The sequence below is a fragment of the Amblyomma mixtum genome, chromosome 9 (assembly GCF_055824585.1).
Source record: "Amblyomma mixtum isolate Tamu chromosome 9, ASM5582458v1, whole genome shotgun sequence".
In the NCBI taxonomy this organism is placed as follows: Eukaryota; Metazoa; Arthropoda; class Arachnida; order Ixodida; family Ixodidae; genus Amblyomma; species Amblyomma mixtum.
The window spans coordinates 72,864,684-72,925,631 of NC_143020.1; the positions used below are offsets into that span (position 1 = coordinate 72,864,684).

General features: G+C 46.6%; 2 protein-coding genes across 3 annotated transcripts; both read left to right on the top strand.

Annotated features, from left to right (window-relative positions):
• The first annotated feature begins 23,571 nt into the window (after positions 1 to 23,571).
• LOC149329703 (uncharacterized) lies at positions 23,572 to 28,809 on the top strand. Its single transcript, XM_089560412.1, has 2 exons — positions 23,572 to 24,003; positions 27,458 to 28,809. The coding sequence occupies exons 1-2, from the start codon at positions 23,719 to 23,721 to the stop codon at positions 28,541 to 28,543; spliced, it is 1,371 nt and encodes a 456-aa protein (XP_089416538.1). The 5' UTR covers positions 23,572 to 23,718; the 3' UTR covers positions 28,544 to 28,809.
• A 16,625-nt stretch (positions 28,810 to 45,434) lies between these two features.
• On the top strand, positions 45,435 to 58,943 carry LOC149329704 (uncharacterized). 2 transcript variants are annotated; one of them, XM_089559591.1, is made up of 2 exons: positions 45,435 to 45,804; positions 58,416 to 58,943. In XM_089559591.1, exons 1-2 carry the CDS (start codon positions 45,523 to 45,525, stop codon positions 58,503 to 58,505), a joined length of 372 nt encoding a protein of 123 aa, XP_089415717.1. In that variant the 5' UTR covers positions 45,435 to 45,522; the 3' UTR covers positions 58,506 to 58,943. The 2 variants fall into 2 exon arrangements, with proteins under 2 accessions (XP_089415717.1, XP_089415716.1); XM_089559590.1 differs by lacking the exon at positions 58,416 to 58,943 and adding an exon at positions 48,155 to 50,108 and having other exon boundaries at positions 45,456 to 45,804.
• Positions 58,944 to 60,948: the final 2,005 nt, after the last annotated feature.

Genomic DNA, 60,948 nt, shown 5'->3' on the forward strand with positions numbered 1-60,948 from the left:
ACTTTTTCTTCATAGGAAAGAAAGTAAAATCCACAGGACCAGGAAAAAACACACAATGTGCTTACCTGGACAACACTGTGTGCATGAATGCCCTGAGCTGCCGAAAAGAAGGTAGCTCAGGATTGGTGCCAAAAACAATTCAATGCAGATACCGTCTTGCTGTCCATAGTACTCTGCAAATCTTAGTGAGCAAGGAACAATGGCGACTTCTTAGTATGGCCGAAAACTTGCCCACAAGCAATGTGCAAGTGCACTTCCCCAAGTCTTATGCTCGCTCACAGCTTCCATTATCTCAGCACGGGCAAAAAATGTACAGATCTCCGATTTCGAATGAAAATGCAGTCATAGATACCGGTCACTGCCCATTGAGGTATTCCAGTAAGCCTGCAGTACGCCTTACAAGGAGCGTATCCTCACGCTTTCAGAATGGGCTCTTTGCATGAATCTAACCAAATGCTGTTGCCATGTGGATCTTATCGAAATGACCCAAAAAGATGAAGTGTCCTCATGTGTCTGGTGCAAAAAAGGGCTAAAACGTGAGTCTTTCTGCTTCTTCATCAGCTGTGAAATGTTCTTTATTACTGCTGCTTCGCACAGCCTCAAAGTCTCTGTCTTTTTGCAAAACCGTTCTATATCAGCAAAACATCTCCCTCACAAACATTTCAGCACCCATGAAGAAGCAGAAATACCCACATCTTAGGCATTTTTTCACAAAATACATAAGGAAGGCTCGCCTTTCTGGGCCATTATTTCTAAAAGGTCCATGTGGCAACAAACTTTGGGACATTTTCTGCAAAGAGCACTATAAGTTCTGAAGCCTGAGAATTCATTCCTCATGAGATGCCTGTTGATATGACAGGATACCTCAATGATCTGTTACTGGGGCCTGTGAGTGCACTGGCACTAAAATCAAGGATGTGTACCTTTCCTCGCCACGTGCTGCAACAATGTATGTTGTGAGCAAAAGCATTAAAGGTATCGAAGGACTGTGCTTCCAGCTTGCTTGTGGAGGGAAGCGCAAGAGTATGGCCATGCTCAGCTGTAACCTTTGCTGCTTGTTCATTGAGTTCTACAGTGAGTACTAGGGACAGAAAGAAGGCACCTGAATCAGCTCGTCTTTGACACCCATCCTGCGTGACCTTCTCGTGCAACATAGCAGGCAACTCCATAAGGTCCTTCATGCACATGGTGTCATTCGAGTGAGTGTGTTGCATCAGCTATTTCTTCCCGGTCGTGTGGTTTGTGCTATTTTCTAGAAATTCTTTCAGAAATTACTACTTAATCCTCCACTTCCTAAAGACAAAGTGCTCGGCAGGCCAGTTCCACATGTTGTGCAGCAACCCATCTATTTTCTCATACGTCAGAGGCACTTAGCTATCAATCAGTGCTTACTGTATTCAGCAGTGAAGTGTACATGCGAGATATCATTATTTGCAAGTTCTCGCAGTGGCGTCTCATGCAAGAATATCAAAATTCTCTTCAATTTGTGCTGATATTTTTAAGGATATGCACTCTTATTAGGTGAAAAACAAAAGCTGGTCACATAGGAAACAGCAGAAGCAGAGCACCAAGGTACTCACCAATTGCTTGAAGAGCTGTCTGCCAGTTCTCGTTCCATCCCAAATATGGGTACTTTTGAGTGCACTCCTGTCAATGTCTTCATCACGTCAAGCCACTCCAGCAATTCGGTCGAAAGATTTCCCTCTAAAAAAAAGCAGTTTGTTTTCTTATACCCCTGCCACACGGCAAATTTAATGTCATTCCCATCGAATGACATTCGTTCGACTTAATGTCATTTTTTCTGCGCGCTGCTACACGGCAAAAACTAATGTCATTTGCAAATGATGGTGATTGCGATGGAAAAAGAGTACAGTGAGTACAGCATACAAAAATTTCGATATATGCTTCAATACGTTGCAAAAAGTATTGCTTTGCTAATGGAAACCGATTCTAAAATCTTCATCCTCATTTTAATCAACGTATTTAGATAGGCGCGCTGTGCGAGGGATCTAAAAACGTTGATTTCAATAACGTGTTGATCACTGCTATCCACCACAAGTCCAAGCCAAGCCAAACCTCAGCCATCGGCGGCAGGCAAATGGCGGACGTCATATTGTGAAATGCTCTCTATGGTGAAATTAGACAGTATTAGCTGTGCGTCCGCAAAAGCTTTGCGCATGCTACGGGCGCACCTTGCGCGCACTGCCGCCCGTCCTCACAACAGTTTTAGTAGGGAGCACGGTGGTTGGGTGTGACTAGCGTAGCGCGCGAGAAGCATAACATACTGTGGCGTCATCTAGACGATAGCAAGTCAAACCTCCTGAACTGAGTGCCGAAAAAACGTTTTTCTCTTTTATTAACGGCAGTAATGAATGCATTCGAAGGCTTTGTTTTTTTTTAAATGTAAATCAATTGGATGAAATGAAAATGTAGATTCTAGTGCAAAGTTGGAGAAATACTTCGCTCGGGGTCGTTGCTATGACGACAGTGTACGCCGTACATAGTTAAGCCTAGCATCAAGAAATTCTGAAATTTATCTCAAAAGCGACTGATATTTCAAACCTATCTTGTTACGGAGGGATGAGAATGCACAAAATAAAAGCGAATACAACCGTTTAGAGCAAACTATCGCGTCGAAAAATGCAGCGGCGACGCAGTATTCGGTCCGAAGCGGGCGAGCTGGGCGTCGCCATGTTGTGAATGTTAACCACGCAAGGCTGGTAGCGAGAGTGAGTTTTATTTTTTCCAATTCTATTTGGCATTTTTATATACATAAATGAACGACAGCACAATCGTAGGGACGCGGAAATATTACAGTGCTTGTGACGTTTTTGTAATCGTGTTTTTCGGTGTATATTCTCACCAAGTCTCTGGTGTCGAGGGAACACATTAGCTCGGACGTCGCAGGCGAATGTGTTCAGGGAACTCATTCGATACCTAATGTCGTTTTCATCGAATGACATTAGATTTTCTCGTGTGGCAGCAAACTAATGTCGTTTTGAACGAATGTCATTCGATGGGAATGACATTAAATTTGCCGTGTGGCAGGGGTATTAGACTGGTCATATTTAATTTTACTTTGCACTAGGTACATGGCATTTTACTGCCCTAGACTAAACAATACCAATCATGAATCACCTTTTGAATTTTGTCATATATGATCACAAAATTTGGTGTATGTGATACATTCTTATAAATTCTGATCAAAATAAAGCTGACATAGTTAATTATCATTTCCAGAAATGTGGTATCAAGGAAGGAGGCTAACCAGATAACCTGCATGAATGTTTTTAGATGGATGCAAGTGTCGGCACTCTAGCATACAAAATGTAAAGGGTCATCCAGTCTTAATCTGAACGCACAAAACGTAGCGTTTAAAACAGGACACAGAAAGATGAGGACAGGACGGGGCTACAACTTACAACTGAATGAAATCGATAAACGAAAGACACATCCCTTCTCGAGCAAAGACACGCATGCGCAAACTTGAAAGAATGACAAAACTGTGATAAACTAGAAAAAACCGGCAAAAGAAAAAGAAAAAGAGATGAAAAGGCGTGGAATAGCCACCGGTCATGAAACTGTTTACAAACATTAAGTGCGTCTTAGAAAGGTTCTTTCTTTTTCCATTAGATAAATAGATGGTGTGCTAATGCACGTGTCATTACCGCGTTGTGATATTTCATGAGCTTCCAGGATTTCCCTCGCCAATTGATCTTTACCCCTTCCTAAAATCTTCGTGCGGTTCAAAGAGGGAAAGCAACCTGGGCAGCTCTTGCAATGCTTTGGCAAGTGCTCATCAGTTTGCTGACGAAGCGAAGATGCGTGTTCACTCAGCCTCACGTTTAGACATCTGCCCGTCTGCCCAATGTACACACTTTCGCAGCGTAGAGGGATCTGATAAACAATATCTGTGGCGCATGAGACGTGTGGCTTCTTGTGTTTTGTGCTACACCCTGAATTCTTGGCGCTGTCATGATCTGCCAGAGCGCAAAGCTTTGCAAGCTTGAGGGGAGCTGAAAATACTACATCGATACCAAATTTTGCTGCCACTCTCTTCAAGTTGTGCGAGAGCCTGTGTACATAGGGCATAACTTCAAACTTCCTTTTCTGTTGTCCGGGTACATTTATCTTAGATAACTGTGTGTGTTCTCTTGCTTTGTGCAACTTTTTCTTTAGAGTTTCTGCGACAGCCACAAGAACATCGCCAGGAAAGCCTGCTTGTTTAAGTCTTCGAATCTGGTTGTCAAAACTACTACCAACTTTGTGCGGACATGACTTGAGGAGCGCCGACCTGAGACATGTGGCTGCTATGCCTCGCTTAATGAGCTTCGAATGAGAAGAGTCGTAAGGTAGAAGCGCTTTCTTGGACCGTGGCTCGTAAGCCCAGCAAAAATGACCAACAGAATTAAAATACAGGTGAATATCTAAAAACCGAACGGAATCGTGAGCCGGAAGTTCTATGGAAAAATTCAGTGACTTCATGATACCTTTGAATCGGGTTAAAATCGAGTCTGCAACTACACTCAAGTCATCTCTAGACGAAAGGTTGAGAAGAACAAGGAAATCATCTACATATCTAAAGACATGTACAACGCGGTCATCGTTCAACTGAGACTGAAGCAAATTCAGAATTCTTTCAGAATTCATGTGGTGTTAGTATTGAATCATTTCTGGAACTCTTGGCCCTGTACCTCAATTCTACAATCATAAGCTACAAAGAACATTTCTATGTCCAGAAACGTGGGATATGCATTGGCTCAAGTGTCGCCCCTGTGCTATGTGAAATTTTTCTTGCCAAGTTTGGACGTTTGGTTCAGTCTCAGTTGAACGATGAGCGCGTTGTACGTGTCTTTAGATATGTAGATGATTTCCTTGTTCTTCTCAACCTTTCGTCTAGAGATGACTTGAGTGTAGTTGCAGACTCGATTTTAACCCGATTCAAAGGTATCATGAAGTCACTGAATTTTTCCATAGAACTTCCGGCTCACGATTCCGTTCGGTTTTTAGATATTCACCTGTATTTTAATTCTGTTGGTCATTTTTGCTGGGCTTACGAGCCACGGTCCAAGAAAGCGCTTCTACCTTACGACTCTTCTCATTCGAAGCTCATTAAGCGAGGCATAGCAGCCACATGTCTCAGGTCGGCGCTCCTCAAGTCATGTCCGCACAAAGTTGGTAGTAGTTTTGACAACCAGATTCGAAGACTTAAACAAGCAGGCTTTCCTGGCGATGTTCTTGTGGCTGTCGCAGAAACTCTAAAGAAAAAGTTGCACAAAGCAAGAGAACACACACAGTTATCTAAGATAAATGTACCCGGACAACAGAAAAGGAAGTTTGAAGTTATGCCCTATGTACACAGGCTCTCGCACAACTTGAAGAGAGTGGCAGCAAAATTTGGTATCGATGTAGTATTTTCAGCTCCCCTCAAGCTTGCAAAGCTTTGCGCTCTGGCAGATCATGACAGCGCCAAGAATTCAGGGTGTAGCACAAAACACAAGAAGCCACACGTCTCATGCGCCACAGATATTGTTTATCAGATCCCTCTACGCTGCGAAAGTGTGTACATTGGGCAGACGGGCAGATGTCTAAACGTGAGGCTGAGTGAACACGCATCTTCGCTTCGTCAGCAAACTGATGAGCACTTGCCAAAGCATTGCAAGAGCTGCCCAGGTTGCTTTCCCTCTTTGAACCGCACGAAGATTTTAGGAAGGGGTAAAGATCAATTGGCGAGGGAAATCCTGGAAGCTCATGAAATATCACAATGCGGTAATGACACGTGCATTAGCACACCATCTATTTATCTAATGGAAAAAGAAAGAAACTTTCTAACACGCACTTAATGTTTGTAAACAGTTTCATGACCGGTGGCTATTCCACGCCTTTTCATCTCTTTTTCTTTTGCCGGTTTTTTCTAGTTTATCACAGTTTTGTCATTCTTTCAAGTTTGCGCATGCGTGTCTTTGCTCGAGAAGGGATGTGTCTTTCGTTTATCGATTTCATTCAGTTGTAAGTTGTAGCCCCGTCCTGTCCTCATCTTTCTGTGTCCTGTTTTAAACGCTACGTTTGTTCGTTCAGAGTATGTATGACCAACTGGCCCCACAGTGTACTCTGTTAATCATCCACTCTTACTGCGAACACATGGCCGCTCTTTTCAGACAGCCACTGCAAGTGACACAGCCACTCATCGCAGCAGTGTGGCGCTCGAGAAGGAGCTGAATGTGGTGTTTCGCCTCATCCGCCACTTTGTTTCGATGGCCTTCCAATGAGCCTTTCAAAGAGCACAGCCATGCGCTCACGTGTTCGCACTAAGAGTGGACGACCCTGTACAATATGGCAGGTTTCATCTTCTAACATGTAACTTCATGCTCCAATCACGATCTAATTATGCAAAAAAATTTTGAACTTTCCATTCTGCATAAATGAAAAAATCCTATGGGCTCTGTTCACAAGCCTCTGCAAGTACACGCGAACTGTGCACGTTTTGCATTCAGCTTTGATAGCTTTGCTCTCTATGTGACGTCTTGTAGTATAAAACAAAAAAAAATGAAATTAATTTTTCATATTGCCTGAGCTACTGAGGGGGTACAGAATATAAATGCAAAATGCCTTTTGTCCTTGCATAAAATTGTTAATACAGATACAGCTGTGCTTAACTGAAAGAACTATTGTGCAGAACTGGGCTATTTGGCATTAATTCGCTGAAGCCAGAAAATGTGTGTAAAATATAGAAAGTCCTAGTTCTTTCTCGTTTTTGTGTTCATTTTTGCTACTCGTTTCAACAAACCAAGGCTGAAAAAGCATTAAAAGAGGGCCATGCAAAATAGTATAAGTGCAGCAATTCATACGCCTTTATAATGTGGCCATATATCATTATGTTATAGCCAGAGTACCATATCTATTCACCATGCCGGAGCACTGAAAAAAGGTGAAAGAAGTACTAAACGAAGGTTTGCTAATCCCCTAAGCATGTCGCAGAAAAAATGAGGCTGGGTGTGATGTCTCACCTCTGTAGAAATCCAAGTCATGACATTTGCTTCCCCCATGATGAAGGCTCAGCACATAATAAGGCGACAGAAGGTTTGTCATTTCCAAGAAAAGGATCCATAAATACTGCTTCCTGCTCATAAGACAGGGCGGCACTCATTGTACCTGCAACGCAAAAAGCAAAGTTTGTTTGAGTGGACTAAACTAGAAAAAAAAGCATAAAATATCTATGGCCAAATGTCTGAACTGAAAGAAATTGAGGGTATTGTAATAGTGAATATGTTAATATATCGCATGCAAGATATGCATGATATTCAACTCAGCTACCATTGGCTTAGCTACTATCTTGTACATTATTACACAAAAAAACTGATATAGTGCTATCAGCATTAGTAGTAGCAGTGAAGATTTCATGGAAATAAAGGAAGCGACTTAGTGTTGGCTGTCATTTTCACAGCAGGCACCAGACCAATAGCTAGTGCAAAGGAAACAGGAGAAATGGCCGAAGAGAGGACCAGGAGGAAGGCAGATAGCATAGGAGGACATGGAGGGCATAGGATACAATAGGAAGGCAAGGCTTGCATAAAGCAAAATTAAGACATTAGTAAAGATGTACAAGACCAACCACATCACTGTACAGAGTGGAAGACTTTCATTTACCATATTTAGCTCACAATGTGCTCTCATATATCCTTGTAGTAAAATTGGTAATTATTAATACCATAACTCAAGGAGTGAAACCAATACAGGGGTGAAGGGCAGTGAATTAGCCATGGGCGTGATGCTTGTGCCTTCCTAGCAGGAGACAGATTGATGATTCAGTTGAATATCAGGTCTCAGATACTAATAGTTCAATATTAGCAGCTGCACATTGTTTCACGCACCCTTCTAAAACATATGTGCAGCATTTTTCACAAGACAGTGCATGCTTCAGTTGGGGTACCTGCTGGGAGAGTAGTGTACAGTCAGGCTGGAATGAAATATGAGCCACGCAGATGAACAAGACAAATTATTTTGCCTGTGTGCTTTCAACTGCAGTATACAGCTAGCCTAATTCATGTTTCAGGGTAAAGAATCTACTGAAGTACTCATTTACAAGCCTTTTCTAAATGAATATCTCGCTGTAAAGTAGAAAAGTACGACATATATGTGTTTGCATTTCATTCCGCCCTGAATGTACATGCAGAACATGTCTGTAATAAGTATTATTATCAGTGATGGCTGTTACTTCTAACACTAAGCAGATAAGTGAAACCTCCAAGCACTCCTTGAAGGCAAGAGTCTATGCAGACAAGATGCTAAACACGCTTTGAAGTATGTAGATTTGATATTCAGCACGGCAAATACTGCTACATTAATAGCGAGCACTTTGGGTGAATACACGGTGCCTTTGAAACTTCTTGCCTAAAATTTGCTCGCGAAAATGCGAAACGCATGCAAAAGTCCAATCTGTAGGCACAACAATTCATGCTGTGCAAGCAACAAGAAAAAAAAAATGAAGGCAATGCTGTGATACTCTTTCAGTCATTCAAGTGTAAAAATGATAATGCATGCTGGCTGATGTTGCTACTTTAACAATGAAAAATAGCGGCTACTGCTCACTTACAACAAACGCTTTCTCTGAGCAAACAATGAAATAAGCAATGCCAGTCATGCAGCCTCTCGTCATTCCTTTTATGAAGACAGCCTTTAATGCATTTGGAATGCAAGCCTCCCCGCCAGTGCAGCGACACAAATACACGGAGGTTCGAATGCCAACGATATAAGAGTTAATTTACCACGTCGTCATTATAACGTAAACGATTCACACGCGCTCTGCACCAGGCCGCCAGTCAACGCCAACTCTTTGATCACGTACTGCCTTGATGCGATACATTATAGGTTGCACCGACTGTGCGACGCTACCAAAAAACACGAGCAAGCAGTGCATCCAAGTGAGCGCAAAGCAGATGTAGCCAAGCACATGCAGCAGCCGATGAGCAACCTAGATAATGAAAACGGGCGCACTAAGGCGCGCGTGAAATGGAAAGGAGCGCGAAAGGCGCGCACGCCAAAGGTCCCTCCTGAAAACAATACAGCACGGCGATAATCCAGGCGACGATGGCTGAAGCAGGCAGAAGCTCGAGCTGGCACGCTAAGGTGCGCGCGGAGCACAGCACGGACAAAATCCGACGACGCAGAAGAGTGCGCTCAGAACATGTCGAGAAGAGAGAAGAACCGCGGCAGAGGCATGGGGAGGGAGGCGAGCGCTTCGAGAGACGTACTTACCGCCATGGCCGACGTTGTGTCGGGCAGCCGGACACCCGGCAGGAAGAGCCACTCGGGCCACTGCAGGAGCTGCGGTGAAACGTTGTCGGCGTAAGACGCGCGCAAAAACAGTTGAGGGTTACTCGGGTTGCGCGTGGAACGAAGACTGGAACGACTAAAGTGGCGCAATGGCTGGCGTACGCCGGCGTGGTACACACCGCCCGAAATCAACCACCGTCCACCGCCAGCCAAACATATACAGTGCTTGGCTTAGCTTGGCTTGTCAACGAACGCGACAGTCGACAATAGAGGAAGTCGCATGGTACGGTCAACCTTGGAATGCAGGGGGAGGGGAAAAAAAAAAACACCGCGGACTTTCACGCCGAGGTTGAGAGGAGGACGCCCTCTCCCGAACGGCGCGGCGTGCTCCCTCAACACTGGTAGGAAAGGTTCCTTTTCACAATGGGCCCATTCCTCCCTTTCTGCTGCCTCTACCTCTGCAAAAAAAGAAAGCTTTACCCAAGGAGAAGCAGAACGGAACTAGACGCGCACCCTCCAAAGCAGTAGTATGTAACTACTGCGAGACGCACTCAAAGAGCAGTTGTAGTGAGCAATTCTCTGCGTACTGCTTTCTTGTTTTCCAATGCGTTAATTAAATCAGTTTGTTAAAGTTTACTCGTATTTATAATTGACCTAAAGCGAACGAAACATCTCTGCGTTACGAAAAAAAAAGGTCGTTTTTCGAAGGTTGCTGGAAGCGGCTGCAAAATAAAGTTGTTTCTCTCTCTCTGGAAGCTGGTGCACTCTGCTCAGTGATCTAGCCATGCATTAGGGCATTCCGTAGTAAGCACTAAATGAACGCGAGATTCTTGTGGGCTAGTGACAACGCTTTTGCATACCTGGGACCTGGAATGTCGTTTACGCAGGAACACCGAGCTGTGCGCGCTTGAGACAGCACGTCTTCGCAGCGAAAGGTGAAATACGACTCCGGCACGACAAATCGTTTGATGCAGAGCAGTGAAATTACACTTACCTTTCACACATCGGTCTTCCGTGCGTCAAAGCGTACTTGCGCCATTGCGTCTACAAGAACGCAAATTGTCGTTGAAAAGAGAAGCAAAGTGGAGCCGCCACCACAGCAGCGCACTCAGTGGCGTAGGGGTATAAAGGTGACCCCAAGGCACCTACCGAGTTCAAAGCGAGTATCTCTAAAATTTCGGGGGAGGAGGAGGGAGTGGGATGAAAGGTGTATGAGCACCAGCACAACTTGCTTGGCTGCGCACATGCCCCTGGCCTCCCCCATTTCGTTCCCACAGATCGCAAATGTAGCAGACATGCAATTTTTTTCTGCACCAATTTTGCAAAGAAAGGGTGCTGCGTAAGCCCATTTTCACACCTGCTGTCAGACCGTAACGCTTGGCACCCCCTGGAAATGTGGCACCGTGCAAAAAAAGGTTGTCAGTTAACAAAAATGCTTCAAGTTATAATTATCGATTTCAGAGGCAATATTGCATTTGCAAAATAGAATTGAAATTGAATTGAATGTGTTGTAACCCAAACACCACTTTTCAAAAATCTTAGTAGATGCTACGGCCTGGAGTATTTCGGCTCTGTGGGCAGCCCTGAACCGAAGCGAATATTAAAAAAGCGCGCCAGTGACTTCTCTCCGCTCATTTGCAGCGTTTGACAAATGCTCTAAAAAAGAATTTAACAGCAATGTCATTAACGTTTGACCAAAACAAAAACGTAACGCTGCTGTGATGGTTCCCGTATTAGCTGGGACGGCTCAGGAGCCCACCGAAACAGTGAGACAGATATTGCCCCCTTTCCAATAACAAATTATTATCGATCATGCAGGCATGACAGTAAGCAGTGGCGTCAAATCATGACAACCTTTGCTCTGTTTCTGTTGACGTTAATTAAGTTATTAATGCGTTTGGCGGTAACACAATGCCGAAGGAGTCAACCGCTGTGTAGTGTTAAGCTTTGCTGCCTAACAGAATGTTCAAGTTTTCTTCCCTGCAACGTCTACGGGTGAATAATGACGATTCCTCCGTTATTGAACTGAAGTACGGTCTCCTCCTCCGTGTTTTCTAAAAATGCAAATGGTCCTTTTTTTCCACGTAGTAAGTCTCCGTAAAGTCACGGACTTTTTTTACAGTGTAACCAAGCTGCATCAGTTGCCCATCTGAGTTTTCAAACTTCGCGCCACGCTTCGTTTTCAAATTTGGCGCCACGCGTTGGCTTCGCCCACACTTCCGGTCGCGTGGTGCCAAACTCCCGGCGTTTTCAAATTTATCGCCCCTCATGCTCCGGCCCCGCCCACTTTTTGGAGATTTTTGGCTCTAGTTAATTACCTAATCAACTCACTGTAGCCAATTTGTCACTTGCACATCCAATTTAGATGCTCTATCCGACAATACCATTGTTTTTCAGATATACCAACTAGTTCATCCGTTGACACCGAAACCGCCTACATAGCCATACAATGCCTACACATTTAAAAACGGCCTTCTTTTACCGAGCCAACAAAGGTAGGCTTCACCGCAGCACTATTTCTTAACGAGCACCCATGTAGCCCACGGCGCGCAAGCAGGCATCGCAGCCGTGGAAGAAGGTACAGTCGGGGACAAAAGTCTCCGGACAAAGTGTTCCTCTAACGAAGCCGATAGCTTTGCTATTAGTCGGCGGCTAGAGACCACACTTGTGGACATAAAAGTTAAATTTTATGTTCTTTCATCTCCACAAGTGCGGTCTCCAGCCGCTGTCTGATAGTAGAGCTATAAGCTTCGTTTGAGGAACCCGTGGTCCGGAGACTTTTGGCCCCGACTGTACCTACTCCGCATCTCGTATGCTTGCCTGGATGGGTGTCCCGCAGACACAGACTGCAGTCTCGACTTCTGGTCGCGCGCCTTCCTTTCATTGCACACTATTTCCCAATTCATGGCGATGTTCGACCGCCAAGAATTGCCGTTCTTTTTTTTTTCTTGGATTTAGAAATTCACTTCGCCATGTTATTGGTGGAGTGACCCGCCGCGGTCGAAACTACTAACTTCGTTCTTGGACTACTATGCACAGATCATTCACGTTGAATAAGTTTTTGAGGTCACTTTATGCTTAAATCCTGGAAACCTAGCAACTGTTCCTATGCACGGCGTTTTTGATTGTTTATTTTTTACCTCTGACTATCGCTGACACAAAACAACTTCCTTCCCCCTTACTTCTCTCGCATGAAAGGGAGTAATTTTTCTAAGGCGATGAAGCTGAAGTAAAACAAGGATCCGGTCACCACCTTCTGGGCCGGCCCGGACTCCGTTCCTCCTAATGCCATGATCCACTGCGCCGTCTGTTAGCTGCGGTTAAAATAACACTCATTTTTTAGTAAAAGCAACAATACAAACAAAAGCCATGTTGTGGCTCGGAATTTTTTCTTCCCATACAAACTTCCCGTCCCCTAGGAAGACATGGTTTCCCAAAAAGGCTGCTAAATTACGTAGACAATACAATAAGTAGAGTGTCGTTACACCTATCCCAACATCAACCTAACCTGCCTCTCTGGCGTCAGTGTTTTTTCCGCGCTATGGTATCGAGTGATCGCTAAAGGAAAGCGTAGAAGCGCCTCACGGCTGTGTTGCCACCAGTAAGTGGGCTCACTTTATATTGGCCCAACCTGACAGTGTTACGGTGAACGAGAATAGCAGGCTGTTCTCCTTCAGCATACAGTGAACGACTTAAAGCTCGTCATGTGTACTCCCCGAACAGGGTTTGCCCAAACATCTGATAAGGCACGGTGGTGTATTGTAAGATACAGAAAGACTTCGGCTTAAACTTAGGGTCTAAGTTACCACGCTAGCCACGACCTTCCGCCATCGGCCCCTCTCGTGTCACCTGGCATGAATTGACACCTTTAACATACTGTGTACCGTCTTATCATTACCGGTGTACCAGGAACATGCCCACCGCCGGTTGTCAAGCGCTGATTGGACCCTATGCTGCAGGCGTGCGCGTCTGCCGTCTAACTGGTGTCATCTAGCGCCGTGAATATGATTTGCGCATGCGCATTGGCTGCGCACGGGCTAACGGTACGCCGGTACCGGTAACGGTTACACGGTACACGGAATGTAAAAGGTATCTAAAGGCGGGTGCAGTGATACGCAGGTTGTACCTCAATACTTCCTATTCCCACAGACAGCAGTACACAGGCAGGCTTCGATCTACGTCACAGGCTGGCGGCCTACCTGACCTTCACGCCTTCGTGGCTGAACAGCAATCAGCAGGTCTCATACATATATTAATCCTTCCCCGTTCCTACTTTGGATACTGCGCGTCATCCACACAATCATTTCCTTTTGTGAACCCCTCGTAATGAAAAAACTATTTACACACACTTCATTCAGCGCGGCCATTCCCTCATTTAAGAGCAGGCCAATTAGTTACGAGATCAGAAAAAAGCTAAGACCAAGGGTAGTCTTTAGACCCGTCCGATTTGTCTGTACTACGTTTCTCTGTCCCCGCGGAAAACTCACGAAATTAAATGGCTTCTTGTGCAAGATTTGCAGATATATACACCTGTGATCTCCTGGTCAAGCCTACCAGCCGCCGTGGTGCATGGCTCAGCGGTTATGGTGCTCGCCTGCTGACCCGAAACACGCCGGTTCGATCCCGGTCGCGGCGATCAAATTGCGATGGAGGCGGAATTCTAGAGGCCCGTGCTCTTTGCGATGTCAGTGCACGATAAAGAACTCCAGGTGGTCGAAATTTCTGGAGCCCTCCACTACGGCGTCCCTCTTAACCGAAGTTGTTTTGGGACTTTAAACCCCTTAAACCATATCCCTAAATTAATGAGGCCACCCACAGCTAAGAGAGAGAGAGAGAGAGAAGGACAGAAAGGCAGGGAGGTTAACCAGTCGATGCCCAGTTGGCTACCCTACACTTGGGGAGGGGAACAAAGGGAAAAAAAGGAAAAAAAAGCAGCAATGAAATGCGTTTGCTAAGTGTCTAGCTAAAAACTTCGAAATCCTAAGCAGCTTATGCAGTATCTCGGCAGGAAAAATATATTGCGCTGCTATTCTAACTGTGGGGCCCTGCAGTGCCACTTTGAGAGATAAGTTGCACTTAAAAGCTTTGATATAATGAGATTAAACCTTGGCTTGTTTCTGAGCTGCTTTCGAGTGCTGGAGATTGTAGGCTTGGTGCATTAGAGAGCTCCGGAAGATACCCGGTGCAATCGGACGTTTCGTTGTAAACTCGGATGTTTCGATAAAGTTTGAAGCATGAATAAAGTTTTCGCTAAGGCCGAGCCTCCAACACTGACCTGAGAGATGGTGCCGGCGTGCTTCAATAAGGGGCGTAATTTGTGTCTGCTGCTGCTGTGTCTGCTCGGGTAAGAGGCACCACACCGAGATTTCAAAGAAACACCCCTTTTTTTGCAATGTACAGCCACCCTGATTTTTAATAACATAGCGCGAGCGTCGACCGAACTGCTGGTCAGCGCCTTATAACGGCGATAAGCGAGCTACAAGGAGAGAGTTCGCGCACGAAGGCAGAGCGTCGTCTGCTACGCTGTTCCGAGCACGAGGACACACGCCCTGCCACAATATCTGTTCGCAAGATCCCGACAAGTCGTAGAGCGCATGCGCATGATTAGTATGTGAGACTGCATGAGACGTGCCTTTTTATACCGTCGAGACACTGCAAGACTGATTAAAGAGCTGGTTGGAACCCCGTTTATCGCGATCCAGGCAATGGTTTCGATGTGCTGCTATATTTCTTTCCTTTTATTTTTTCTTATAACTTTTCATCGCCAGGCTGGCCTCCCGTAATAGGCAAAAAAAAAAAAACGAGAGAATGAAATCACCTCTCATGCAGTCTCACGTACTAATCATGCGCATGCGCTCTACGACTTGGCGAGATCTTGCGAACAGATATTGTGGCAGGGTGTGTGTCCTCGTGCTCGGAACAGCGTAGCAGACGACGCTCTGCCTTCGTGCGCGTGTGCGAACTCTCGCCTTGTTGCACGCCTATCGCCGTTATAAGGCGCTGACCAGCAGTTCGGCATACGCTCGCGCTATATTATTAAAAACAGGGCGGCTGTACCTTTCCGCGACGAGAAAATGAATTACTGAGTAGATTTCCCCTTACTTTATCGTGTTTGGAATGTAATCAGATAACCATAAGCGGAGCCATAGTTATCTAGCACACCTGACTTCGTTTAGTCATTCCTTGGTTAGCGTGTGATTAAATGTTGGGCGGTGAATTGCATTTCAGTCGCGTACGGCCGACGCGTTCCTCTTTGCACCTTCGCCGTATGTGCAAAAGCAGCGTATGCTGTTTTGCTTGTTCTGAAATAACTCCTCTTAGATTTAGCATTCGCATGCCGTTATACCGTGGGTGTCTAAAGCCGGCGCTGTGGAGTTGTCCTCCAGCTCCTCGATGCAGCCTAGGATGCAGTGCTGGAGCGTCGCCAAATCTATCAGGGGCAGGGCGTCGTAATCTTCGCTGGACAAAAGAGTGCGACCTCCCACCTGTTGCCGGGCTGTTCGGTGATAAGCTACGCGCATTTCTCGAACACACTGTATCTTTTCTCGGTAACATTCTCATCCTTTCAAAAATTTGTGACGAATGGTGAGGCAAACAATTTTCAATCTGTATGACAACATTATTCTTGAGCGTGACTTGCGTTCGAAAAAACTGACCAAGGTGCACAATGCAGATTCAGTATGTACAGGAAATTTAAAATGTGACTACCATGCTAAATGTATGTGACAAGCAGCGTTTAATTTCTCAAACTCAATTGAAGGGAGAAAAATTAAAAATATTTCACAGTCATCAAAACCCCACAAGCGAGCGGTTATTTTCGACTCACTTATAGAGAACGTCACAAGTCTCTCGCCACATAGCAACAACATGTCTCCAAGTGACTTCTGTTGTCTCCTTGAAGGTCAAGAGCTGGAACAAAGGCAGTGGCTGCCAGTATGGGACAGCTGCTACAGGGATGGCCCAACATTTAAAGCTGGAATGCGAACACCACTCTACAAGTTGTCCTAAGTGCTCTGTCGTCGTTCTTTTTAGAGACGCGTGCGCTCACGTTAGATCGGCCTCGTGCAATACGTGGACGCCTCTCGAATCCAGAAGTGAAGTACTGCCTGGTCATATGGATGAAACGGCGCTTTTGTCTTTCAAAGGAGCCTTTGACAGGCAGGCTGAAAAAATGGCACCATATTTCAGGCCTATGATTGTTGATATTCGCAGGTATGGTGGAAGATTAAACGAAATTTGTCATGAAATAAACTTGATATTCGCAGGCATGGTGACAGATTAAACGAAATTTGTCATGACATAAACACGCTTAGACGAGAAATAGTGGCTACAACAATGAAGAAGGATGAGAACTTCTCTAAGGATAAAGCCATAAAATGTCTTGCCACATGCAATGAAAGATTTAGCACTTTTTACACCTGCACAAACAATTTAGAAAGAAAACTTAAAGATAAATTGAGTGAAACTCGAGACAGCTTGTCTCATATTTCAGCTACCATACAAGAAACCAGAGCTCAAGAGAACGAAAACAGACACAACACATTGTTCCCCGTCAGCTGTGTTCCCCGTAATAGGAAACAACGCTTGAAGCAGTGTTTCTTTTTCGTAAAAGACGTGAAGTCGCTTCACGACTTTCCGATAGAGACAGGGACGGCAGAATATGGCAGCCAACAGGTGTACCTCTGCGGCTACTGCTTTTGTCCTGGAGTCATTATAAAGAAGCTTTCTGAAACTCTGACACTGCACTTATAGGTACACCCTGCACAAAGGTGACGTGGACAACTGTGTTCAATGGCCACTCACGCTTAAGGCAACGATTAGCGTCATTTGCCCAAAAGGAAGTTCGCTTAGTTGAAACGAGAACTACGAATCTGTGCCGCTTAGTTGAAACGAGAATGAAAGGCCGAAATTTGCAAGTAACGCACCTTATTATTATTGTGATTATTTTTACCTCGAAGATCTCAACAAGAACGGATACGTAGATAATGACCGACTGCAGATATTGTGGGAGCTCATGCTTTGAATCACACTTAAGGAAAGGAAGTGTCCACCTCTGACGGTTTCTTGCGGTTGATTACCTTTCAAGCAGTAGCGTTTTGCTGCCTGTTTGGGTTGAAGCATCACAGCTGGTACGAGTTTACCAGATAATAGAGGTTTGAAGGATTTTGTCACAAAGTACTTCACTAAATATTCTTTAATTTCCTCATCTCTTCAGCACCTCCGCTAATCCATCTTCCCAACATATTGTGAATTAAAAGTGCTTCGTAAAAGAAATACGACATTCCTTATCGCTGCTGGCATTGCGAGTTCTGCGTGAATACATGCAGAACAACTGTAACCGTTAGTTTCACATTTTTGTATTTTTTGTCGAAAATTTCAGGCGTTTCTTTTTCAGATGGACGTGCGCAAATCCGGTTTTTACAGCAAAAAAGGATATTTACTAAAATATTATCTTCAACTTTCAAACATTGTGGGTGATACACATGAATTCACGGGTTATTTTTTCACAGTGAATGGGAACACATGAAAAGCTGCAAAATGCCGCCACGAATAGAAGCAAAGGGTATTTTTTAGCTGCTGCATTTAAGGCCCACCGCTGGGAGTACCTGCCGTCGCAGGGCAGTGGCGCATCGCTTGACCGCTGCACCACTGCCACTGGAGTTGTACTAGTACTCCCAGAGATCTATGATTTCAAAGTAGAGAAATGCCAATTGCGCATTTATGGGAATCAGCCTATAACGCTACCGCGTTCTTTCTTTTAAAAGTGTTCCTTTCTTGTGAGAAAGACGATATCAGCATCCTTGCTGAGGAACCCAGGGATTGATGAGGGTAGGGTCGCCAGGCGGGTTGCACAACCTGCAGAGCTTTGTGAACTTAGCAGGCCACGTGGGACCCACTCAGAGATGACACCCGATGTACAAGGGCGGTACGCGAGTTCGGGAAAGGGCGGAAAGTGGTCCTTTGCCCTTGCCGATGTTCGCGATGGTTGGGGAAGATTCCCGCCAGCCCACCGCGATGCTCGGCACGCCGAAGAGCCACCGAAAACGAGGCCCTTTGTCCCCCCCCCCCCCCCCCCCCCCCATGGTCGTGGCGATTGGGGAAGATAACGTAAACCTGCTAGATGTCTCTTCGTACGGGAGCCGACACCAGAAATGACGTTTTTGTGTCCAAACTTCAGCCCATCGTTCTTTTGGGTCCCGCACTGTGACGCAGCAAGGCACATTGTCCTCTCCTGGTGGTTCATTACAGCAGGCCTTGAAGTCGCCGAGTGCACAGGAGGTGCTTCCAAAAGAGACCTGCTGACGCCGTTCATAACAGCTTCTCCGCGGCAGGCCGCCTTCCAGATACACCAGCTGACGCCGTTCTCAACAATGTGCACTGACATCGCACTGTGCACAGGCCTATCTAATTTCGCCTCCATCGAAATTCGACCTTCGCGGCCGGGATTGAGGCCGCGTCTTTCGAGTCAGCAGCCGAGCACTATAACCACTGAGCCACCACGGCGGCTTCGTCGTCATCTGGTTTGAAGTACACAAGAAAGTAGGGACCGCAGAACACTTTGTAACTGGTCTAGTCAAACCACTTCAATGTGAAAGCGTTTCTTGACTCACGAGTGGCGTGTACATGTATGACCTCTCGGCAGAGCGTGTCATCACAGCGTGTCCACACGATCTGTCAACCATCCATGAGTACTTATATAATATTTGATTAAGTAATTATGCAATCAGAATGAATGAATAATTAAGTCCCAAAATGAATAAATGGGTATATATTCATTGATCAAATTAATTGATGAGTTAATTACTGAATTACTCGCATTCACCAGTGACCTTATCTAATTGGCAAAGTACTTAATGGCTAAATGTGAATTAATCAATTTATTAATTAATACTTTGGGACGCATCTGGGCGCTATCAACGGGACCCAACTCTTCGGATTTTGCAGAACCGTAGTTAGAGGAAAAACACGACTTAGAAACGGCAAAGGCGTAAAGATAGGAACACACAGCAACATAACCGGCAGCAGTAATGGAAATGCTTTCGTAATACTTCACCTAAGCAGACTTAGTGCACTCCCGGAAATTTTTTAGCTGATCGGACTGCGCGACATCATGGGCGCCCGTGCAGTAACAGCCACCGCTGTGACGACATGTATATGCGCCAGCGGCGACATGGAAGATTACTCGCTTTGCCGGAAGGCCGTGGACGCAACCGAGGTGGAGTGTCCACGCATGCGTTCGTCCAGACTTTCTTGGCAAGAGCGGCCAGCAGAGGTCAGCGTCTCAAACGCCAAGACCCCGAGGTGTGACAGCAGGAGGATGAAGCCGCCCGATGGAGTAGTCAGGACGCGGCAGTTTGAGAAATACGAGCCAGGGCGCTCGATAGCGATTTGAATCCGTGCAGAATTATTTCATCCCAGTTTCATTTAAATGCAGTAGAACCTTTCTGTACGCCACAATCATCGCACTTAGCTCGCGCCGCATTTTTGTAATATCACTTTGTGTAATCGCTGCTTTATTTCGAGAAGTCTGCAATGAGGGATAAGTTGAGAAAAGGGGAGTGGAATGTAGGATATATAATGTTAAAAGAAGGCGTGCAGACCAGTTTCGGTGAGGTAGTCGCATAGGCTGCTGATGAACTGATTCCTCAATGTCCCCTTCACATAGTCTCCTTCGCGTTTACACCGCAGACCCATCTCCCTTGGGACCCGTTTTCTAATAGGGGTCGTCGCTGGGCAAGTCCACAGCAGGTGCCGCTTTTTAATTACGCTTTTATGCATTGATTTCGTTTTCCTTCGCTTAACCTGTCCAGGTTTCGCTCATTGCACCCCACTACTGTTTGTTCCTAAAACGAAAGAAGATTTTGTTACTGAATATCGGCAGAAATGAACGCCAAGAAAAAAGCCCAAATATGAAATAGCCCACAAAACAGGTACTTCGAATGCAATACACGCATAATTTACGAAATTCAAATCAGGTGCGGCCAGCGTTAGGCCTACATCGGTAAATTAGCAAAATGCATTATTAAAGGAATAAACGAATATTCTAAAAAAATTGTGGGGTGACTGAGCAGCCAGAGAACATGGCCACGCGTTGTGCTCGGCACAAGTGTCATCGGTTGTTTGGCGAGACTGCCATAATAGGACATGCATATGAAACAATTGAGAGAGAGATCTGAGAGGACGCTTACATCGCCATAACCGAAACACAGATGGAAATAATTAAAGGGCCACAGAAAGGGGTTTTCGAGATTGTCTTTAAAATGCTAGCACTGTGTAGAGCACAGGCCACCGAGCGTTGACGCCGCGTACAAGGTAGATGTACTATGGTAGCGTAGGCTGCATAGAAGCCCGTATACGTTCAAAACATGGCGGCTTGTGGTGCGCAGCCAGCGCCGTCTTCGAAATGCGTGGACAACTAAAAAGTGACGTCATAATTAAAACAAAAACGCGACGTCGAAGTCACGTGTTTTAGTGACGTCATATTCGTGACGTCAGCGTCACGTGCTGCTTGGCGGGAAAAATAAACTGCTGAACGCCGCGAGGCTTCAGCGCGACACCCGACACGAGAACGAAGAAACAGGACACGACGAGTGCCGACCACCAACGCTATTTTTAGGTAGTCAGTTCTCGTTGTGCCTTTTTCCTTCGTCCTCGCCTCAGGTGTCGCGCTGAATGTCGCAGGTGTAGCGCTGAAGCGATGAAATGTGACGCCGCCAGACAGGTTATCGCTCGCACATCGTGCAACCGCACACCTCTTTTTTGCGTACGGGGGCCCCATGGCCACAGACGATGCCCTTTTGGGGCAAAAGCGACAGAACCGCACCCAACCGAACGAAACTACACAGAATCGCTGGCAAAAGGGAAAAGCGGAAACTGTACACGAACGATGCACACCATGAACTCGAGCAATAAGCAACGAGGAAAAAGTAGGGCTAGCAGAATAGAGTTTCAAACAAAAGCAAGCAGAATGGTCAAAAGATATGACAAGGGTATGACATCAGAGCACCGTCAACCCTGGCATCGTCCCGCTGCCATTGCCGCTGCTCTGAGCGAACGCTGTCATAAAAATTTTTACAAAGCAAGCGCTATACTTTCTAACAAAATGCACACAACTAAAACATTTTAAAAAGGAATCACTGCAATTGTTTTCGAATGCTTTTGAAACACAAAATATGTCCTAATTATTTTCCTCTTCTAGTCGTGTTTGTCCACTCATTTCATTTTGGCGCTTTAGTTCCACCCCTAATTTGATGTCGCTAGCACTTGGTTCTGGACCGCATTCAAGCACCAGCTTCGCGACCTATTTCAATTGACCTTGCCGCGTACGCGAGCTCAAAAGCGAGCGCGAAATTTACATTTTTAAATATTCCTGCTACCGCACCTCGTGACGGCGCGCGGCGGCGGGCTTTCGCGCGAAACCTGGCATACGACGTCACACCGTGCATGTGACGTCAGCAGCCGGGGGTTGTCATTGGTTCACCGCGCCAAATCCTCCCAGACGTCACGCAGCTACCACGGCCGCGGCCACTCCGCGCGCGCCGGCAGCCAGCAGTGGTAGGGGAGGGGCCGAATGGGCGGGGCCGACGGAGGAGCGCCGACGTTTTGGTGTGCGAAAATTGAGAGGAGAGAGAGAGGCTCGAAGGTAGGGAAGTTCAAATTTTGACTGCATACGACTAATCTTTCACAGGACCCGTTAAAATAATTTCTTGCGAGAGGATATTTGTGAAGGAGCGTCCTTTAACATCCCCGACGTACCTCAACTTTTCTGAGAGCCCCTTTCTGTGACCCTTTAGGAACGGATAGAACCGATTATAATGACCAAATAACCAACACATCATGCACTAAAAATTGCGTATAAAGCGAGTGTTACGTGTGTATTCAGCAGCTGTGAGTTCGCATCTCGTTTGTACCTGTTTCTTTGTCTCGTCGTTTGTGGTGTTGTGTAGTAGCACGCAGTAAGCTATAATAAGGAGGACTAGCTGGAACCAGGCCGAGGCCGCACTGTCAGCAACTCGTAGTGGGAACGGTGCTAATCCAGTCTCCTCAGAATGTGTTCCAGGACCTCTTCATTTCTCATGACTTTAACTGTAACATGGCACACCGCGTCCTCAATTCATGTCGGCGCGAAGGTTTGTGAAGCTTTTCTTTATGCTCAGAGCGTGGTACGCAGTTTTATCACAAACCACCTTCGCTGATGTGTACTGCTGGTATTTCTCTCCAATGTCTAATATAGCCTAATTCCACCCTCACACGTTTCGAATATGACACTGAGAAGGTAAACAGGATACGTGGCGAGCGGATGCGAGGGTGTGACACCAGCAAGCGCTGCTCTTTCAACCAGACATTCGTAATCGTCCACCTTACGATACCATGAATTAACGCGACCAGCTTCACAAACCGGCCAGCGAGATTTCAGTGCACCCACCAATAAATGCTTGTTTTCTTTTTATGCTTGCTTTGTGCGTTTGATGTGTATTGAGCAAATCTATGAGGAGGATATGACAAAAACCAGAGACCCAGTGCCAAAGAGCTGCTCCTTATTAAAGTGAGGGACTGATAGCAGGGAAAATGGCTGGCAACGAAGCAGTGATGGTAAGCAGCTTTTGGTGAGCCCGGGTAAGAAGTGCCTCATTACTAAAGTATTGTGATTTTTACAATATTTATACCATGCTCCCTTTAAATCACCCTTCAGACGACAGTGCTCACATATACACGGTGAGTATGCAAGCCCTATCACAGCTTCTATAAAGAGAGCGTTGTATATTATCCAGTTCTGCGAAACAGTGAAACGGCTGCGAAGATTTCGCCTAAACTGTGCATTTTCCATTGCCCATGTATGATTATGCTCCGCTCTCTCAGTGCGCCTTATGTCGGTGTACCTTGACAATTAATTACAAACAAACACATTTATTGCCGCACAACTATAGGACGCCCTCATTTGAAAATATGGTTTACCACCATATACTCGTTAGAAAGAATCTGGATTAATTGACCAACATAAGCTAGCGTGTGCTGAAATGGCAGTCATGCGTAAGAGAGCCTACCTTAATGTCAGAACACAGCGCCTGCGGGAAGTCATTAACCTTAACAAAACCCGTGATCTTTTCCTTTCATTTCAACAGAGCTACCGGCTTCCCATTACCTATTCGCCTGGGAAAACAGCTGTGCCCGTTCTACCGCATAGTTCCTGACCTACGAGCTTCTGTGCAAGCTTCGCGGTCAGTTTATTAAGCCACCCTAGCGTACTTTCATCACAAGCGAACGGCAGTGTAATTCCACGTGTGGTATCTCGGTTGAACGCTGCACTTGCGAGGGGAGGCAGCTCATGCAGCCGCGATTGTCGCCTTGACGACCGCCACGAAGGAGATAAGAGCGCGCTCTGAAGGGGCGGAAACAGCAGTTTCTGATGCGCCACCGGCACAGCGGCCGCATACGTGGTGAACGATGCCTCCCTCAAGCCCGCAGTACACGCTAGTGGGATTCTCCCCGGAGCTCGACTGGAGGCCCCTGACCTTCCTCAAGCCTCTACCAGCCAAGCGTGCATGCAGCGCCTGTGGTCTGGTGCGAAAGAAGACCGCGTTGCTGCCCTGCACGCATGCGCTGTGTGACTGTTGCTACGGGCAGTGCAGCCAGGACGGCTCGTACGAGTGTCCTCTGGATGGCAACGGCTATGAGGAGGATGACGTCATCCTTATGGACTTCTCCGCTGACGATCTGCTGAGAAGGGAGGTAAGCGGGAATGTCAAGGAGTAAAGTTGCTTGGGCTTCTTTTCTTTTGTTTCTTTTCGCTTGCGTGTCTCTTTAAGCAGTGCAGAGTGTTTCCAGCTTGTGTACGCATTTTATATCCATCGGAGGACCGTACATGCTAAGAAAGGGCCATGTATAGTATTCCCCTTGAAGTGGATCCGATTTTTTAGCGCAAAGTAACGTCGGATACGAATTGTACCTGTGTTGTTTGTACGTGAGGGAATACGTGCTCTACGTACGCGCTCGTTAGTTTCGTTCCCAAAGAAGGAACTCCGGTGAAACTTAACTGGTTTATTGGCCGAATGGTAAAATAAGAAAACTTTACAGAACGATTGGAAGCATGACCTGTTCGTTCAGCGTCTCACAAAACACTGTCCTTCGATGCCGAGCCGAGTCCTCCCTTCTCCCTCTTCTGCCGCCGCTCCCGCCTCTCCGACCTTGGATAGTAGAATTCCCGGAAAGCCTGCAGCCCGGTTCAGGGACGGTCGCGGGGAGACGGTCACGGGAGCCCCTTTCGGGCGCCTACCGCCTGGTTCAGGGACGGTCGCGGGGGAACGGCCACGCAGCGCCCTTCGGGCGCCTGCCGCCTGGCCGGCTCGCGTGCACACACTCACACACGCACACACAGGCGCGCATACAAATGTACAAGGGTCCTTGACCGAGGAAATCGCGTGTCGAATGGCGCCGCACTTTGTCCCCCCTTTTCGTCTCCGACAGTATCCATGAAGTAACGAGGGCACCACCACCTTGAAAACACCAACTCCTGTACATTAACGTGACGTCATCGGCGCCATTTTGATGTCCAGCGCGTAGCTTTAGCAGTGCAGGCCGCAACAGGGGGTGATAATCCCATTAGACGCGCCTGCAGCCATTCGATGCGCTCCACAGACAGCAAAATGGAGGCCTCTGTGACGTTTGTGATTACTCCCTATAGGCAAATTATGTACTATATTACGTGTTTCTCTAAGCAAACTTTATACACGCTTAGCTGTGCTCACTGTTGCTCAGTTTTGACGCGCTCTGCGAGATATTATTGCGCCTTAAAGAGCTAATATGTGGAAAGGAAATATCTCCTCACTCTCCAGTGCTAACAACAGGTGGAGATGTTATGCGTGGTGCATTGGTTAGCCACGAAGTTAATCTGGCGGCCGTGAAAGTTTCGTCTTAAATAGTCGGTATTTCAATCACCATTGAAACACAGCATTCTGGATTTAGCCGAGACCGGGCCTAGAGCATTGGCCTGATAGTTGTTTCCAGTGTGCTTCAAGAAGGGCGTGATTTCTTAATCTGTTGAATCTAAATCTTACTTCATAGACTTTTTAAACTCGGGCAATAAACACTACAAAGAACAATAATTAGCTTTAAGCGGTAACATATTCAGTAATATTCTTAATCGAACAACAGCACAAAATAAATAAATTAATTAAAAATCCCTGGTGTCCCTTGGTTTCTGTGACTCTTGGCTTCTCTCATATTTATAACGAGCCCCTCATCCCCCCTCTCTTGTTTGCTTAATTGCTTAACGAGGGCCTCGGTTCTGGCAGCCTTGACGCCATAGGAAGGATAAGAGGGTTCTCACACAGCTTCCACTCTCAGCGTTCAATGACGTTCTACGTCACATCAGCGGTAACTCAGGACGTGCCACGTCAGCCGCTTAAGAGCGTGGGTGGCGCTGGTGAACTCTAAAGGTTAGGTTATTTGTAAACATAAATACCCCCGAAAGCAGAAGAATTGACAGCCGTCGCCGTAGCTCAGCGGTAGAGCACCGGACGCGTAATTCGGAGGTCGTGGGTTCGGATTCCACCGGCGGCATGTGGTTGTTTTTTCTTCTGCTTTTCTAATCAATTAGCTTTAAGCGGTAACATATTCGGTAATATTCTTAATCGAACAACAGCACAAAATAAATAAATTAATTAAAAATCCCTCGTGTCCCTTGGTTTCTGTGGCGGTTGGCTTCTCTCATACGAGAAACATGCTCTTTTTACCGATTTTGCTTTCCACCGAGAGACAGAGACAGTTATGAAGTTTGTATTAGTTTATCATATTGCATCACGCTCAGGTAGGCGCATGCGTTACTCACTTATCTCGCACGGCTGGGTAGTTCAGTGCTTGCCTGGTTAGCACGTACATAAATGGACGACGGAAAGCCTTGCGTTTAAATCGCACGAAGCAAATATCTCGCCGTTTCCACCTTCCCGCGGTGTAGAACGCCGCGTGTCTTGTTCTTGTACTGAAAAAGTTCACCTTAGATTCAAAGTTCGCGTGCGGTTGAAGCGCATGTGCTTAACGCCACCGCTATGCAACGTAAAATGCCGTTCTGTACCGTCGCCAACGTTATAGAGCACAGGCCTTTGTTTTTTACTACTAATCGCACTACTCAAGGTCCTGTGAGTATGCAATACAACGTCATTGTCTAAATATGGCCACCACAGTGGTTAGCGTTTGCACAAACAACATTTACATGTCACGTGACCGACACGGCTGCCATAATACGTAACCATGAATGGTATGCACCACTTACCAGGTGGTGCATCACCACGTACCAGGGTGGTGCCATACCATGTGACCCAAATGGTTGCATAGCATCGAGCTATACTTATACGCAGCATCCAAGTGCCGCGTACAAGTGCGCATATACTACTATACTTTCGTTTCCACGCTAATAGCCCAGTGTACAAACAGCCACATTGGTCCACTGAGTGATGATACCATTGGTACAAAGACTGTGAACCACCTAATTGGCATAGAACAATCGAAGTGATATCAAACGATTCAGCGGGTTATGAAGCATAAAATTACTTGTCGAATGAAAGCTTGCTTAGGGCGTTACAGGGATCCGTACTGACGACCTTTCGTCTCCAAAACCATAACTTCCTGGATCTTGAGAAGTTTCTTACGACCGAACTACTTGACGCAGGAAATCCGAAGTGGCGTCAAACTATTTTTCTTATGCTGAATAGGTTGCCATCTAAATGGTTTGGGCAAAACAAAATGAAGAAACTTACAGCTAACGCCAGATCCTACGCTGCCTCAGCGACTGGTAATTATTTCAACGAACAAAGGAATGTGGCTTTCCACCTCTTCCAAGGCTGCTCGGTGGAACCTTACACACCTTCCTCAAACATGGTGTGTCAGTTAACAATAATATCTCCATATTTTTAAAGATGTTCGACGAATGGTTATGCACTTAATCTCATCTCTTCGTAACGCTTCAGTATTCTTATTTATGGTTTTGTTCGAACATAGGGAACATCGCGAATGATACATGTTCTGTATACAGTGCGTACATAAAAATTGATTCTTCTTTCAAAACATCTGTTGCGTTTACCGTTTCATTTCTCAGGCCCGTGAAAGGGCGCATAATATCGAAACCCATTGCCAATTCGTTTACGCAGCTTCACCATCACTATAAGTGACTTATTTTGTACCCTTGCAGGTCAGGTGCTGGAATGAAGGTAGTGGCTGCCAGTACGGGACAGCTGCTTCAGGGATCGTCCGGCATTTCCAGCTGGAATGTGAACACCACTCCGTCCGTTGTCCCAAGTGCTCGGCCACCGTTCTTTGCAGAGACGTGTGCCAGCATCTCCGGTCGGCCTCTTGCAACACTTCGACATCCATGGCATCCGAAAGCGAAGTTCCACCGACTCACGCGGAGCAGGCAGCATCGTTGACTTCTTTCAGAGGAGCCTTCGAAAGGCAGGCGGGCGAAATCACAGCATATCTGAGGCCGATGGCTGTCGATATCAGCACGCATGGGGACCGATTAGGCGAAATCTCTCATGGTATAAACACACTCAAGGAGACACTGCGTCAAGAACTGACGTCTTTAAAAGTAGAGAACCACGAGGAAATAACGTCGTCCATCGCTGAACTGAAACAATGCTTTGCGACATGCAGCGATACAGTTAAGACTTGTTCGAGAACTGTAAAAAGTGTAGAAAAAAAACTGAACGATAAATTGACCGGAACTCGAGACGACTTAATGTCCCAGATTGCAGCTAGCATTGAACAAGTCAAGTCTGAATTGAAGGAGAGCGTTCAAAAAACATTGCATCCCGTTCCCAATATGCGCAGAGAGAGTGCACTACAAGAGACGCACTGCGAGTTTCTTGTAAAAGGAGTGAAATCGCTTCAAGACGAAGCAATGCAGTATATCTGGGCTGAGTATTACAGCGAGAAGGTGTACCTTTCCGGCTACTGCATGACTCCTGGAGTGTGGTTCGAGCGTAGCGCGACATCTGTACGGCTGGATTTCATGTACACCCTGCACAAGGGCGACATGGACGACGATCTCCAGTGGCCTTTCAAGCACAAAGTCAGGGTGAGCGTAATTCATCCGAGAGGAAGGGAAGACATTGTGCGGGAAATTGAACCAGATCCATTTGAGCCAACACATCAAAAGCCAACAACGTCAAGCAACACGTCTTGGATGCAGTTTCCTCTCATTACACTCCCAGATCTCATCCGTGACGGGTACGTAGATAGTGACCAGCTTCGGATAAAGTTGGAACTGCTGCCTTGATCCAAGCTTGAGCGCGGAGACGGGCCATCCGTTACAACTTCGCTCCATTTCTTTCTTCAGTTCCTTAGGGACTAACTTTACGTTAGGAAGAGGTTCCACTGAAAACACTGGTATGAAGTCTCCTTTCGCAACAGCTCTGATTAGAGACGCTGCACAAAAATAGCTTCTCAATTTGTTTTATTTCTGACCCTCAGATGTCCCCTGCCGTGATATATAAAAGTACAAAAAACTGAATAAATAAATGACACTTTTCTTTTCACTGCGAATGCTGCGTGTTTCTCGAAACAATTCCTAAATGAACGGTAACAGCTTATTGGGTCCATTTCTGATTGTATCGTTCTTGAGCTAAAAATAAAACCCATCCCTCGTTCCCAATTAAGCACGAATCCAATCTTCATATGCACTAAGGCGCAATGGTTGCGACTCTGTAATAATATTTGTAAGTATTATTTATTTATTCAAAGGTGCTGCCAATCAAATCCAGGATTATTCCAGGAAGGGCGCATATAAGATTGCCGAGTAGATGTAACGCAATGGAATGAGCCAGGTTTGGCAACATGTTAGCAATAACAGCCACTTGTAGCTGTTTGGATAACATGGTAATACAGCGTGAAAAGCAAGAATGGGTTTACAAATACAGATACTCGTACTATCCATACATTTTTTTTAAAACAGAAATCACTACATCACAGACAAAACTGCATAGAAATAAAAAAAGCAATGACATGGTTTGTTTTAACGATGTTTCTTATTAATTATTCAGAAACCATGAACCAAAGCTATCAGTTGATGGACTCTTCAGAATTGATGAATCTACGACATTCCGATCACGCTATTCCGATCAGTATGGCTCTGCTTCGGAGGAAAATCTGTTAATTTGTATTTATTGATGCTGATTATCACTGCCTTCCTTTGCACCCGCTCTGGTTTGTTTATGTTTCTTTAGTAAACGGAAACCAAGTTATGTTAGCGTACTCTAAGGTGCATCTGATGGACGTGTTGTAGGGTAGTAATTTTGCATCAGGCGGTGCTTGTCCGAGGCACCTTTAAGGAATAATAGTCCTTTTAGACCACTAGTTGTGATGTATTTATGTGGGTATCCCACCTGAAGTCTTTTTTCAGCATCACACCAAGATATTTCTATTCATGGACTGCAGCCAGTAGGGTGTTATTGAAGCTATATTGAAAGTGAAAGTTTTGTTTTCGTCTCGGTTAATAGCACAGGTGATTTTTTTCACGTTAAGTAATTTAGTACAACAAGAAGTAGTTTTGGCACCCTAATTGAAACACTTCGAAGCTACGGCATGATCAAAACTAGAAAGACGTTTTTTTAGTTCACAATAAGCGTTTATTGAGTCAGGGTAAGAAAAACTCTGCCAAAAGTACAGCAGGCTCATTTGAACCTTTATATACGCTGTATCTTCGAGCATTTCGTGCCCATACAGCATTATTGCTCTCATCCCAAACAAACCTTAGAGATCAGTGTGGCACCCGCATTGGAGAAATTCATAAGCATGACGTCACACTTTATAACCTGGCACCTTATGACGTCACACCTTAAGACGTCACACCAAGACCCGGACTTAAGACTTCCACAATAGACGATATGCGAAATGCGCAGCGCCATCTCTCGGCGCTCCGAGAACTAAGTCCTCCATGTTGTTACGGTACAGAAAACGAAACCGCTGCCCAGCGTTGGGTTAAAACGGCTGCGCTTCGTTTGAAAAGTAAAATGTCGATGCAGTGTTGCGCTACCCTCTCCACTGTGAAAAGACACTACGATGCGTGCCAGAACTAGGTGCGTTCCAGCTTTTCGCTTTTCTATTTTTTTACTCCGTCCCAACGTTTTAGTAACACAAAACGCCATGCGAGGTATCATGTGTCAGCACGCGGATCAGTGCGCAGCTTTCGCTTTCTGCGCTGATTTTTGACAAATCTCTCGAGGTGATTTGCGTTTAAATTAAGATAGGGACCACAGCCTTTGTTGTCTCTGATCAAAATTAGAAGCCGATTTCGTGCATTTATCAACTCTCCGGTCGGGCGTGAATATATATAGACGCATACTTGAACAACGTAATAGAGAAGGTAATTTTTTTGAGCGGGCCAATCGCTCGTGCCGTGGCGAAATAAGTTCACTCGAAGAACAATATGCCGATTACTGCTTAGTTTGCTACGTGTTCAATTCATTTTTTTCCCGTGTTCAATTAGTTTTAGAAGGGCGAGCAAACTCTCTCGACCATACGCTTATATGTTATGCGCGTTAGGGAGTCTTTGTGAAGCAATACACCCTACGTATAAAAACTGAGGTGCGAATGCTTTATTTCTTCAGGATTCCTATACCTTCGATATCTGCGGCGACGAAAATCTAAAAAAAAGAAGCGAATAATATAGCTACTTAATTATGAAGGAGGGACGCATTTCTAAGCTAGAAAGGACGTGCAACAGTGTTCTGTAAACGCTACAAGCCATCAGATTTTATTATCGTTGTGGCAAGCTCCAACAGCTTGCTTCGCAACAAAGCCATTTGTCCAAGTTTGGGAGTAAGCTAATTAAGTTTCGGAAGCAGCCGAACATGCTAATTTCGCCCATGCACACACAGCTTGACCAGCGTATCGAGTCCGTGCATGCACCTACAGCTGTAGCATCTTTCTCTAACCAAGCCGCCGCGGTGGCTCAGCGCTTATCTGAAAAAAAAAAAGCTGAGTCTTCGCTTACAATATTTTGAATTATATGTGCATGCCTACTTTCCTCTTGTTGATGTCGACTGACTAACTGCGTCTTAAGCAGGACGCGGTTTCAACCAATTGTGGCGAAAATCAACCGACGCCGGGCTCTGAAACGGTGACGTTGAAAACCGTGGATGCGCATTGCACATTACAGTAAAGGAATCGAATTACGCAGCTGGTCGAGGGTCTTGTGTGATTATCCTGCAATGCACGAAGCTCCTGGCGTCGGCGCGAACGAAAGTTCGCACTGTCACAGAAGTTTGTCAACACACGTGCGCACTCACCGCAAAATAACCGCTCGCTACCCGACCAGATGAATTCGCGTCCACCTGGGAATAAAATAGCCATGATAATGCGTTATGCTTGAACTGGTGCTTTAATGCGAGCATTAAAACGGCAACAGCACACGGTCACGGTTCGACTTTCCAACCCACTTTCGAGTGCCGATTATTGCGATCATCAGCGCCAGACTTCAATCGAAGCTGAGGACGCGGTAGGAGTAAGCTGGCGCTTATTGAAAGCACCTACATTTTGTCAAAGATCAGCCGTGAAAACAACGCCGCAGCTGAAGCTTGCCCTGTTGAAATTCCACTCGCAAGAAGAAAGTACGCATAGCAAACGATGCACCAGCTCGACGAGCTCGACCGAGCCAACATGGAAACCGGAAGTTGTGGGCGCGGTGTTGCCAGACCGCCAGGCAATTTCGCATATCGTCTATTCTCACGTCAGCTGAGACTCGTGACAGCAAGTATAGACCCTCAAACTGGAAGTCGATTTCTTATCGATCAGTTATCGATTACTTATGGATCACCTATCGGTATCTTCTCGATACCTTATCGATGCCACAATTAATTGCCTTACTTAATCAAGTTGCGTCATTTGCCCATCTGAGTTTTCGAACTTCGGGCCACGCTTCGTTTTCAAATTTGGCGCCACGCGTTGGCTTCGCCCACACTTCCGGTCGCGTCGTGCCAAACTTCCGGCATTTTAAAATTTATCATCACTTTTGCGCCGGCCTCGCCCACTTTTTTATATTTTTGGGTCTAATCAATTACCTAATTAACTCACCGTAGCCAATTTGTCACTTGCACATCCAATTTAAATGCTCTAACCACAATACCATTGTTTTTCCGATATACCAACTAGTTCCTGCGTTCCCACCGAAGGCGCCTACATAGTCATACAATGCTCACGCATTAAAAAACGGCCTTCTTTAACCGAGCCCACGAAGGTAGGCTTCACCGCAGTAGCTTTTTCTAAACGAGCACCCATGTGGCCCACGGCCCGCAAGCAGGCATCGCAGCCGTGGAAGCTACGGACTCCCCATCTCGCATGCTTGCCTGGATGGGTGTCCCGCAGACACACAGAATGCAGTCTCGACTTCAGGTCGCGTACTTTGCTTTCATTGCATGTGACATGGGAAGAGTTGCCGTTATTTTTAAGCATGAAATGCTTTTAGCTCCCGTTGTCGGCAGTGTGGCGACGTCAGGCCGAGACCGAGAGCCATCATCCGGGCTCTGAAACGAGAACATCCGGGCACCGTACGAGACTTAACGAGATTTAACGAGACTCTCTAAGCCCTCCTACGCGACCGGCATGCAAGCGCCGGTTGGTCTCCAAACGAGTCACAAAAAATAACTGCTGCCAGTGCCTTCTCAATGTTTATCAAGATATCAGTCGAGCTGGCGTTTGATAATGCACGGAATTATAATTTCCGATTTCTAATAACGCGTGCAAAAAGCACATACATGGTCTGTTCTGAAAGTAGTAGGACTCATTTTTTTAAACAAAATTTATTCAAGAGAAAAGTACAAACGATTGCAATTTTTCAAGGTAGCACCCTTCCGCACCTACACGCTGCTGCCAATGAGTTTTACAGTTTTCGTACGCCTCCAGGAACGCCTGGACCGGAATGCTGTTTAGCTCCCTCGTCACGGCCTGTTGAACCACCTCTACCGATCCGTGATGTTTCCCCTCGAGCGTCGATTTTATTCTCGGGCACAGAAAAAAGTCTGGCGGGGCCAAGTCGAGGCTGAAGGGGGGTTGAGGCAGCGTTGCCGCCTTGTGCTGGGCAAAAAATCGGGGTCCTCATTCACATGATGAAGATCCTACCGGTTGGCCTTTTACTCCTCTGACAACACTCCCGGCACCAACTTCGCGCGCGCTTTCCTCATGGATAAGTTTTCGGGTTTGAGGAATGCTTAAGTCATCAGCAATCATTCTGATCCTCATTCTACGATCACTGTTAAGTAAATGTTTCCCTCGCTACACATTTTCGTTGGTCTTGCTGGTCGAAGGGCGTCTGGAGCGGTCGTCTTCCTCCACTCTTTCCTTACCTTACGGAAAAGCTTGTGCCACTCATAAAATACCTGATCTACCTATGGAAGCGCCACCGTAGGCCTCATTTAATCATGTTGTGAGTCTCTTTGCCCGTTTTAACAAGATTTAGTGAAAATTTGATCGCGTATCGCTGATCCAGTAAACGCCCGACGATTCTGCGTGACGAGACGTTTCGACAGGGGTTCACAGTACAAGCGAACTCCTCTCTTCAACGGCCGAGAGCCTACTGCCGATTTTCCCCAGCATTCCCAATATCCCCCTCCAACGATCCTGCACGCGCAGACCTCCTCTCATCCGCCCGTTCGCCCAGGAAAAAAACAGTCCTACTACTTTCAGAACAGACCCTGTACATGCCACATCCGGGCACCGTACGAGATTTAACGAGACTCCTAAGCCCTCCTACAGGACCGGCATACAAGCGCCGGTAGCTTCGCGCCGAACGGGTGGCGGTGTTCTTCCCTTCCTGTATGGTGCGGTTCGGGTGTCCACCGAGATGACAGAGAATTACTGCTCCATTTCCTGTCCTCAAAAAACGTTGCGTTCAAAGGGCAAGGCATCGCGCCGAACGGGTGGTGGCGTTCCTACCTTCCTGTAAGGTGCGGCTCGGGTGTCCACCGAGATGGCAGAGAATTACTGCGTAATTTCTTTTCCTCAAAAAGCGTCGCGTTCAAAGGACGCAGCATCACGCCGAACGGGTGGTGGCGTTCCGCGGACTGCCTGGCAGCGCTACAACACGCTGTCGCGTTCCACTCCTAAAGGCGAAGCTTAAGCGTCATTAATTAGCAGTTTATTAGTATTTAGTCATTAATCAGTCATTACACACTAATCAGTAATTTGTCATTACTTCGTCATGAATTATGAGTGACGTAATCCAGTGGTAACATCACCAGTGTCACATACGCAAAGTGGTGCTGAAAACGCTTTCGCCTCTACGCACTTCGGACAGCTTCGAACGCGCTGCATACACATTCTTGTCAGGCCTGCGTCTCGTGTCCGCGTGCGCTTCGCATTATGCCCGTAAACTTTCATGCTTACTCTACTCTCGGTTACGGGAGAGGCAGAGATTTTTTTTCCTCGCTTTAAAAATTGTCTTCGAAATGTTATCGGTGCAGTGACCCGCCGCGATCGTAGGTAGTATCTCCATCCTCTGACTAGTATGCACAGATCATTCACGTTGAATGAAGTTATTGAGGTCACTTTGTCCTTAAATCCTGGAAACCTAGCAACTGTTCCTATGCACGGCGTTTTTGGTGGTTTATTTTTTACCTCTGACTATCGCTGATACAAGAACGACTTCGTTCCCCCTTACCTCTGTAGCATGGAAGCGAGTATTTCTTCGAAGGCGATGGAGCTGAAGCAAAACTTCCTCGCCTTCGTCACCTCCGGAGAGCTGCCTTAAAGGGGCTGAGAAACACTGCTTGGGGGGATACCGGCTATACTTCAGGTGGATTCTTTGTCACACAGTTGCTGACTTAAAAAGAATTACAGGAATCGAGGCACAGCAACGGGAGTTATTCAATAAAGAAATTTCAAAATACAAGAAAAAAACGCTGCCCCCACTCGACTTTGGCGGGGCTTCCCACTCCTATTTCGCCCTCCCAATGACGGCACCTGGCGCAACCAATCGAACCAGCCAGCCAGAGCACGTCGCGGAAGTTGGCACTCCATGGTTGCCTGCTCTTTGTAACTCGTTCTTGCTGAGACTGGCAGCGTCGTTTCCATGTCAGAGCCCCTGGTGGTGTACTTTTATTTTGCTTGCTCCGCAGGGCTTTTATCTAAAACGAACAAGTCGTTTTTGTTGATACAATATAAAACACAGACAGGTGACAAAATGTGCCTCTATTTATTCACACAATTTGCACTATATTTACTGTTTGTTAAATGATCAAGCTCGCGCCGGGTGACGTCATATCCGATGCTAAAGCCCGCCACTATGTGGGGACACCATCAGAGCCATGAATTTGTTTTTGGGAGGACATTAATATATTAAAAAACGAAATATACGCGATATTACCGACGCTAATAGTGCCATTGTAACTCACTGTATGCGATCAACCGGCAAAACAGTCAACTAAGATTGTGTTTCTGGGCCCCTTTAGCAAGGATCCGGTCGCCACCTTCTGTGCCGACGCGGACTTCGTTCTTGCTAGTGCGATGAGCCACTGCGCCGTCTGTTAGCTGGAGTTAAAATAACACGCATTGTTTAGTAAAAACAACAATACAAACAAAAGCCATGATGTGGCACGCAATTTTTTCATCCCATACAAATTTCCCCTCTGCTACGTAGCCATGAATGCCCAAAATAGTTAATAAATTACGTATACTCTACAATCAGTAGAGCGTCGTTACAACTATCACAACATCAACCTAACCTACCTCTCTGGCGTCATGGTTTTTTTCGCGCTATAGTATCGAGTGATCGCTACAGGAAAGAGTGGAAGCGCCTGACGACTGTGTTGCCACCACTAAGTGGGCTCACTTTATATTGGCGCAACCTGATAGTGTTATAGTGAACGAGAATAGCAGTCTGTTCTCCTTCAATATGCAGTGAACAATTTAAAGCTCACCATGTGTACTTCCCCCACAGGGTTGACACAATAATCTGATACGGAACGGTGGAATGTTACAAGATACAGAAAGACTTGGGCTTAAGTTTCGAGTCTGTTTGAACAGCAGAATTTGAATAGAAGAATTTCAGACCTAGTTCAGTGGTTAGCATGCACGGCGCTGAGCCGAGTGCAGGGGTTCAAACCGAACCACAGGGTGGCCACGTTTTTTTGGAGGCGAAATGCTAAAAAGCGCCTGTGTGCTGTTCGATTTCCGGGCGCGTTAAAGATCCCCAGGTGGTCGAAATTATTCCTGAGTCCTTCACTACGGCACACATTTCTCTCCTTTCATTCACACCTTCCTCCCTGTCATCAAGACATGGTTGAGATGTCCACCTAGAAGTGAGGCCGTTACTGCGCCTTTTATTTCCTCAACAATTAAAATTTACCTGGCGCTATGAAACCAATCCCAAGAAAAAAGATCGAACAAAACAAATTTTCCCGGCCGCGGCGGTCGCAATTCGCTGGCGGCGAAATGCTAAAGACCCGTGCACTATGCAATATCAGTGCACTTTAAAGAACTCGAGGTGGTCGAAATGATTCGGAGCCTTCCGCTACTGCGTCCCGCATAGCCGGACGTGATTTGGGACGTTAAAGCCCATAAACCCAAATATAAACTCATAAACTAGTGTCTCGCTCTCCTAGTGGGTGCCGGAGCACAGTGAAACTGTGGGACTTCCAAGGAGCTAGAACTGCCTGATTTGTGTTTCAATTTCGTAAAGATAAAGAAAACCCGGTCGGCGGTTGAATTTCGATGGAGGCGAAATTCTAGAGGCTCGTGTACTGTGTGATGTCAGTGAACGTTAAAGAACCCCAGGTGGTCGAAATTTCCGGAGCCCTTCAGTACGGCGCCTCTCAAAGCCTGAGTCGCTTTGGGACGTTAAACCCTATAAACCAAACCAACCAGAAAACCCGGTGTTGTACAAAATAAGTCTGACGACCAACTGCCATACCTGTGCTAAACTCGAACTCGTGTGCCTGAGAGAAGCATTCTACTGCGCGAGTTTATTTTCTCAACAGTCTGTATATGATACCCGCAGAAGTAGACGCCGCTTCGAACGCCGCTGCGCAACCCTGCTCGAATCATACTTGTGACACGTTGCATCTCCTTACAATTGTAAGCCATGCAGAGGCCGCAAAGCAAGCATTTTTTACATCTAGCAGCGCAATGCACATTAGCGGATATTTTTCTTGTTTTAAAAATTACTTAGTGGATTTTTAGCGGATTACGAAAGCAATTCCAGCGGAATGCTTGGCGGGAGTCCCACCTCGCTGCTCTGTAAAAATGGCTGTTATGTCGACCCTGCAGGATTCTCGGGCACAGTACACCTTCAACACTACTTAAAACGGAACCGCGCAAACACAGGAGATAGGAACGTAGAACACAGGCGCGGTCTTAAAACTGAAGTGTATTCGACAGGAGCACACACATTAAGTAGTCTCGAGGCAAACTGTCAGCTGAGTCGTCAGGGGTGGCGTAAAGGGCCGGATAAAAGGAATAAAATCTTACAAGCTATAAACGTTTTTACCCGCCGCGGTGGCTCAGTGGTAAGGCGCCCGTCTACCGGGTCCTAGTACCCGGATTCGAACCCGACCGCGACGGCCGCGTTTCGATGGAGGCGAAACGCAAGAGGCGCCCGTGTGCTGTGCGATGTCAGCGCACTTTAAATATCCCCAGGTGGTCGAAATTATTCCGGAGACCTCCACTACGGCACCTCTTTCTCTCTTTCTCCTTTCACTCCAACCTTCCTCTCTTCCCTTACGGCGCGGTTCAGGTGTCCGCCGAGATATGTGAGACAGATACTGCGCCATTTCCTTTCCTCAAAAACCAATTTATAAATTTAGTTATAAAAGTCTTAACACAGAACGATGCCTGTGGGAAGGGTGACATGAGGAAATGAAAACAACAAGATGCAGGTGAAGGATGGATAATGGGCATGTGGTTGGGCAAAGCTTGGAGCGTTCGAGAAGCTTGGAGGCAAGTTCGTCTCTCCATTGATTTCCTGCTCACGGCTTGCGCTAGCGCATACCCCCCTCGTCGCTACGAGCGCCGCTATACCTTCAAAGCTGAAGTCTGCGCACCGGACATGTGAGTTCATCTGGAGGCAGATACTAGCTGCCATCCCAAGGAAGATGCGCCCACCAACCCGTACCCAAGAAGTTCGAACACTAGGAAACCCATTCGTTGCTAACCACGTTAGGAATGTTCTTAGCCTTGGCCCAAAGGTTTGCGTTCCGCTACAGTTGGACAAAACCGAGCCCCTGAGCATCGTCCGGACTACAGCCTCAGAAGCCACAGGAGAGCACACCAACGTCGTCATACACCTATAGTAGGATACAACGTAAAAAAACAGCAGTTATTAACACTGAGCCGTGGTCCGCGGCGTCCTGTATTACTCCGCTGGCCAATCGCAATTTTAAACGAAATCAGCTTTTTAATGCTTGACTATATCAAACAATCCACGTGTGAAAATCCTAGAGCTCAAAATTTTTTTCTTCTGATGATCTTATTGTTTACATAACAAGAAACATTTCAGCAGCGGACTACTTTTTTGTCGTGGAGGAATTCTGTGCGCGGAGGCTGAATGTGGGCGGAGCTTCACTGTAGACTTAAGTTGTATCCGACTATAGGCGTCGATGCGCTGCCCAAAGAGCCCTGCACGAGCGAAGCAATCAACACCTTCAAGGTTGTATCCGCCCTGAGAGAATGTGAGTCAAAGTTTCTTCTATCCGACAAAGAAGGCGGATTCGTCGTAGTAGCCAATGAAACATGCTCCCAGAAAGCCAAACAGGCACTACGAGAGAATTTTGAAGAAGTCAAGGGAAGAGCGGTAAATAAATAACAGGAGGAAGCTGAAGCATTGTGCCGAAAAGCAGGCTTGGAAAAGTTGGCGTCAGATATAAAGAATCACAAAGGGCTGTCCTCGAATCCCTTCTTCTGTGCGAAAACCCACAAAGAAGTTTCTCCCTTTCGTGTAGTCGTCTCCGAGCGAGGCACCTGGCTGCAGATTGTGAGCGGTTACTTGCAGAAATCGCTGTCGGTGCTCGCAATTGAAGACCCATTTCTTATCAGAAACCCCGAAGAGGTATCGCGCTACCAGCAGCAAGAGCACCCTGAAGGTTAGGACGTTTTCTCTATAGACTTCAATGACCTCTACTACTCTCTGCCGCAACCAGCTTTTCTAGCAACCTCCAGTGAAGCAATAGAACAACACGAAACTACTCTCTTTCAAAACAGCTGCGGCATTACTGTAAGCATGTTCCTCGACCTGGTGCGGCTTTACCTTAAAGGTGCAGTGAAGAGGAATCTGAACTCGCCTCTTTGCCGCGGGATGCCGATGGAGGTGAAATTCTATTTTTGAGAGAACATTCGTGTTCTCAACATTTTTGCCGATGGAGGTGAAATTCTAGAGGTACGTGTTCTGTGCGATGTCAGTGGACGCTAAAGAACCCCAGGTGGTTGAAATTTCCGGAGCCCTTCACTACGGCGTCCCTCATAACCTGAGTTGCTTTGAGACGTTAAACCCCCCTAAACCATATTCGTAAATTAATGAGGCCGCCTACAGCTCAAAAACTTGAAATTCTAGGCACCTTTGGTAGTATCTCAGCAGGAAAAATGTATTGGGCCCCTGTTCTAACAGTGGGGACCTGCAGTGCCGCTTTGAGAGATAAGTATAAAACTTTTCGTTGTAAACTCGGATGTTTCGATAATGTTTGAAGAATGAATAAAGTTTTGGCTAAGGCTGAGCCTCGAACATTCACCTGAGAGATGGTGCCGGCGTGCTTCAATAAGGGGCGTAATTTGTGAAAAAGATGTCTGCAAGATAAAGCTCGGTTTAACCACTGTGTCTGCTCGGGTAAGAGACACCATACTGAGATTTGAAAGAAGCATCCCCTTTTTTTGCAATGTACCTTTTCCCGAAGAAGAAAAAATAGTTACTGAGTAAATTTTTCATTACTTCATCGTGTTTGCAAAGTAATCAGATAACCAAAAGCGGACCCATAGTTACCTAGCACAATGTATGTGCAAAAGAAGCGCATCTTGCTTTGGTTGTTCGGAAATAACTCCTCTTAGATTTAGCATTCGCATGCCGTTCTACCGTGGGTGTCTGAAGCCGCCGCTTGGAAGTTGTCCTGCAGCTCCTCGATGCAGCCTATAGAGTTCAGTGCTGGAGCGTCGCCAAGGCTATCAGGGGCAGGCCGTCGTAATCTTCGCTGGACCAAAGAGTGTGACCTCCCACCTGTTGCCGGGATGCTCGATGATAAGTTACCCGCTTTTCTATGACACGGTGTATCAGCTGGTTAATTTCTCATTATTTACAAAATTTGCAATGAGTGATTACGCAAACAATTTTCAGTGTGTATGACACCACTATTTTTTGTGCGTTACTTGCGTACGAAAAAGTGACCAAGATACACAATGGAGACTCAGTGCACACAGCAAATATAAAATGTGATTGTCTTACAAAATGTTTGTCACGTGCAGCGTTTAATATCTCGAAATCAATTCAAAGAAAAATAATGACAAATATTCCGCAGCCATCAAAGGCCCACAACCGAGCGGTTATTTCCGACTCACCTACCCTAGAGAAAGTTGCAAGACCCTCGGCACATAGTCGCAACATGTCTCAAAGGGACTTATTTTGTCTCTTTTCAGGTCAAGTGCTTTAATGAAGGTAGTGGCTGCAAGTATGCGACCACTGGTGCAGGGATCGCCCACATTTCCAGCGGGAATGCGAACACGTGCACTAAGTCCGCTGCCCCAAGTGCTCTGCCGCCGTTCTTTTTAGAGACGTGTGCGCTGACCGTATATCGGCATCGTGACAACACGTGGGCGCCTCTGCCATGTAGGAGCGAAGTACCGCCTGGTCATATGAATGAAACGGCGCTTTTGTCATTCAAGTGCGACTTTGAGAGGCAGGCAGAAAAAATCGCAGCATTTTTTAGGCCTATTATTGTTGATATTAGCAGGCATGGCGACAGATTAAAAGAAATTTGTCACGACATAAACACTGTTAGACGAGAAATAGTGGCTACAACAATAACAAAGGATGAGAACTTGTCTGAGGAAAAACTAAAAAAAGTGTCTTGGCACATGCAGCGACACGGTTAGCACTTTTTACACTTACACAAACAATTTAGAAAGAAGACTTGAAGATGAATTGAGCGAAGCTTCTCGCATAATTCAGCTACCATACAAGAAATCAAGGATCAAGCGAAGACAGTCAAAACAGATTGTATCTCCTTAGCAGTGTTCCCCGACATAGGTGACTGCAAGTGAATCACTGTTTCTTTTTCGTAAAAGCCGTAAAATTTCTTCAGGACATTGTCATGGAGACAGGGGCGGCAGAATATGGCACCGAACAGGTGTGCCTCTGAGGCTACTGCATTTGTCCTGTCGTCATTATAAAGAAACTCTCTGAAACTGTGACAGTGCACATTAGGTACACTCTGCACAAAGGTGACATCGGCAGCTGTGTTCAATGGCCAGTCGCGCTTAAGGCAAGGATGTGCGTCATTCACCGAAAAGGAGGTGCGGAGCGCGTGCTGAGATCTGTGGCCCTTTGTTGAAACGAGAATGAAAGGCCAAAATTTTCAAGTAACGCGTTGTAACTATTATTTTGATTATTTCTACCTCAACGATCTCAAGAAGAACGGATGCGTAGAAAATGACAGACTGCAGATAATGTCCTTTGAATCCCACTTGAGAAAATGAAGTGTCCACCTCTGACGATTTCTTGCGCTTCAATACCTTTCAAGCTGTAGCTTTTTGCGGCCCCATGTTTGATGAGTTTACCAGATGATAGTGGCTTGAAAGATTTTGTCACAGTACGGATGGTTATGAGTACTTCCCAAAATATTGTGACGAAGACGACGAAGCTGGCAGTGGCGCGGGACGGAGCGCTCGCGCTAGGCCAGCGGCCATTAAAATCATCTCTTATCCATCGTTCACCACGCCTCATTCTTCGGCTGGCCGCCACGTTACATTTGGTGGAGGTGCTGGGGTCCCTTCATCGCCATCCTAGTCCCGGAGCTTCGGTGTACTGCGCCTGCCATGGACGTCGCCCGTGAGTGCCTGGTCCGCGCCGCCCGGCCATGCCCCAGTCCGCCCGACCTGAACCGACCTCGCCGCTCACCCCAGCCCCGTCCCCCGCCCGGACCACAAGACACGACGGCCCAGGACCCGACCGAAACGAGACCCGACCGACCCAAGACCCAAGCCCACACCCACACGTGAAGACACCGCCCCCCTGCCCCTGCCGTCCGGTGCGTCCACGGACCTCGGCCGTCCGCTCCTGGCACCCTCCGGCCCGGATGCTTCGTGGACCGGGACTCATCCTTCGATCATCTCATCCACTGTGGCGGCCAGCACCTCACCACTTTCTCGTTTCCGTCCCACCATCCTCTGAAGCTCATCACCATTTATGCGTCTCCGTCACCGATCGGGACGATCGCTCGGTGGCCCCGGGAAGTGTGACGAAGACGACGAAGCTGGCAGTGGCGCGGGACGGAGCGGTCGCGCTAGGCCAGGGGCCATTAAAATCATCTCTTATCCATCGTTCACCACGCCTCATTCTTCGGCTGGCCGCCACGTTACAATATTCTTTAATTTTCTGATCTTTGCAGCATCTCCGCTATTCCATCTTCCCAGTAAACTGTTAATTAAACGTGCTTCATCAAAGAAATACGAGTTTTCTTATCGCTGTTGGCATTGCAAGTCCTGCGTAAGCGTCTGCAGAACAAGTCTAACCTGTTATTTTCGCAGTTTTTTTTTATTTTTTGAGAGGGGGGGGGGAAGTTTCAGCGCATTTCTTTTGAGATAGACGCAAATCTGTTCTTTACAGTAAAAAGGATGTTTGCTAAAATATTATCTTCCTGTTTCAAACATTATGGGCGATAGATATTCATCAAGGATTATTTTTACACACTGAATGGGAACACGGGAAAAGCTACAAGTCACAAGCTACAAGCTACAAGTCAAGCAATTAGTTTAGTTCACGTCCTTTCATATCACCACCGTATTCGAGTGATGTTAATTGATTAATCCGAATATGAAACTAATTTCCGGTATAGAAATTTCAACGGCTGAGTTTGTAGTTTGCAACATAGAATTTCTTTTAATTTTTTTTATGTGAGGAAAAACAAAATATGTATGTGATGTTCAAATCCCTACAGGTATATTCACGGATACCCGTGGGACATCCGTTCGCGGATATCCGCCAGCCATCCGATAACGAACGTTCTTCGGATATACTCCGAATCTCCGATGTGTATGTCCGGATATGGACATGCCCTATGGACATCCCCACCCGGCAATGGAATTCGAATCTTAATCGTACGTACCACGGATATCCAAGGTTGACTGGGTTCCGATCAGTTTATTAAGCCACCATGGGCGTCCGGAGGGGGGGGCAAGGGGGGCGGCTGCACCCCCCTGGAAAATCACTCACTCGAACCGTGAGTGATGGCCGCACGCCAGGGGCGGTGGTGCGCTCAGCCAAAAGGGTAAAAGCAGCCCCGCTTCGACGCTTGGTCACATCTGCGAAATGCCGCGTCCGGGCGCGCGTCGTTCCGCCGTTTTCAAACCACGCCACCGCCAGCTCTGCTGAAGGACGACCTGTTGCAGACATGCAGCGGCACCGGCGAGCATGTGTTTCGAGATGGGTGTCTGTTTCTTTGATCTCTAGAGAGATAGCGACACGGAGGCAGACAGTGCACAGGGCACAGGTCGCTCGCTATAATCATGATACGTTCGTACGCCGGCCACCGATGAATTCTTGAGGGGGGAAGGACAAATCAGCCGTGTCCACCCCCGCTTTGTCGGGCTGCTCAGGGGCAAGCGGGCGACGAGTTGGCGCCGCCGCCGCTCGCTGTCTCCTCCGATCCACGGGAGAGCTCGGTGCGGTAGAAGCGCCGCTTTCAGAACCTTCGGCAAAGGGGATTAGCTGCTTTTGTTCACGGCGACGCAGTCTCCAGAGGCGCCCCCACACCAGCGTTCCTTGCGTCTTCTCCGAAAACCAGCGCCTTTGGTCAACGCAGCCCGATGGCGCCTGCCTGGCTCGCCTGTCACCTCTGGCTGGGCCTCAAATCACAACAGCGCCCATGTACTGTGCGTGTCAGTGCATGGTAAAGAGACCCAGGTGGTCGACATTATCCGAAACTCTGTACTACTCCGTCCCTCATAGCCTGAGTCGTTTTGGAGCTCTGAACCCCATAAAAGCACAAAAACAAATTTTCCGGCCGAATTAGTTGCGGGTGTCCCTTCCCCTCGGATGTCGCGCGGCGTTCCTTACACCCCAAAAGTGCGCATTCGTGGATATTGTGGCAAGTAAGCCCTTGCACGTGTGCGCGCCTCTGTGTTTGTGCTTCGGTGTTTTTAGTGGCGGGTTGTCAACGAAGGTGAGAACAACCAAGACAGCGGACGAGAAAACGACGAGCGGCGAGCAGTGTGTGTGCGGTTGCTCGACTGTGCGGATGCGCGAGCAAGATGGAGCGAGGTGTATGAAGCTGCGAGCGTGCATTTATCTTGTAAATAAGTTTTCGTTGTATATATAGTCATCTTTTGTTTTCAACGTACTCGTTCAACCATTTTTCCAATCAATATATATGATGACTGTGCACTGAGAGCGTGTAATGAAGCACAGAAATGAATTTATCACCCGTGTAACTACGCAATTCGCCCAGAAAAATCCGAGGCGCCTACAGTTGCTGTTCAAGGAAGACTGACTGAGTGACTGTAGTTGCGTGTTTGTGAACATATTGCGCTGTGTGCTGGTCATCAATTCGGGTGAGTCGAGAACCCGTATGCAGTAAGACTGAGCACTTCGAGTATTGATAGTGTCTTTTTGCATTTTTATTAATTTTAATTGTTTCTTTGTTGATAAACTCCAATGTATCTCTACAATCCGCGCTTTAATTTGCTGCTTGTAATTTTCTTTCATGTGTGTATTTTACTTATTTTTTATTTATATATAAATAAATAAATTTACTCCGCAAATAGTGCCTTTTCGCTACGAATATACCCCCCCCCCCCCCCTCCGGCGCCAACAACCAATGGGCCCCCCCCTGCAAAAAATTCTGCGGACGCCCTTGTAAGCCACCCTAGCGTCGTTTCATGACAAGCGAACGGCAGTGTATTTCCACGTGTGGTATCTCGGTTGAAAGCTGCACTCCAGAGGAGAGGAAACTCAGGCAGTCGCGATTGTCGCCTAGACGACCGCCACGAAGAAGATAAGAGCGCGCTCTGAGGGGGCGGAAACAGCAGTTCCTGATGCGACCGGCGCGGCGGCCGCATACGTGGTGAACGATGCCTCCCTCAAGCCAACAGTATACGCTGGTGGGATTCACCGCAGAGCTCGACTGGAGGCCCCTGACTTTCGTCAAGCCTCTTCCAGCGAATCGAGTGTGCAGCGCTTGCGGTCTGGTGCGAAAGAAGACCGCCTTGCTGCCCTGCACGCATGCGCTGTGCGAGTGTTGCTACGGGCAGTGCTGCCAGGACGGCTCATACGAGTGTCCTCTGGACGGCAACGTCTGCGAGGAGCATGACGTCATCCTTATGGACTTCGCTGACGATCTGCTGAGAAGGGAGGTAAGCGGCAATGTGAAGGAGTAGAGTTGCGTGGGCTTCTTTTTTTTTGTTTCTTATCGCTTGCTCGTCTCTGCAGAGCCGAGCGCCCCGTATGTGTAAGCATTTTGCAACCATCGGAGGACCGTAAAAAAGTGGTATGCTAAGGAAGAGACCCGTAAAGTATTCCTGTTGATGTTGATCCGCTTTTTCAGTGTAATGTAACGTCGGATACGAATTGTATCCGTGAAATAACGAGGGCGCCGGATCACCATGAACGCACGAACTCCTGTATATTCACGTGAGGTCATGGGCGTCAGTTTGATGCTCAGCACGTAGCTTTAGCAGTGAAGGCCGGAACAGGGGGTGATGATCCCATTAGACGCGCCTGCAGCCATTCGGTGTGCTCCCCAGAAGGTAAAATGGCGGCCCCTGTGACGTCATTGACTACTCCCTATTGTCAACTTATGTAGTATACTACGTGTTTCTCTAAGCAAACATACACGCTTAGCTATGCTCTCTGCTGCCCAGCGTTGAGACGCTCTGCGAGATATTCTTGCACTTAAAAGAGCTAGTATGGAGAGAAGAAATATCTCCTCACTCTCCAGTGCTATCAACAGGTGGAGATGTTATGCGTGGTGCATTGGTTAGCCCCGAAGCAAACCTGGCGACCGTCAAAGTTTCGTCGTAAACAGCGGGTATTTCAATGACCCTTGAAACACAGCATTCTGGCTTTAGCCGAGACCGGGCGTAGAACGTTGACGTTGCGGATGCTGCCAGTGTGCTTCAAGAACAGTGTGATTTTTTAATCTGTCGAATCAAAATCTTACTTTATAGACCGTTTAAACTCGGGCAAGAAACACTACAAGCAACCATCAGAGAAACATCCTCTTTTTACCGATTTTGCTTTCCACCGAGAGACAAAGAGAGTTATGAAATCTGTATTAGTTCATCATATTGCATCGCACTCAGGCAGGAGTTATCTCGCACAGTTGGCTGCTTCAGTTCTCCCTTGGTTAGCACGTGCATAAATGGACGACGGAAAGCCTTGCGTTTAAGTCGCACGATGCCGACATCTCGCCGTTTCCACCTCCCCACGGTGTAGAACGTCGCGTAGCTTGTTCTTGAAAAAGCCCATCTTAGATTCAAAGTTCGCGCGCGGTTCAAGAGTATGTGCTTAACGCCGCCGCTATGGCGCCATCGCGTGAAGCTCTTCGATGCAGCCTAATATGCCGTGCTGGAGCGTCACCAAAGTTATAGCGGACAGGCCTTTGTTTTTTATAGCGTTAGCTCTACTACTCGCACTACTCAAGGTCGATTGAGTATGCAACACAATGTCATTGTCTAAATATGCCAGCCACGATGGTTACCGTTTGCACAAACAAAATTTGCATGTCACGTGACCAACATGGCGCCATAATACGTAACCATGATAGGTATCCACCACTTACCAGGTGGTACATCGCCAGATACCAAGTGGTGCATCGCCAGGTACCTTATCATTTACACAACTGGTTGCATAGCAACGAGCTATACTTATACGCAGCACTCAAGTGCCGCATACAAGTGTGCATATACTACTATACTTTCGCTCTCCTGTGAATAGCCCAGTGGGCAAACAGCTAAATTGGACCACTGAGTGGTACCATTGGTACAAAGATTGTGAAGCACCTAATTGGCGTAGAATAATCGAAGCGGTATCAAACGATTCAGCGTGTTACGAAGCATAAAATTACTCGTCGAATCAAAGCTTGCTTAGCATATAAAAGGAATCCATACTGACGACCTTTGGTCTCCAATACCATAACTTCCTGGATCTTGAGAAGTTTATTGCGACCGAACTACTTGACGCAGGAGATCCCAAGTGGCGTCAGACTATTTTTCTTATGTTGAATACGTTGCCATGTAAATGGTTCGTGCAAACGAAAATGACAAAACTTACAGCTAAGGCTAGATCGTACGCTGGCTTAGCGACTGATAATTATTTCAACGAACAAAGTAGCGTGGCTTTCCACCTCTTGCAAGGCTGCTCGGTGGAAACTTACACACCTTCCTCGAACATCGTGTGTCGGTTCAAAATAAAATCTGCATCCTTTTAAAGATGTTCGACGAATGGTTAGGCACATCATTTCATCTCTTCTTCACACTTCAATATTCTTATTTATGATTTTGTTAGAACATAGCGAACATCGCGAACGATGCACGTTCTGTCTTAAGGTGCGAATAGAGAACTTGATTCTTTTTCAAAATATCTGTAGCGTCTACCGTTTCATTTCACAGGCCCGCGAAAGAGCCCACAATATGGAAACCCATTTCCAATTCGCTATACCCAGCTTCATCATCTCTCCAAGTGAATTATTTTGTATCGTTGCAGGTGAAGTGCTGGAATGAAGGTAGTGGCTGCCAGTGTGGGACAGCTGCTTCAGGGATCGTCCGGCATTTACAGCTGGAATGCGAACACCACTCCGTCCGTTGTCCCAAGTGCTCGGCCAGTGTCCTTTGCAGAGACGTGTGCGCGCATCTCCGGTCGGCCTCTTGCAACACTTCAACATCCGTGGGAACCAAAAGCGAAGTTCCACCGGTTCACGCGGATGAGGCAGCATCGTTCACTTGTTTCAGAGGAGCCTTCGAAAGGCAGGCGGGTGAAATCACAGCATATCTGAGGCCGATGGCTGTTGATATCAGCATGCATGGGGACCGATTAAGCGAAATCTCTCATGGCATAAACACACTCAAGGATACACTGCGTCGAGAACTAACGTCTTTGACGAGACAGACCCACGACGAAATGGCGTCGTCTAAGGCTGAACTCAAAGAATCCTTAGACACATGCAGGGAAGTAGTTAGCGCTTCTTTAAAAACCGTGGAAAAAACACTCAGCTACAAAATGAACAGAACGCGTGACGAATTGTCGCAGATTTCAGCTAGCATTGAACAAATGAAGGCTGAATTTAAGGAGAGCGTTGAAAAAGCATTGCAGCCCTTTCCCAAAGTGCGTAGAGTGAGTGCACTACAAGAGACGCACTGCGAGTTTCTTGTAAAAGGAGTGAAGTCGCTTCAAGACAAGGCGATGAAGGAAGGCGAGGCCGACTATGACAGCCAGGAGGTGTACCTTCGCGGCTACTGCATGTCTCCTGGAGTCTGCTTCGTCTGTGGCATAACATCTGCAGGGCTGTACTTCAAGTACACCCTGCACAAGGGCGACATGGACGAGGAAGTCCAGTGGCCTTTCAAGCACAAGGTCAGGATGAGCGTAATTCATCCGAGAGGAATGGAAGACCTTGTGAGGGAAATTGATCCAGAGCCAGATTACGGAGGTATTGAAAAGCACACATCAAACAACGAGCCTCGTTACTCTTTTCCTTGCATTACACTCCAAGATCTCATCCGTGACGGGTACATAGGTAATGACCAGCTTCGGATTAAGTTGGAAGTGCTGCCTTGAACCAGACCTGAGCGCGGACACCTGCCATCCCTTACAACTTCCTGTCACTGAACGACCTCGTACTCTCCACTTCGTTCTTCAGTTATTTAGGGAGTAACTTTGCGTTAGGTAGGAATTCCTCTGAAAACTCTGGTATATAGGCTCCTTTCCCAACAGCTTTGATTAGAGACAATGCACAAAAATAACTTCTAATTTTGTTTTATTTCTGAAACTCAGATCTCCCCTACCGTGATATATAAAGTATAACTAACTAAAAAAATATTACTTTTATTTTCACTGCGAATGCTGCGTGTTTCTCGAAACAATTCGTAAAAGAACAGTAACAGCCTATTTGGTCCCTTTCTGATTGTATCAGTTTGATGCGAAAAATAAAAGCCGTCCTTCATTCCCAATTAAACACGAATCCAATCTTTATATTCGCTAAAACATAATGGTTGCGACATTGTATTAATCTTGGTGAGTTTTATCTATTTATTTAAAGGTGCTGCCAATCCAATCCAGGATTATTGCAGGAAGGACACAAATAAGATTGTCGAGTACATGTAAGGCAATAGATTGAGATAGGTTTGGCAGCATGTTACGGATAACAACAACTTGTAGCGGTTTGGATAACAGGGTATAACATCGTGAAAAGGAAGAATGGGTTTAAAAATACAGCTGTTCGTATTATCTATAGATTTTTTAAAAAAAGAAAGTACTACATCACAGACAAAACTCCAAAGAAAAAAAAAAGGAATGACATCGTTTTTTTAACGATATTTCTTATAACTGATTCACAAGTAATGAAGCAAAAATATCAGTTGATGGACTGTTCCGAATTGATGGATCTACGTTATTCCGATCACTTATGGCTCGTGGAAAAAAAAAAAAAATTGAAGCAGTTTGTACGAAATGGTTGCACGGTGTGTGTTTGTGAATGCTTATGCCTTGTTAACTTTGGTATAAGCATTCACAAACACACACCGTGCAACCATTTCGTACAAACTGCTTCAATTTTTTTTTTGTGAATGCTTATGCCTTGTTAACTTTACCCGCCGCGGTGGCTTAGTGGTTACGGCGCTTGGCTACTGACCCGAAAGACACGGGTTCGATCCCGGCTGCGGCGGCTGAATTTCGATGAAGGCGAAATTCTAGAGGCCCGTGTACTGTGCGATGTCAGTGCACGTTAAAGAACCCCAGGTGGTCGAAATTTCCGGAGGCCTTCACTACGGCGTCCCTCATAGCTTCAGTCGCTTTGGGACGTTAAACCCTAATAAACCAAACCAAACCTTGTTAACTTTGTTGTATCGTAAGTAATGCACCTCAAATTGTCTGTGTTCATCTGCTTGTCAATTAATATGGCTAATATGGCTCTAGTACGGCTCTGCTTTGGTGAGTTCAAATTTTCGCGTTATTAAAGGGGTCGTGATATGTTTTCCGAAAATTTTTAACGACGTGTTTATCTCGAATTCGTACCCTTCTTTCTATAGTATGCCTTGGTTCGTTTCATCATCTGGGTTGATTGAATAGCGAAAAAAAACTGAATTTTGGTTTCCCAGCGCGCGTCCCCCTCAACTCTACAGCAAACGCAATCTTAAGCAGCCAATCAGAGGCTTCTGTTGTCAACAGAACACGGCGGCTTCAGCAGCGGAGCTAGCAGATGCCAGGCGAGCCGCGACCAGACAGAAATAAAGCAGCCATGGGATTAAATTTGCTTGTATCGCAGCATTCGATCAATACTGCCAGCAACTCGGCATTGGCCAACGATCCTAAAAAATGATTCGTTTTGGGCTTTAGTCTATCCCAGGACTTGTTATGAACTTGAACAAATAATACTAGCGTGTTTTCCTGACGCCGGCGGCCGGCATCTAAGCTGACAGGACGGCCCCGAGAAACGCGCCCCTAGTCATTGACGCTGGCGCTCTGCGAGCTCTTATTCTGTTAGTGCGACGCGCCGCGTGCGGCCTGTCATTGACATCGGTTGGGCGCAGGCGGCGAGCTTCTGTCGGTCATTGGTACGCCGTTCGCAACGGCGCGTCGCGCGCCCGGCAAGTAGCAGCGGCAGCGCGCGACACCTCTGCCTGCGGAAGCACCGACCGTGAACCTCCCGAACCCGGTCGTGGACTCGAGTCTTCATCTCCATCGCGAGGGGTGGGTTGACTCGCAGCCCCATCCGCAAATTATGCCTAATCATTTTTCACGCTTGGAGAGGGCATTTTTCTGCAGCGAAGAACAGAAGCTCAGAGCCGATGCGCGCCACGATAGCCGACTCGTTCGTATAGAGTTCATGTAAACAGAGAGTCATCGAGATGGGCTGACCTTGCTCAGCTCGATTCTCTGACTCAATTACCACCGCTGTCAAGAAACATCAACTAGATAGGTTCACGTAACAAGGCTATACGACTCGCTGATACTGGAGCCACGGAGGATGGAGAAGAAGAACAAAACCGAAACCGGTCCCAGGTCAGTGATCGATCTATGACAACGTGCTGCAGGTTAACGTAGTACAATTGCGTGTGCAAATAATTGGAAAACTTTGCTTTACTTTCTGAAATTTTTATAAAGCTAATATTTTAGGGCAAACGAAAGGTAAAGATATCTCTACGTTCCTGAAGATCTTAAGATGACGTAGTGAGTAATGCGTGTGCCGGCAGACGGAGTCGCATGGTCGTTTCATGAGCGAAAAAGGCAGCGATTTCGAACGGGCTTTATTAAATGCAGACTCAATATTGAGCCGAAATATTTCGGAATCAGCATGTCTAATGTTTATGGAAGCAGTAAAAATTAAAACCGGGCTGCTTCATTTCCTTTTCACAACCCCTTTAAGTCTGGAAAACATGTGGTGGCAGTCACGCCGCAGTGGAGGCACGTGGAAGAAAGGAGTCGTCTAGACTCCTCCGTCCGTCGTGTCGGGTGCCGGCTTTCTTTCCAGGTGGTCGCATGGGAGCGCGTACTCGGAGAAGCACCACTGCAGCACAACCCCGCACTGCTGTGGCATAAACACACAAAGGTGAGTGGGGGGGGGGGGGGGGGGGGGGTAGAGTCACAACAACCCCTCTATCTAAAATGAACTTCCTGCAGACGACTCCCGTTTCATCGCACCGGCTTTTGAGCTGCTCTTTCAGCCGGCTTATTTTTCCGCGCAAAGAACCTATGCAGCCCTTAGAAAATAAATGCAGTTGATCCCAAGTTGAAAGAGCTGGCATTGTCTGCTAAGCCCCGTCAACACATGTAAGTATTTTATTCAGACACCATTAAGGGTTGTTTTAAGGATTGCTTTAAGAGGCAGACAGAAAGACAAAAATTCAGGGGGCACTTTGGCTCCCTAAAGTGCTGCAAGTCCAAAAGCCTTTCCTTGCGCACTGGTTTACATTGATTTCCTTATATCTTTTTTTTCTTTTTTTAACTTATTCTTTAAGTTTTCTTATTTTTCTGTTTAAAATTTTTATCCTTTTCTTAATTTTTTTGTTCTTTTTTAATTTTTCAGACAGGGACGGGAGGAAGATGGGAGTGAACGAAGTCATCGTATTCACTAGACGTGCCTTTGTTCATCCCAAACCATCGAGCTGGCATGACGGAGTGGTTAGCATGCTCGTCTCGCACTCGGTTTTATTTATTTATTTATTGATTTATTTATTTTACTTTGAGCATTACTGTACCATTCCTTTAATTGGTTGCATGGTTACTAGGAGGAGGAGGTAAACTTTATTAGAGAAGAGGTCTTAGGCGCGGGTTGAGGTCATGTTCACCTCCCCGCGGTGGGCTCCTCTTCTAGGCCGGACGCCAGGTGGCCGACCGACGATGTCGTTCGGCGACCTCTTCGGCTCGCTCTGTGGCTCGAAGTTGAACCTCCGGGTCCGAGCTGAGCAGCGCGGCCTCCCACTGAGATTGGGTAGAGAGCTGCAGACTGTGCAATGGCTTGTCTTGAGTACATGAGTATAGGATGTGCGGTGTGTCTGCCTTTTGGTGCCCACAGAGAGAACAGACGGGGCTGTACTGCTCGGGGAACCATATGTTACTAGCCAAAGTACAATTGGCCTCGTTTGAAATTCGCGCACTGTGACGTCACGACCATTTCGACCAATTGAAGAGCGTGACATTTTTGTCGACAACTCCTGCTTACAAAGATGAGGCATTAAAATATTCCGCCTTAAAATGTTTGAATTCGTGAAAACACCCTTCTCGCCTCATAGAGAACATTCAGAAGCGCTTAAATGGCGTATCTCATCGCACATATTGAGTTTTTATTAAGCACAGTTTTTTTTTAGCATAGTCGCAATCAAAGATCGTCAAATAGTAGTTGGAGCGACTAAGAATTGACATCACGAGAAACTGATATATCCAAAAATAATCTTGTTATAGTTATACAGCAATGCTGCATACATAGGATTGGAAATTACAAAATCAGAAAACGATTCCTTACATCTAAGAATATGTTTTTTAGGTTGAACATCGCGTTTAATTGAATCGGTCTAGCATACGTGGAGAATGCGAACAATTGTAGCACTATTTTTTTTTTCAAAACGGTGCACTGAAGCACTTTCGTTATTCATATAAAAACACATACGACACAAATCGTACTGTATGCCGAGATAACGTAAACACGCGTGCAGTGTCGATACTGACGCGTACGGAAAACTTTAACTAATTCTCTGGGATATATTATAGTGACTCTCCTTCTGTTTGGTTCGCCTTCCTCGAAGTCTCCTGGCCCAGAAGTTGTCATCTGATTTGCAGTACATATACACGGTGAAGGTAAGCGGTGAGCTTAAACGTAGCGCGTTGATCCAAGCACTACAAGTCAAAATTCAACTTAATCTTTCGCAGAGGAGCAGTCACTCGAAGTTCCAGAGATGGGACGCACGTTAAACAGTTTGAAAGTCATGTGGTTTCGTTTTTCCTCCCTGTGCGGCAGCCGATAATTTCGCGTTGCAGAGCTGCTTCCGTCCTCTCTCGGCTCGGCAGAACACCAAAAATGAAGGAGCAGTAATTAGCATTTTTCATAGTTTTTTTCTGTTCCAAGCGCAATATAATCAGATACACCTGCCATTAAGCCGCTTAAAGTAGCAATTGTACGGCCTCTCAAAATCTCTCGATTTCACAAAAAAGACACTAGGTCCTAAACGCAAAGAAAAAACCCCTAGCTCTGGGGATAAATCCCTAGGGTCGGCACCACTGAACTGAGTACGCGCCGCGGCTGTTTCTGCGGCACGATGGATCAAGGCTTGGTGCGCATCTCTCACCGCCAAATGATGTTATCCCTCCGTAACCGACAAGCAGATTGTTCTCATTATTTATATGTTGAGGGCCTGCCTCACAGCTACAGTAGAGTAAATATTTCCTCAACGGCGGCGACGACCATTCGGCGCGCTTGTTGAGGCAAAAGCTATATGTGACACGGAAACTGCCAGGGGGGGTGTCTGAATGGCTAATCGGGGGAGGGGGGACTTCCGGGCGACGAGCGATATTTTCTGTTAGTGCAGATATCTACCTTGGCAGATCCGTCAGACAAGGCAAGCGATACGGCAAAAAAAATTCAGGGGGCACTTTGACTGTCTAAAGTGCAGCAAGGTGAAAGTCTTTCCTGGCGCACTGTTTGGCAGTGACTGCCAGAATGTTCGTGCTGTACTAGTAGTTTATTTGACTACACACTTTGACTACACATTACAACTACCTGCCGACTGACTGCTCCTTCAGCACGACTCTCTCTCTGCTTCGATGAGTTCGTTCCATGGCTCTGTTCGAGTAATGATGTATGTAATGTGGTCACCCACGGACAGCTTACGCTCCCTTTCAGAAAAGACGACTACTATTTTTTTATCAGTTGTATGCTCTTAAAAAGGGCGTCAGGCATCCGTGGGTGACCTCATTACTTCTAATCCGCGCTCTCTGACGTCATAACCATTTCGACCAACCGAAAAGCGTGACACCTCTGCTGACAAACTTCTGTCAACAACGATGAGGCATTTAAATGCTCGAGTTTCGTGTGAGTTTCCGCGTACATGGAACTCAGCCTCTAAGAATTGGGCAAGCGTTTATCGCTGATGAGTGTGCACATATGTGCATTGTAGCCGCTCTTTCGCTTATATCAAATAAATATTCACGCTTACCTGTCTTCTCAGCAGATCATCAGCGGAGAAGTCCATGAGTCATCCTCCTCGTAGCCCTTGGCGTCCAGAGGACACTCCTACGAGCTATCCTGGCCGAATTGTTGATAGCAACACTCACACAGCGCATGCATGCAGGGCAGTAGCGCGTTCTTCTTTCGCACCAGACACACTCCGTTGGCTGGAAAAGGCTTGAGGAAGGTCAGAGGCCTCCAGTCAAGCTCTGGGGAGAAACCAAGCAGCGTGTACTGCCGGATTGCAGGAGGCATTGCTAACCCTGTACACCCTTCTAATTTTTTTTAACCGTATCACGTGAGCATCGACCGTTCGCGTGATCAGCGCCCCGAATCGGGAAACTCTCCGAGAGTTGAAGCACGTGCACGAAGCCCAGGCCGCGGCTGCCATCGTCTGCCAGGCTGTTCCTGGAGCTGCGCGCAGCCCCAGGCCTTTTGCTTCGCGTACCGCACCACCTGGCAGTTTTTATCTTCCGCTTATCAGAATCGCGAGCCACAGTCATATCAGCAAACAACTGCAAGCAAAACAAGAGCAAACGAAAGATTGATCGCAAAGTTCGTTTGAGAAACGCTGAGCAACGCTCGTTGCAACTCGGCGGCCCTTGGCTTCTCCTGAATATCCGCTGCGCTTATGACAGCAGTATTACGATCGAAGGAAAGGGTCGGGGGCTGCGTGCAGCTCCTGGAACAGCCTAGCAGACGACGGCCATCGTGAGTTGGTCTTCGTGCGCGTGCGGCAACCCTGGGCTAGTTGCTCGGCCGATGCTCGCGTGATACCCCTAAAAATTGGAAGGGTGTACATCGCAAACGAAGGAAGGCTTTTTGTATTTTTTTCGGATAAATAGAAAATATTCAGAAATGTCGGCAATAAGCGGTCACTATTGTTTTACCAAACTGTTTCAAGAAGCACGCAACAATCGCAGTGAGACGGGGAATAACATTTGTTTATTTAGTTGGTCAAAACCTACTCCGCCCTGTATATTGTATGGCTGCTCTCGGGTGGATGCCAATGAGTAATCACTCCCTTGTTTATTTAGTCATTTGTACTTTACCTATCATGGTAGGGGACAACCGAGGATCAGGAGTCAAGAAAATTAGCAGGTGTTTTGATAGTCATTGTTAATCAAAGCCTTCATACTAATGCTTTTAGACGAATTTCTACGTAACGTAAAGTTAGTCCCCAGTAAATTGGTTAAAAAAAATAAATGGAACATAGAAGGGCTTTCACCGACACGAAATTGTAAAAGGTGGTCCTTGTCCGCGCTTAAAAGTTATTCAAGACAGCAGCTCAAACTTCATGCGCAGCTGGTCATTTTGTACGTACCCGTGACGGATGCCACGTGTGAGGATAAAAGGTGCATAAAAGAGAATAGAATGGTTGCTCGATGCGGTTGGCTTTTGATTATTTGGGTCACGTGGATCTGGTTGAACGTCCAGCACAAGCTCGGCACCTCCTGCCAGACGAATGACGCTCAACTTTATCGTGTGATCGAAAGGCCACTTAACAACGTCGTCCATGTCGCCCTTGTGCAGGGTGTACTTCACGCTTACGAACAGATTTCCATGGACTTTTGAGATCTGCACTCCAGGAGACATGCAGTAGCCGCGAAGGTACGCCTTCTCGCATTCATACTCGGCCCAGCCAACTTTCATCGCCTTGTCTTGAAGCGACTTCACGCCGCCTACAAGAAACTCGCACATAGCCACCTGTACTGCACACTCTCTACGCACATCGGGGATGGGTTGCAATATTTTTGGGACGCTTTCCTACAATTCAGCCTTGACTTGTTCAATGCCGGCTGCGATCTGGGAGAAGTCTTCTGTAGTTCCGGTGAATTTATCGCTCACTTTCTTTTTCTGCGCTTATTATAATTCTCAGACAAGTGTTAACATTCTCCCAGCAGGTGGCTAAACATTATATGAGTTCAGCGTCGGAGGACGTTGTTTCTTCGTGCTTCTGTCGCTTTAAAGATGTTAGTTCTTGACGCAGTGTCTCCTTCAGCATGTTTATGCCATCAGAGATATGAATTAATCTATCTCCATGTGTGTTAATATCAACAGCCATTGACCTAAGACAAGCTGTGATTTCACCCGCCTGCCTTCCAAAGGCTCCTTTGAAAGAAGTGAAAGATGCTGCCTCCTCCGCTTGAGCCGCCGGAACTTCGCTTTCGGATGCCACGGTCGTCGAAGTGTTGAAAGAGGCCGACCGGAGATGCGTGCACACGTCTCTCCAAAGAACGGTGGCCGAGCACTTGTGACAACAGACGGAGTGGTGTTCACATTCCCGCAGGAAATGCTGGGCGACCCCTGAAGCAGCGGTCGCATACTGGCAGCCACTGCCTTCGTTCCAGCACCTGACCTGAAAGGAGACAAAAGAACTCACTTGGAGACATGTGATTATAGGCCAGAAGGCTTACTAATCACAATCTCCAAGGATAGCGAATTAGAAATGAGGTTCGATTATAACCGCTCGGCTGTGAGCCTTCAAAGGCTATGTAATATCTTTTATTCTTCATTGAATTTATTTTGAGAAATTAAACACTGCACGTGACAGGCCTCTAGCTAAACAATCATGTTTTCTTTTTGCTCTTTGTACTAAACTTGATTTCTACAGCTAGCTGAGTATGTTGTATGAAAGTCATAAATAAAAATATAGCAGTATGAAAAGATTGCGAGTTTTTTGCCTAACAATTCGTTAAACATCTTTGAAAGGAAGGGAAGATAAATGAACTGACATATCGTGTTCAAGGAAGGGGACGTAACTGTTAACCGAACTGCCCTGCAACATGTGGGGGTTAAGTGCGGAAGCCCTGCTTTACCAGCTCTAACCGGCTCCCCGAGTTTGGGTGAAGCTTGACCTAGAAAGTGACCTTGGCAAAACCTAGCAAAGGAACAGCCCATGCAGAAATAAAAAAAATATTGTGACTGGGTTTCAAACCAGCGGTGGTGCGAACAGATCCGCTTCGCTGGCTACTGCACTATAGGTTATTATGCTATCGCCGCAGCCGATCCCGCCTATCGTTAAACAAGAAGTTCGGTGGCGGTGCTCTCGGAATAAGGGACTCAACTTTTTTACGCTTGCTTTTGCAGCCTTCTGTCCGCCTGCATCTGCGTTCTTCGGTGACGGCGTTGCTTCTATCTCAAGAAAGCTGCGTACAAGACCTGCGTATCGCCAACTAAAACATTCAGGGGGCACTTCGACTGTCTAAAGTGGGTAGAGGCGGAAGCGTTTTCCGCACCACCTTCGCTGTTTCTGTGACACCGGTGGCGTCACATATAATTGAGTACTAATTACTAAGTGATGACAAATCACTAATTAATGGTTAATTACTGATAAATGCCTGAATACTAATTAGCTGCTAATTAATGAGGCTTAAGCTTCGCCTTTAGGAGTGGAACGCGACAGCGCGTTGTAGCGCTGCCAGGGAGTCCACGGAACACCACCCGTTCAGCGCGATGCCTTGCCCTTTGAACGCAACGCTTTTTCAGGAAAGGAAATGGCGCAGTAATTCTGTGTCATCTCGGTGGACACCTGAACCGCACCGTAGAGGAAGGGAGGAAGTGGAAGTGAAAGAAGATAGATAAAGAGGAGCCGTAATGAAGAAAATGAAAATTGTATTTGAGGAAAGGAAATTACGCAGTAACCGTCTCACAAAATTCAGGGGGGGCGCTTTTTTGACCTAAAGTGTGGTCACTGATGCCACTAAGAGTGGAACGCGACAGCGTCTTGCAACGCTGCCAAGGAGTCCATAGCACGCCATCGCCCATTCGGTTCTACGCCTCCCTCGTCAGTAAATTGGTTTTTGAGGAAAGGAAATGTATCTGTCTCTCATTTGTCGGTGGACACCTAAACCTCGCGGGAAGGGAATGGAGGAGGATGAGAGTGAGTGAAGACACCGTATTCACTAGACGCGCCTTTGTTCATTCCAAACCATCGAGCAGGCAAAAAAAAAAAAAGCAGGCATGGCGGAGTGGGTAGCATGCTCGTCTCTCACGCCGAAGACCGGGGTTCGATTCCTGATCTCTACCAATTTCTTAATCGGTTTTATTTATTTATATGGCCTGACTAGTAAAGCTAATTAGGCTAATTGGGTAATTAAGCAATTAATTAAGCTCAGTCCCACTTACTTGGAGCATCACTATACGATCCCTTCAATTGGTTGCATGGTTACTAGCCAAAGTACAATTGGCCCGGTTTGAAAATCGCGCACTGTGACGTCACGACCGTTTCCACCAATTGAAAAGCGTGACATTTTCTGTCGACAACTGCTGCTTACAACGATGAGACATTAAAGGCTTCCGCCTTAATAAGGACCGGACATCTCGCCCTCAGTCGCTTCAGTTCGGTGGCAGTGCTCTCGGAATAAGGGTCTCAACTTTTTTACGCTTGCTTTTGCAGGTGAGTTACATTTTGAATTTCATTTCCCTCCTTCCTTTGTGCACCGCTGCCGAACACAGCAAGTGATATTGTGCTATATTTGCTATTTGAGTGTCAACTGTTGCAGTGATGACAAAAGATGGTAAAGACTTTGCTAAACAACTGGATGAATTTCGAAGAGATGCGAGCTGAGATGCGGTCTCTGAAAGAAGGCGTGAAGGTTTGCTTGGATGCGTGTGACGGTGTCACAGAAATTCAAAAAGATATGAAGAGCTGAAGCTGGAAATTAGAAAGCTTCTTGAGAAAAACCAGATGCTTGAACAAGAAAACAAACAACTGCGGGATAAGCTGGATGAAACTGAGCAGTATAACCGGCTCAATAGTCTGGAAATCAAGAGTTTGCCTGGGAGTTGTGATGAGATATCAGTCGTCAAGCAAATTGGTTAACAGCTGGATGAGGTAATCGATGACAATGACATTGATATCTGTCACAAAGTTGATGCACCAAATTCAAGGGCAAAGAACATAATTGTCCGTTTCACGCGCAGAACTAAGCGTAATGCGGTTTTGGCCAAAGCAGGAAGACACGGCTAACGATTGAAAAGCTCGGTTTCGAAGGAACGGCTAAACCGGTGTACATAAATGAACACTTGACGCGGAAAAACAAGAAGCTACTCGGGGCTGCTAACTCCCGCAAAAAAGATGTGGGATGGAAATTTGTGTGGTCAAGCAATGGAAAGGTTTTGGCCCGTCGAGCCGAGGCAACCACAGTCTTGCATATCAAGTCGGTGGCCGATGTGGATCGCATGACACCGAGCTCGCCTATCGCACAATCAAGTGATAATGCTGGAGTGCAATGAGATGGTGATTTCTCGCCGGGCAGTTAAACGGCTGTACCGATCACATGTTTTCATTCCATGTACACGTTGTGTCGCTTGACCTCACGCCATGAATGGAAGGATGTGTGATTCTAATAGCTTTAAGGAAGACATCTTAAAGAATGCCTGGGTGCGTAGATCACTATCTTTGTTTCACTTGAACACCCGCAGTCTCCGAAAGAAGGGAGACCAATTAGCATTGTATCTAGAAGAGCTCTCTTGGGAATTTAATGTACTTTGCTTCACGGAAACTTGGTATATGAATCAATCTGAAGTTTATCATTTTGACGGTTACAACCACATGGGTTTATTTCGCTCTGGAAAAAGAGGTGGTGGGGTTTCTTTATACACGAAAGTTGGTTTAAAT

Excerpts from the sequence above, each read along its gene's own strand:
- LOC149329703 (XM_089560412.1), top strand. The coding sequence starts at position 23,719 with ATGCCTCCCTCAAGCCCGCAGTACACGCTAGTGGGATTCTCCCCGGAG. Across the intron at positions 24,004-27,457 it reads ACGATCTGCTGAGAAGGGAG|GTCAGGTGCTGGAATGAAGG; the intron begins GTAAGCGGGAAT and ends GTACCCTTGCAG.
- LOC149329704 (XM_089559590.1), top strand. The coding sequence starts at position 45,523 with ATGCCTCCCTCAAGCCAACAGTATACGCTGGTGGGATTCACCGCAGAG. Across the intron at positions 45,805-48,154 it reads ACGATCTGCTGAGAAGGGAG|GTGAAGTGCTGGAATGAAGG; the intron begins GTAAGCGGCAAT and ends GTATCGTTGCAG.